At 45.8% G+C, this 67,597-nt stretch overlaps 1 protein-coding gene, 2 long non-coding RNA genes and 1 other non-coding gene across 7 annotated transcripts; 1 reads left to right on the top strand and 3 right to left on the bottom strand.

The window, feature by feature from the left end:
* Positions 1-4,258: 4,258 nt before the first annotated feature.
* Positions 4,259-5,152, bottom strand: LOC145713522 (uncharacterized). Its single transcript, XR_014136628.1, has 2 exons — positions 4,568-5,152; positions 4,259-4,334 (listed from the first exon to the last, which is right to left on the bottom strand). It is a non-coding gene; the product is annotated as an uncharacterized LOC145713522 (long non-coding RNA).
* Positions 5,153-17,404: 12,252 nt separating this feature from the next.
* Positions 17,405-61,788, top strand: LOC145714555 (uncharacterized). Of its 3 annotated transcripts, none has more exons than XR_014136884.1 (4): positions 17,405-17,519; positions 55,960-56,174; positions 56,948-57,081; positions 60,223-61,788. It is a non-coding gene; the product is annotated as an uncharacterized LOC145714555 (long non-coding RNA). The 3 variants fall into 3 exon arrangements; XR_014136882.1 differs by lacking the exon at positions 17,405-17,519 and adding an exon at positions 18,145-18,248; XR_014136883.1 differs by lacking the exon at positions 17,405-17,519 and adding an exon at positions 49,126-49,842.
* Positions 18,247-33,835, bottom strand: LOC145714552 (rhox homeobox family member 2B-like). 2 transcript variants are annotated; one of them, XM_081794148.1, is made up of 5 exons: positions 33,445-33,835; positions 33,073-33,284; positions 32,852-33,042; positions 30,657-30,702; positions 18,247-19,246 (listed from the first exon to the last, which is right to left on the bottom strand). In XM_081794148.1, exons 1-5 carry the CDS (start codon positions 33,587-33,589, stop codon positions 18,797-18,799), a joined length of 1,044 nt encoding a protein of 347 aa, XP_081650274.1. In that variant the 5' UTR covers positions 33,590-33,835; the 3' UTR covers positions 18,247-18,796. The 2 variants fall into 2 exon arrangements, with proteins under 2 accessions (XP_081650274.1, XP_081650273.1); XM_081794147.1 differs by having other exon boundaries at positions 32,852-33,284.
* On the bottom strand, positions 41,724-41,866 carry LOC145714782 (small Cajal body-specific RNA 20). The gene has a single exon (XR_014136989.1).
* Positions 61,789-67,597: the final 5,809 nt, after the last annotated feature.

Raw genomic sequence — 67,597 nt, 5'->3', positions numbered from 1 at the left:
GAGACTCGAAGCCCATGTTAAAGTCACAAAATGATGGGGTTGTTGGGTGATGGTGGGGTGGTCCGGAGCCAACGACCAGGAAAGAATTCTTGAAGACGTCTTTGGGGCAAAAAGGTGATTTTATTTTATCTTTATTTCAAAAAAATGTTTTAATGTTAATTTTTTTTGAGAGAGACAGAGTGTGAGCAAGGGAGGGGCAGAGAGAGAGGAGACACAGAATCCGAAGCAGGTTCCAGGCTCTGAGCTGCCAGCACAGAGCCGGATGTGGGGCTCAAAGTCATGAACTGCGAGATCATGACCTGAGCTGAAGTTGGACGCTTAACCGACTGAGCCACCCAAATGCCCCAAAAAAGTGATTTATTTTATTAAAGTGCAGGGACAGGACCCGTGGGCAGAAAGAGCTGTACTGGGGTTGTGACGAGTAACTGATTAGATACCCTCAGGTTGGGAGGGGGTCAGGGACAGCATAAGTTTCTAAGGAACTTTTTAAGCAAGCTTTCCAGGATCTTGAAGGGCCAGCTGCTGTTAGGAAAAGGCCATTTTTACCATTTAGTAAAGCCTCATTCATGAGACCCTTCAGATGTATATCAGGGGCCATAAGCTTGAAGTATGATTGTCAGCATATATCTTGGGGGAGTTGAGATAAAGGAAGTTTCCAAAGGAATTTTTACATGTTACAGTAGACTTACAGGATCATGGCTGGGGGGGGGGGGGTCAGGATAATGTTAAGCCAAGATTCCCTTTTGCCAATACCAAAGTGTCGTCATCAAGGCAGCTGAGCTCCTAGAGGGAGGACACTCTCCTGGTCTCAAGGACTTGTCAGTGGGCTGTAGGCAGTAAGGGAGTTTAATTTCTCACTTGCCCTAGTTTCCCACATCACCATGGCAAACACTTAAACCCCTTTCCTTTGTTCTTGGGTAGTCAAGAGTGTCCAAGGAATATCACCCATATTCCACCTGCGGAGGAGACGGGCTCCTGCCGGCCTACTTTGCCCTCAGCTTGCCCCACGCTCCGTCATCAGTTTGAAGCACCTGTTCCAGAGGACGGCAGCCTCCGTCCTGGGAGGGACAGGAGTAGCAACCTCTCTGCCTTTTAGTCACTTCCAGGAGCACTAGCCAGCTCAGCCCAAGGATGGGGGGCCTCCATACCCCTGTGGGGAGAGGCTAGAGTGATGTCGTCTTCAACAGCAGAGGCAAGTGTGACAGCAGCAGAGACAAGCTTGCCGTTTACGAAGGTGACTGCTCCCAGTGTCCTCAGCATTCGGCCTCAGCCTGCCGTCTCCGCCCCGTGGGCTCCTTTACCTGCCACGGTGGTCCCCAGGGAGAAGGACATCCTCTTGTCTCAGAGCGCTGAAGCGGAGGAAAAATAAGTTCCCCTTTACCCTTCTAGGTCTGGCTGTGTAGGGCAGCACAATTCGGACCCCCTCACCATACACGTACCTGTCTCATTGGAGTGTGGATTATTTTAGGTAGTTATATATATATTTTAATTTAAATCCAAATTAGTTAACATATGGTGTAATAATGATTTCAGGAATAGAATTTAGTGATTCATCACTTACATATAACACTCAGTCCTCATCCCAACAAGTGTTCTCCTTAAAGCCCCTCACCCATTGAGCCCACCCCCCCCCCACCCAACACCCCTCCAGCAACACTCAGTTTGTTCTCTGTATTTAAGAGTCTCTTACAGTTTGTCTTCCTCTCTGTTTTTATATTATTTTTGCTTCCCTTCCCTTATGTTCATCTGTTTTGTGTCTTAAATTCCACATATGAATGAAATCATGATATTTGTCTTTCTGTGACTTTTTCGCTTAGCATAATATACTCTAGTTCCATCCACGTTGTTGCAAATGGCAAGATTTCATTCTTTCTGATCGTCAAATAATATTCCACTATATATATATATATACACACACATATATATATATATATATATATATATATATATATATATATACATACACCATATCTTCTTTATCCATTCATCAGTTGATAGACATTTGGGCTCTTCCCATACTTTGGCTATTGTCAATAGCACTGTTATAAACATTGGGGTACATGTGCCCCTTCGAATCAGCATACCTGTATCCTTTGGATAAACACCTAGTAGTGCAATTGCTGGGCCATAGGGTAGTTCTAGTTTTAATTTTTTGTAGAACTTCCATGCTGTTTTCCAGAGTGGCTGCATCAGTTTGCAGTGCAAAAGGTTCCTCTTTCTTCGCATCCTTGCCAACATCTGTTATTGCCTGAGTTGTTAATTTTATTTTATTTTTAAAAAAATTTTTAATGTTTATTTATTTTTGAAGGAGAGAGAGACAGAGTGTGAGTGGGGGAGGGGCAGAGAGAGAGGGAGACAGAATCTGAAGCAGGTTCCAGGCTCCGAGCTGTCAGCACAGAGCCCATTGCAGGGCTCAAACTCACGAACCGCGAGATCATGACCTGAGCCGAAGTCGGCCGCTTAACCGACTGAGCCACCCAGGCGCCCCGTGAGTTGTTAATTTTACCCATTCTGACAGTTGTGAAGTGATATCTCATTGTGGTTTTGATTTGTATTTCCCTGATGATGAGTGACGTGGAGCATTTTTCATGTTTTGGTTGGCCATCTGGATGTCTTCTTTGGAGAAATGTCTATTTATGTCTTTTGCCCATTTCTTCACTGGATTATTTGTTTTTTGGGTGTTGAGTTTGATAAGTTCTTTATAGATTTTGGATACTAACCCTTTATCTGATATGTCATTTGCAAATATCTTCTCCCATTCTGTTGGTTGACAGTTTTCTGTGGTTTTGCTGATTGTTTCCTTTGCTGTGCAGAAGCTTTTTAATTGATGAAGTCCCAATAATTCATTTTTGTTTTTGTTTCCTTTGCCTGCAGAGACATGTAGAGTAAGAAGTTGCTGTCGCCGAGGTCAAAGAGGTTGTTGTCTGTTCTCTCCTCTAGGATTTTGATGGCTTCTTGTCTTATGTTTAGGTCTTTCATTCATTTTGAATTTATTCTTGTGAATGGTGTAAGAAAGTGGTCCAGGTTCATTCTTCTGCGTGTCGCTGTCCAGTTTTCCTGGCACCATTTGCTGAAGAGACTGTTTTTGTTCCATTGGGTATTCTTCCCTGCTTTGTCAAAGATTAGTTGGCCATATGTTTGTGGGTTCATTTCTGGGTTTTCTATTCTGTTCCACTGATCTATGTGTCTGTTTTTCTGCCAGCACCATACTGTCTTCATGATTACAGCTTTGTAATACAGCTTGAAGTCTAGAAGTGTAATGCCTCCAGCTTTGGTTTTCTTTTTCAGGATTGCTTTGGCTATTTGGGGTCTTTTCTGGTTCCATACAAACTTTACAATTGTTTGTTCTAGCTCTGTGAAGAATGCTGGTGTTATTTTCATAGGGATTGCATTGAATATGTAGGTTGCTTTGAGTAGTATTGACATTTTAACAATATTTGTTCTTCCAATCCATGAGCATGGGATGTTTTTCTGTGTTTTTGTGTCTTTTTCAATTTTCTTCATAAGCCTTCTATAGTTTTCAGTGTATAGATTTTTCACCTCTTTGGTTAGGTTTATTCCTAGGTATTTTGTGGATTTTGGTGTAATTGTAAATGGGATCGATTCCTTGATTTCTCTTTCTGCTGCTTCATTACTGGTGTATAGAAATGCAACTGTTTTCTGTACATTGAGTTTATATCCTGCAACTTTGCTGAATTAATGGATCAGTTCTACCAGTTTTTTGGTGGAGTCTTTTGGGTTTTCCATGAGTATCATGTCGTCTGTGAAGAGTAAAAGTTTGATTTCCTCTTTGCTGATTTGAATATTAGGTGGTTATTTTCATTTTATTTTATTTTTTTAATGTTTATTTTTGAGAGAGAGAGAGAGAGAGAGCGAGCAGGAGAAGGGTAGATAGAGAGGGAGACACAGAATCCAAAGCAGGCCCCAGGCTCTGAGCTGTCAGCATAGAGCCCAATGTGGGGTTCGAACCCACTAACTGTGAGATCATGACCTGAGCCGAAGTCAGACGCTCAATTGACTGAGCCACCCATGCACCCCTAGGGAGTTATTTTTAAGAAACAGAAGACTTTAAGAAGTTTTTCTTTTTTGCCTTCCTGCTAACTGCCTAAAAGAATTTAGATAGAGGACCTGTTCCAGGAAGGGAGCTATCACCATAACATAACTATATATAATATGAACTAGGTATGGTAGACGAGGAGAAATCTAGCATGGTATGTTTCATTGTTTCTTGATATCCCAGAAAACCTTTTGTTTAACAAACATTTACTCTTCCCTTTCTTCCTGTGACTTGCCTTCCTTCCCTTGAAAACTCCAGATCCCTACCCACTTTCTTTCTTTTTTTTTTTTTAACGTTTTTATTTATTTTTGAGACAGAGAGAGACAGAGCATGAATGGGGGAGGGGCAGAGAGAGAGGGAGACAGAATCGGAAGCAGGTTCCAGGCTCCGAGCCATCAGCCCAGAGCCCGATGCGGGGCTCGAACTCACGGACCGTGTGATCGTGACCTGAGCTGAAGTCGGACGCTCAACCGACTGAGCCACCCAGGCGCCCCTCTACCCACTTTCTACTTAGTCCAGCATGACTTACATACCTCATTTTGCCTGTCTATGGAATTGTTCCTGTTTATATGGCTTCCCTGTATTTACATAATTAAATTTGATATTCTCATGTTAATCTGTGTGATGTCAATTAAATATTTAGGCCAGTCAGAAGGACCTTCCAGGATAGAGAAAAAATTTTCCTTCCTAACACAGTATATGATATATGTGCAGGTGTGTTATATAGTACCAAATTTTTTTAAAATTAAAATGAGGGGTGGGGCACCTGGGTGGCTCAGTCAGTTAAACGTCCGACTTCAGCTCAGGTCATGATCTCGCGGTTTGTGAGTTTGAGCCCCTCATTGGGCTCTGTGCTGACAGCTCAGAGCATGGAGCCTGCTTCAGATTCTGTGGCTTCCTCTCTCTCTGTCCCTTCCCCACTCTCACTCTATCTCTCTCTCTCTCTCTCTCAAAAATAAATAAACATTAAAAAATTAAATTAAAATGAGGGGTGCCTGGCTGGCTTAGTCAGTAGAGCATGGGGCTCTTGACCTCAGGGTTTTGAGTTCAAGCCTCACACTGGGCATGGTATCTGTATGGTATCTATCTAGTTTTTAAAAAATTAAGATGAAAAAGAAAATTTTACTTATTTTAGTAGTATTACACGACCAAAAAAATATAACTAATGCATCTTTATCACTTAAAAAAAACTAGAACACAACTGAAGTTTGTAAAATTATAGACATAATGTATCTCAAGCACCTATCACTGTGCCCAGTGCCTAATACTTTATAAAAGGTAGATCATTGAGCAATATAGGAAAAGCAAAAAGTATTGTTTCTTTCTAGTCCCTTTTCTGTGTGCAACCCAGAATGTTTAAATTTTCAGTTAGGGGGTGCCCGGGTGGCTCAGTCCGTTGAGCATCTGACTCTTGGTTTCTGCTCAGGTCATGATCTCACGGTTCGTGGGTTCGAGCCCCGCATCGGGCTCTCTGCTGACAGTGTGGAGCCTGCTCAGGATTCTTTCCCTCTCTCTCTGCCCCTTCCCCATTTGAGCGCCTGCACTCTCTCTCTCTCTCAAAATAAATAAATAAACAAAAAAATTTCGGTTAGGATTCTCTTAAAACTGCGATTTAACCTCCAGCTTTCATGCATTCTGTATGGTATCTAACGCATAATACTTGTGTAAACATTGATATTGATGTCGGTATAGAACAGGAACAACAACGACCACAAAATAACCACAGGCACAACCAGAAACAGTTTTTGAAATGTCTATTACAAGGAGACTGTAGTGGTCAACTCAAATAAAGTGTCGCATGTCCACCCTTAAATGAAACCAAATAACATCTGTAAGAGCATGACTGCTCCTTATGTACACATCAGTGTCACAGCTGACATCAGTATCTGCAAGTGAGAAAACAAAATCGTGTATCATGATCTTTTGTGCCATCTAACTTTAAGTTTATTTATTTATTTTGAGAGAGAGAGAGAGAGAGAGAGAGAGAGAGCATGCATGGGAGTGGCAGAGAGAGAGGGAGAGGGAGAGAATCCTAAGCAGCCTCCACGCTGTCAGTGTAGAGCCCCACACGGGGCTCGAACCCACGAACCATGAGATCACGACCTGAACCAAAATCAAGAGTCAGACATTTAACCGACCGAGCCTCCCAGGTGCCCCTATGCAATCTAACTTTTGATCTCATGATGACCTTAAAAACATCTGCCCTGTGTGACTGCATTCACTTCATCATATAGGGCAGAGTTTACAGAAGGAAGCAGGTAGCCTTCCAGCCTAGAGGAATACTTTATATTGTGCCGTCCCGATGATAAGGCAATCACCTTTAACTGTTAAGGGAAAGGTGTATAAGCTTCATGTACTGCAATCTCTAGTGTTGATTAAGTGCTTCACGGGCCTAATTGAGTTGACTGTTAAGGGAACTGTCTCTGTAAAGGAAGACAAATTAGGTGCCATGGAGATGATATTACTAAGTCTCCTTCTGAATCTCTTGATGCCTGTCTATTTCTCTCAACTTTTCTTAGAGCAGCTCTGACTGATGTGGTCCAGTCAATACGTGATATGCTCTTTTTTATAAGTTTTCTAAGGTTCATCCAAATTGTAGCATATATCAGTAATTTATTTGTTTGTTTATTTGTTAGTTTAACTCAGCTCTACACCCGGTGTGGGGCTTAAACCCATGACTCGGAGATCAAGACTCACATGCTCTACCGAGTGAGCCAGCCAGACACCCCGATATGTCATCTGCTCTTAAAGCCTGTTGAAATGCTACTTGGAAACCATGCCATTCGTTTGGTTTCATTTACTATCTTTAACATAATGGTATAGCTCAAAAATCCAAAATATAATATATTCAGTGAAAAGAATCACTGAAATCCCCTGCCCCACATGTACCCAATTATTACCCAGTGTATTATTTATGCAAAGCATAAATATAAAAACACAAGGCGCCTGCATGGCTCAGTTGATTAAGCGTCCAACTTCGGCTCAGATCATGATCTCATGGCTCATGGGTTCAAGCCCCACATCAGGCTCTCTGCTGTCGGCGCAGAGCCCACTTTGGGGCCTCTGTTTCCCTCTCTGCCCCGACCCTGTGTGCATACGCTGCACGCTCTCTCAAAAATAAATAAAATAAACATTAAAACATACAAAAACATGTTCTTGTGTCTTCCCTTTGTTACACAAAGGTAGAATTTTACAACGTTCTTCACCTTTATGCCATTTGGTTAGAAAAATGGTTTGTATAACAACAAAGAGTTTCTTTTTAACGTGTATTTATTTTTGAGACAGAGAGAGACAGAGCATGAACGGGGGAGGGGCAGAGAGAGAGGGAGACACAGAATCCAAAGCAGGCTCCAGGCTCCGAGCTGTCAGCACAGAGCCTGACGTGGGGCTCGAACTCAACAGACCGCGAGATCAGGACCTGAGCCAAAGTCAGACGCTTAAACAACCGAGCCACTTGGGCGCCCCAAGAGTTTCTTTGTTTTGTTTTTTTTTTAAGTTTATTTATTTTGAGAGGAAGAGAGAGTGCAAGAGGGGAAGAGGCAGAGAGAGGAAGAGAGAGAATTCCCCAGATGTGGGGCTCGAACCAACGAACTGTGAGGTCATGACCTGAGCCAAAATCAAGACGGTTAACCGACTGAGCCACCTAGGCACCCCACAAGGAGTTTCTTTGTATGGATAGAAGAGTCCTATATCCTAATTTTGGTGACGGTTACATGCATTTACACATGTGATAAAATTTCATAGAGCTGTACAGCACAAATGAAAAACAAGAACCAACCAAACAAAACCCCCCAAACAATTAAAAAGTATATGTGAAAACAGGTTAAATCCAAATATGTTCAGAATTGGAGTTACTACAGTGGGTATCAATCTGAAATGACTTTTCACCTGGGTCGCATTAGTGAATGTCTGGAGATATTTTTGTTTATCACAACTGAGGGAGGGTATGAAAACTACTCCTTGAAGAAAGTTTTTCTGACGTGAAGGAGAGATGTTGGGAGGTTGCCAGAAGGAGAATGCAAAGTCCAGAGGAATTTTTTTTTGGTATTAAAGAATTTTTTTAAGTTTATTTATTTGGGGGGGGGAGGGGCAGAGAGAGAGGGAGGGAATCCCAAGCAGGCCCCGCACTCTCAGCGCGCAGAGCCCGAGGACGTGGGGCTCAAACTCGAGAACTGTGAGATCAGGACCTTAGCTGAAATCACCAGAGCCACCCGGGCCCCCTAGTGTTAAGGAAATTTGAATATGACTAATGTGGAGAAGGGAACTCCAGGGCTCCATCCCACCTGCCAGAGCAACTACTGAGCTGGCAAAAGCTGTCAGAATCCATTTCCGGTGAATGTTGGAATTCAGCTAAAAACTCACAACAACCTCATAAGGTTTGGTGTAAAAAGAATCCACTGCTTTGTGGTGTGGGGGCTCAAGGTGAGCCACCCCAAGATATGCCACAGTGAATAAACAGCCAGTGCAGGAACAACACTCTGATCCCCCTTTGTCTCCAGAAAGTGGGGAATAAATCTCCCATGTGAAAGGTACCCTCTACTGCACCAGGAGGTAGAGAAACATCTTTAACATCAGAGACAGGGAAGTCAGGGCCCAAGAAGTCTATGTAAACAAACCTTGTAACTTTGACTAATTTACTACCCCAGCCCAAATTTTGTTTGGAATTCCTTACTAAGTGAAGTTCCCAAACAGAAGTTTTCTTTGTCCTGTTGATCCCTCACAAATGTATCGTTTCTTTGTGTGAACAGTATAAATGCTACCTGCCTTGATCATTTCTTTTAAGTTTGTTTATTTTTGAGAGAGAGAGAGAGTGCAAGGGAGGGGCAGAGAGAGGGGGAGACACAGAATCTGAAGCAGGCTCCAAGCTCCGAGCTGTCAGCACAGAGCCCGACGCGGGGCTTGAACCCACGAACCGTGAGATCATGACCTGAGCTGAAGTCCAATGCTCAACCGACTGAACCACCCAGGTGCCCCTGCCTTGATCATTTCTTAGGTCCTGCATCTTTGAGGCCTCCATACATATGAATTAAACTTGATTTTCTCTTGTTAATCTGTCTCATGGCAATTTAATTCTTAAGACTGCCCAGAAGAATTTGGAAGTCTAGAGGCAAATTCTTCCTCCCCGACAGTGGTAACACTTTGGTGTTTCAAACTGTCTGCCTACCATCCCTCACACCCCAGACTTGCAGTGGCCTTGAGGATGGGAGGCCCGCACTCCTGGTACTAGAAGGAGCAGTATGGACCTTATTCTCAAAGGATTGTGGTTCCGGGTCTTCTCCACTCTGCCGGCTCCCTCAAGGACTGGCATGGTGTTTTGCCTTCGTTTTGTCCGACTAGGAGCGAACCCTGGGCCGAGGCTGCTTGCTCAAAGCGTTTAAAGGCACAAGCACTGGCCACAGCATCCTGGGGCAAGAGACAACAGTCAGGACAAGCAACAGACAACTGAAAAGAGTGGGAAACACAAGCTTGAGAAAATGTAGATGGAAGAACAAAGGCTTTGAAAAGATCTCAGGTATACAGAGGAATCAAGAAGGTCATGTGCTAGCCACATGCTCAGAAACAGCGGAGAGGACCACAAGCTTTCACTTCCGGATGGCTCTCAGGCTCTGTGCAAGCAGGAAGTAAGAGAGAAGGCAGACTTGTGAATAGTCTGGCTAAGCACTGAAGAAAAGCATAGCACAGACGCGATCCCCAAACACTGGGAGAGTATTACGTCTCCTTTTTCTTTTTTTGTCTTGCTTTTTTGAAGTAGAGTTGGCATATGATATTATATTAGCTTCAGGAGTACAACACAGTGATTCAACTTTATATACATTACGAAATGCTCATGACTGTGAGTGTAGTTAACAGCTGTCACCGCATACGATTATCACATGATTATTGCCTGTATCCCCTGTGATGTACTTCTCATCACCCTGAATTACTTGTTTAATCACTGGAAACACGTACCTTTTATTTATTTATTTTTTAAATACTTATTTTGGAGAGAGAGAGACAGGCAGAGGGAGAGGGAGACAGAGGATGAAAGCAGGCTTTACACTGTCAGCGTAGAGCCTGATGCAGAACTCAAACTCACAAACTGAGATCATGACCTGAGCTGAAGTTAGACACTTAACTGACTGAGCCACCCAGGCCCCCCAGAAACCTGTACCTTTTAATCCCCTTCTCCCATTTTGTCTATCTCCCCATCTTCCTCCCCTCTGGCAACCACCAGTTTGTTCTGTTTCTGGGTTTTTTTGTGTGTGTGTTGTCTGTTTTGTTTAAGATTCCACATATAAGTGAAATCATACAGTTATTTGTCTTTGGGTGTCTGACTTACTTAATTTAGCATAATATCCTCTAGGTCCATCCATGTTGTCACGAATGGCAAGATTTTATTCTTTATCTTTTAGATTTTAACATTTATTTACTTTTGAGAGACAGAGAGAGACAGAGCATGAGCAGGGGAGGGGCAGAGAGAGAGGGAGACACAGAATCCGAAGCAGGCTCCAGGCTCTGAGCTGTCAGCACAGAGTCCGTCGTGGGGCTTGAACTCATAAACTGCAAGATCATGACCTGAGCTGAAGTCAGACACTTAACCAACTGAGCCACCAGGCACCCCTATTTTTTTTTTTTTTTTAGAAGCGAGGCAAGATTTTATTCACGGCTGGGCCAAACCTGATCTCCTGATCTTAAGGAGAAAAGTGCAGAGAATGGCCCCCTATTTTTTTAAGTTCATTTTATTTATTTTGTTTTTTTTTTAATTTTTTTTCAACGTTTTTTATTTATTTTTGGGACAGAGAGAGAGACAGAGCATGAACGGGGGAGGGGCAGAGAGAGAGGGAGACACAGAATCGGAAACAGGCTCCAGGCTCCGAGCCATCAGCCCAGAGCCTGACGCGGGGCTCGAACTCACGGACCGCGAGATCGTGACCTGGCTGAAGTCGGACGCTTAACCGACTGCGCCACCCAGGCGCCCCATCATTTTATTTATTTATTTTGAAAGAGAGAGAGAGCATGAGTGGGTAAGGGGCAGAGAGAGAGAGGGAGAGGGAGAGAGAGAGAGAGAGAGAGAGAAATTCCAGGCAGGCTCCATACCTGTCAGTGCAGAGCCTGACATGGGGCTCAAACCCACGAACCATGAGATCATGACCTGAGCATAAGATGGACGCTTTTAACCAACTGAGCCACTCAGGTGACCCAGCAAGATTTTAGTCTTTATATGGCTGAGGAATATTCCAGTGTGTGTGTGTGTGTGCGTGTGTGCGTGTGTGTGTGTATCACATCTTCTTTATCTATTCATCTATTGATGGGCACTTAGGTTATTTCCATATCTTGGCTATTAAAAATAATGTAGTCAAATGCTCTACCCCTGAGCTATACCCCCAAATGCTACAATAAATATAGGAGTGCATATATCTTTTCAAATTAGTGTTTTTGTTTTCTTCAGCTAAATATCCAGGAGTGGAATTACTGGCTTGTAGGGTATTCTATTTTTAATTTTTAAAATTTTATTCATTCATTCACTCATTCATTCATTCATTCATTCATTTATTTATTTTGAGAGAGAGAGAGAGACAGAGTGCGAGCTGGGGAGGGGTAGAGAGAGAGGGAGACACAGAATCCGAAGCAGGGTCCAGGCTCTGAGCTGTCAGCACAGAGTCTGATGCGGGGCTTGAACTCATGAACCATAAGATCATGACCTGAGCTGAAGTTGGGCACTCAACCAACTGAGCCACCCAGGAGCCCCTCTATTTTTAATTTTTAGAGGAAACTGCACACTGTTTCCCATAGTGACTGTCCCAATTTACATTCCCACCAACAATGCTCAAGGGTTCCCTTTTCTCCACATCCTCACTAACACTTCTTATTTCTTGTCTTTTTGATATTAGCCATTCTGACTGGTGTGAGGTGATTTAGATTTGCATTTCCCTGACGATTAGTGATGTTTCATGTGTCTGTTGGCCATCTGTACGTCTTCTTTGGAAAAATGTCTAATTAGGTCCCCTGCTCATTTAATATTTTGATTGTGTCGTTTTTTGGGTTTTTTTTTTTTTTGGTATTGAGTAGTAGGAGTTACTTATACATTTTGGATATTAATTCCTTATCAAAGATATCATTTGCAAGTATTTTTCTCCTATTCTTTTTTTCAATATTTAATTTTGAGAGAGAGAGAGGAGAGAGAGAAAGAAAGTGAGCGGGGGTGGGGCAGAGAGGGAGACAGAGGATACGAAGCAGGCTCTCCACAGACAGCAGAGAGTCTGATGTGGGGCTTGAACTCACAAACTGAGATCATGACCTGAGCCAAAGTTGGACGCTCTCCTATTCACTAGGTTGCCTTTTTGTTTTGTTGATCTTTATTCATTTTGAATCCAGGAATTGATGGTAAGTATTTCAAAACACTTGCTGGCCACTAAGCTAACGGAATGTAGATTTGAGTGGCTCTACGTGACAAAGAATGCAGGTGTTATGGAAAACAGTACGGAGGTTCCTCGAAAAATTAAAAATAGAAATACCATATGATTTAGCAAGTCCACTACTGGGTATTTACCCAATGAAAACAAAATACTAATTTGAAAAGATATATGTATTCCTATGTTTGCTGCAGCATTATTTACAATATCCAAGATACAGAAGCAATGTAAGTGTCCATCAATAGATGAATGGGTAAAGAAGACGCCATACACACACACACACACACACACACACACACACACAGCATGGAATATTATTCAAACCATAAAAAAGAATGAAATCTTGCCATTTGCAACAACATAGATGGACCCAGAACATATTATGTTAAGTGAAATACAACAGACAGAGGAAAGACAAATACCATGTGATTTTACTTATATATGGAATTCAAAAAACAACAAATCAGAAACAGAGTCATAAACACAGAGAACGAACTGGTGGTTGCCAGAAGGCTGGGGGTGGGGGTGGGGGGACATGTGCAAAATAGGTGAATGGGGATTAAGAAGTACAAATTTCCAGTTATAAAATAAATGAGTCGGGGCACCTTGCTGGCTCAGTTGGTAAAGAATGTGACTTTTGAACTTGAGGTCATGGGTTTGAGCCCCACATCTGGGGTCGAGTTTACTTAAAAATAAATAAATAAATAAAATAAATGAGTCATGGAGATGAAAAGTACTGCATAGGGAATATAGTCCATCATACTATAATAATTTTGTATGATGGCAGATGATATCTACACTTATTGTGGTGAGCATTTCATGTTGTATATAATTGTCAAATCACTAAGTTGTATAACTGAAACTAATATAATATTGCATGTCAAATATAGTGAAATTTTACTTATTTTCTTTGTATTTATTTTTATTTTTTAATACTGAAATTAAAAAAAACTAACACAGATATTGCCAAAAATAGCTTAGGAAGTCACTAAATAAGCCAACCACAGCAGCCCAAACAATTAGGAACAACAAACCTAGAAGAGGGGAGAAAATGTGTCTTCCAAAGTTGTCACATTCTAATATTCAGAGTTTCTGGTTTTTAACAAGAAATGCAAGGAACAAGAATTCTAAAATCATATGGAATTATAAGGGAATATAATAAGCCAAAATAATCTTTAAAAAGAAAATAAAAGTTGTAGGACCCTGACGTCTAAATTTCAAAACTTACTACAAAGCTACAGTAATCAAAACAGCATTGTACTGGCATAAGGATGGTCATACAGATCAAGGGAATAGACTTGAGGAACCAGAAACCATAAATAAACCCATACACCAATGGTCAATCGATTCTGGATAAAGGTGCCAAGATAATTCAACTGGGAAATAATTGTTCAGGAAATGATGGACAACTAGATAGCTATATGCAAAAGAATTAAGTTGGAAATATACCTCATATCGTATACCAAAACTAACTGAAAATGGACAAAATACCTAAATATGAGTTAAAATTTAAAAACTCTCATATGTATAGTTATATAAAACTCCCTCTCTCTCTCTCTCTCTCTCTCTATATATATATATATATATATCCCACTATATATAGAGAGAGAGACAGAGAGACAGAGTATATGACATATATATATATGTATATATACATATATATATATATAGTGAGATATATATGGGGGGAGGGAGAGAGAGAGGGAGAGAGAGAGGAAGAGGGAGTTATAAAACTATAAAACTCCTTTTCTTCAGGAGAAAACGGAAAAACTCATGATCTTAGATTTGGCAATGGATTCTTTTTTTTTTTTTAATGTTTATTTATTTTTGAGAGAGAGAGACAGAGCATGAGCATGGGAGGGCAGAAAAAGTGGGAGACACAGAACCCAAAGTAGGCTCCAGGTTCTGAGCTGTCAGCACAGAGCCCAAAGCATGGCTCAAATCCACCAACCATAAGATCATGACCTGAGCTGAAGTCAGATGTTTAACTGACTGAGCCACTCAGGTGTCCCAGCAATGGATTCTTCAATATGACACCAAAGCATAATAGCAGCAAAAGAAAAATTACATAACCGGATTTCATCAAAATTAAGAACTTCGTGCATCAAATGACACTATTAAGATAGTGGAAAGACAACCAACACAACGAGATAAAATATTTATAAGTCATATATCTGATAAGAGTATAGTTTCCAGGGGCGCCTGGGTGGCTCAGTCCGTTAAGTGTCCAACTCTTGATTTCAGCTCAGGTCACGATCTCACGGTTTGTGAGATCCGGCCCCTCGTCTCTGCACTGACAGTATGGAGCCTGCTTGGGATTCTCTCTCTCCCTCTCTGTCTCTGTCCCTTCCCTTCTTTCTCTCTCAAATCAATAAACTTAAGAAAAAAAACCCTTAAAAATGAGTAGTTTCCAGGATACATAAAGAATCCTTACAACTCAGCAGTGAAAAAATAAACCACCAAATTAAATGAGTAGATGTTTTTTTCCCAAGAATATGTACAAATGGCCAACAAGCATGACAAGATGCTCGATATCATTCGTCGTTAGGGAAATGTAAATCAAAGCCACAACGAGATACCGTCTCACATCCACTAGGATGTCTGTAATTTAAAAAATGGGATATAAGAAGTGTTGGTGAGGATGTGAAGAAACAGGAGCCCCCGCACATGGCAAGTGGGAATGTAAAATGGTACAGTTGTTATATTTGACAGTTCCTCGAAAATTCAAACATAGAATTGCCTTGTGACCCAGCAATTCCAATTCTACGTATATACGTTAAAGAATCGAAAATGGGTATTCAAACAAATAATTGTACATGAATGTAGATAGAAGCACTATTTACAACAGCCAAAAGGTGGAAATAACCCAAATTTCCATCCACTGAGGAATGGATAAACAAAATGTGGCATATTCACATAATGGACTGTTATTCAACTCAAAACCGGAATGAAGCACTAATACTTGCTACAAACTGGATGAACCTCAAAAACATTACGCTGTGAAAGAAGTCAGACACAGAAGGTCACATATTTTATGATTCCATAAATATTAAATATCCAGAAGAGGCAAATTCATAGAGACAGGAAGCAGACTAGAAGTTGCCAGGGGCTGGAGGAGGGAGGAATTGGGGGAATGATGGCCAAATGAATAAGGGGTTTCATTTTGGGGTGATGCATAAGCTTGGAAACTAGATGGTGGTCATGGTGGCAGAATATTGTGAATTAGGGCGCCTGAGTGGCTCAGTCGGTTGAGTGTCCGACCGGGCTCAGGTCATGATTTCACGGTTCGAGTTCGAACCCCACTGTCAATGCAGAGCCCGCTTTACATCTCTGTCCTCCTCTCTCTGTCTCTACCTCTCCCCTGCTCATGTGCTCTCTCTCTCTCTCAAAAATAAATAAACATTGAAAAAAAAAGGGAACATTGTGGATGCACTAAATGCCACTGAATCGTACACTTTAAAGTGGGTACTTTTGTTATTTGAATTTTACCACGACTTTTAAAAAAGATATAAGGGAAAAATAATCATTATGGAAAGACTGTGATAAAGGGCACAAGTGGCCGAAGACGTGGGACAAGGCATCAGTTTGAAGCTCATAGGCCTCTTGTATGTACTATGCTCCCCCAATTCAATCCCACTCTCCTGAAAATCTAGATTATTGTCTGGGCACATACTGATGAAATGGGCAATAATAGAATGAACACTGAGAAAGAAAGCCTGAAGGTATAAAGGGTCAAAATCTAAAAGTAGGTCATTAATCCCTTTGTATTTTTTGTTCTTCCTGAAATTGGTTTCAAATTTTGAATTGTGGGAGGCTTGATGGTATTTTTTCCCCCCGTGGATAAATAAGGTCTAATATCCAGATTTCAAGATCAGGTAGAGCTTAAAACCATATGCTACTTTTGGCCTTAAGTTTTTTACACTGAAATGAATGCAGATACTGCCAAGTAAGACTTTGAATGAGCACTGAAAACGTGACCTGTGTCAAGGCACCATTCCATCTAAGGTCTCATGGTAGTTAAATCCCTTAGGATAGCGATGAGGACCCATGAAGCCAGATATTACAATTACAAACAGCCAGTTTGATTATCGAATCACTACATTGTGCACCAGAGACGAATACAAGATTGTACATCAACTAAACTTTAAGAGTAATACTTTTTTTACAGAAATTAAATTAAATTAAAAATACCCAGTTTTCCTCTGGCATCTGACACTGTTAAAATACGCAAAAAAGAATAATAAAAAGAATACATTAATCTACATCAAGGAACATACCTGGAAGTGGATTCAAAAATTGCTATTGAGACTGCAGATCTAGACAGTAGCCCAGTGAGTCTGGAATCTTCCCACCTGAGAAGATGGCTAATCCTTCTTGACAGGAATGCAGGGATTATGCAGTAACCTTAGCAAGGCGGGCTGAAGAGGTGGTTATTCAAGCTCTAAAAAGTGAAATGAATGTTATGGTTAAAAGTTTCCCATTGCCTTGCTATCTGAAACGAAACAAAAAACTGGGGGGGGGGGGGATGCTTATCTGTTTTTCCTCAAACCTGCTTTTTAATTTCATAGCCACTGGATTCTATTCAGGTTCTAAATAGTCCTTGATGGTCCTTGGCTTATCAAATTCAAAAAGGAAACTGTCCTGGCATAAGATATTTTAACACTTTAATTTACTGTTTAGTCTTGTCCCTTGGCACGTGAACAGACTGTTAAGTGTTATTACAGTCTCACGTGAGCCTTGCGTTTGATAACACGTAAAGTGAACCGACAAAATTTTCATGGAAGAGGTGATTTTATTGTTGTGTACATTTAATATATATGATACAAAGATCTGACTATTGTAATTACTGAAATGGACCACAGGTCATGTGTAGTAAAAACGTTTCATACTGTTAAAGAAAAAAATTGCTATTTACACGCAAGGATCCTGGGGTCAGAAACGACGACGGTGCCCAGACTGCTCCTGCAAACACACCTGCCCGGGGAGATGTAGGATGGGCTTGCGGAGCCTGGGTGGAGGGCCCACGGCTACAGACCCAGGCCGCCCGGGTCCCGGCAGGGAAGAAGAAGGTGAGTCACGGCGGCGGCTACGCAGACAGCCTGCGGCTTCGCGGCGCTGGGGGAGGGGCGGGGGGCGGGGGACCGGCCTCGATGGGAGCCTACGCTTCCGCCAACCAGAGGCCACGGCCTGGAACCATCGCCACCGCGGGGGGGGGGGGGGTGGCCCCCGATATCAGATCCGGGAGATCTGCGACGCCCCGGCTCACAGACCCCGCTGCGGAGCCACAACCCAAACCTGGGGGACGGGGGGAGACATTTTGGGTGCACCGGCGAAACTCGTCCCCGGGGCCGGGGTCGTCCTGGCAACGAGAAGGGCTGTGTGTGCCAGTGTAAACAACCCGATCGGGCACCAGGTACACGGTCTCGGTTCCGCAGGAGCCCCTCCGCCACCCCAAGTCCGAGGGGACAAAGACCCAGGTCCTTTCTCAGCTGCGGACTTGAAATGACCGCACGCGAGGGCGGCGGGCCATAGGAAGGATTTCGCGGAAAGGTGCCGGGCAGCTGCGAGCTGGGGGCCGAGCGATGCCGGGCCCTGCACGCCTGGGGAGTGGGGGACAGGGGAGAGACAGCGAGCCCAGCGCCGGCCTGGAAGGGGGTCTCGCCTCGCGGTGCCTCCGCAGGCGCCGGACCCTCCCGCTGGAAGGCCGCGCGGCCCGGTCTGGTCCGCCCGCGGGGCAGGCGCCGGACGCAACTTGGAGAGCACCAGATGCACACCCGGCTGCCGCTTCTCCGGGAGCTGTGAGTAGCCCCTTCCGAGTTTCCCTGCCAGTGCTCGGCTGTGCCCCAGCTCCTCGGGGCGACTGGGGCCCAGCCCCGCCCGGAAGCCCGCCGGTCCCTCCTTAGGGGCTGACGCCACCCGCTCCTGCACCTCTGCGGGGTCGGGCTTGCGCGCGGGGCGGGAGGACGGGGTGGCCGAGGAGAGGGTGGGTCTCTGTAACCCTGCCCCGGGCACGTGGGCACCTTCGGGGATGCGCCTGGCCTGCCGATGGTGGCTCAGGGACAGTGCTGCGTGAGAGCAGGTGTCCTCGCCTTTCCCTATGAATGGCATTGCCCATGCAACTGACTGACCCCGCACCACACGCAAAAACAATTGTAGAGAATTCACAACTTTATTGAAAACGTAAAAAGTGCCCTAAAATAGAGGGTCAGTGAATTTGACTTCTCTTTAATACATTCAGCACACATTTAATGAACTATTCGTTATGGCGACAGATACAGAAACTTGAATCTGGCTCAAAAACACCTCGGAAAAAAACTGTCACAGATCCCATTCTTTGGGAAAAGGATTAAAGAAGAGCCAAGGGTGGTACCGCACCAGGATGGGCCATAGGAGGACAGCCATAGCGAGGGAAAGGTGGAGGGCAGCCAAAGGGAAGGGAAAATGGAAGGTAGCCAGAGGGAAGGAAAAGTGGAGGGCAGCCATAGGGAGGGAAAGGTGGAAGGTAGCCATAGGGAAGGAAGGGTGGAGGGCAGCCATAGGGAGGGAAAGCTAGACAGAACCAAGGTTGAGGAAACAGGAACATAGGAGGAAAGGGTTGCATGGGCGGGCGAGGTGGCCCCGGCATCATTGGCTCCTGAAAAATCCACACAAAATTCAGCTGACGAATGAAGATGCCATGGTAGGGTCGACCCATGTTTATGATGGAAGGGGGGACCGTGGCCATGGGGGGCATGTTTCTGTGCCTCAGTGCCCTCCGCTGTCTTCTCAACTTGGCCCTCCTATTCTTAAACCAAACCTTCAATCAGAGAGAAAAAAGGATCGTTTTAGTATGTGGAGCATTGAATGTCATACATGAAAAAAAAAACAAACAAACAAAAAAAAAAAAAAAACAACAACCAAGCAGGCTACTCTCTACACCCTCAGGGTTTTAAACTGCACCAGGGAAGCTACTTCCTTGTTGCTAAATTATCCTAGGAAAGTTACCACCGAGGGGTCTCCCTTCAGCTCACCCTCAGACGGCACCCACTACGTGCCAGGCTGTGGCTTGGCTTATTGCTTTCACTCTGTCCTCCCACCTTGCGTATTATTTTTCCCCACCCTGACAAACAGGTGTAGCTGAGGAATGGCACTCCGTCCCTGCTGTTACTCTTACACGTGCTGGGCTGTGTCCTGACAGCTGGCCCTCAGCTGTCCAGCTGCCACTGATTCCTAATCACTAGGCTAGTGTCACCCTGCTTGTGGGGAAGCTCAGCATAAAGTCCTGCTGCGGCGACAACCCCCAGTTTGCAAAGCCCGTCTTCAATGTGCAGTAAATAATCCATAGGCACGTGTGGGATTTTGAAACCAAAGGTTTCTTTGAAGGATGACTAAAGGGTCATTCGTTTTCTGAAACCTCTTCATAGTTGAAAGGATGGTACTGTGAGCGAGGCTTGGGCTTGGAGGGCCCAGGAGCCTGTGGCTTGTCTTGCTGGGACACAAGTTAAGCTGAAGCACCGGACAGCACCTGGACGTTTTACACTTCGGGGGCAACGAAGGTTTAGCCTGACTAGGACCACATTCACTCAAGTTCTCAAAATCTCTGCCCAGCCGACAGTTCGGGGGCAAAGAGGCACAGCACCGTTGTCCACTCTGCACCCTCCACCCTGCCCCACCCTCCAGACTTCCCTGGGCTCAGCACCCGGTCAGCGCCCTCTGCTCTGGCTACAGTTCCAGGACCCTGGACAGGAGCCGCTGCTGCCCAGCAGGGCAGGGCCCCCTAAGCCCCTCTCCTCAACCAGGAGAGCCCCATCCCATCCCTCCTTCTCCTTTCTTTTTTGAGTCGAAGCATAGCTGACAATACAGTATTATAGTAGTTTCAGGTGGACGGCACAGTGATTCGTCATTCCTCTACCTTACAAAATGCTCACCACGATCAGTGTAATCACCATCATCACCGTACAAAGTCATTGCTGTATTTTGACTATATTCCTTCTGCTGTACTTTTCATCCCCGGGACCGATTTACTACATGACTGGAACTTGGCGCCTCCTAATCCACTTCACTTGTTTTGCCCGTCCCTCTCCCCCTACCCCGCAACCTCCAGTTTCTCCTCTGTATTACAGTCTGCTTCTGTTTTGTCTGTTCGGTTAAGATTCCACACATAAGTGAAATCATATGGTTTTCCTAAGGCAACAAGGCGAAACTGACACTTTAGGGAGACAGCTAAGCATGTGGGAGAGGAGTCACAAAATGGCTCCTCCCGCCTATCTGCCAGCTATGAACAGTACACAAAACAAAACAAAACAAAACACCTGTCCTTTGGACTCCACTGTCCTTTCCACATCGTATTAATGGAATTCCTTTGTATTTACTATTTGTAGACATTCCCAGTTGGCAAAGGTTACTTGAGACTAAGGGCCTCTACTCTCTCTGTTGCCTCATTTTCCCTCTCCCAGCTTCGTAGTTACTTGGTCTTTCTGCTGCTTGAATATGAAAAGTCTAAAGAAACCAGTGCTGGGAGCTCCTTTTGGGGGATCCAAGTTTACCAGAGGCCAAGTCTACACAAGTGCAAAGCAGCCTAACTGAGGTGGGTTATCAAAACAACTCTTAACTGTATTCGCAAAATAGTCGAGGGGACACCCATTAAAATGTTCTTCACACAAACGCTTTATGTTCTCAGTTATATGTGGAATCTAAAAAAAAGCTCAACAAACTCATGGAGCAACATCGGGTCTGTGAGTGCTAGAAGGGTGGGTGGAGGAAGGGCCTAGAGTCGGTCACAAGGTAAAAATTGCCACTTTTGAGATAAACACGTACCAGGAAGATAATGTGACATAACGACTAGACTTTTTTTTTTTTTTTTTTTTTTGGTTTGTTGTGTTTATTATGCCAAATCAACTAGAATGCAAGAATTGGAAAGCCTGCATCTAGATAGGTTAGTAAAAACACATACAGATAACTCTCAAATCTTTGCTCTTCATTTGTTGGCTTCCAAGCCCAATTATATCTGCTCTTTCAAGTCAATGGATTAATTTTTAATGTTTTTTCCCTCCACGGAAAGACAATACAAAATGGCAGGAGCATAATTCTAATTTATTTCCATTTCAGATTTTTATACCTGCAATTATGTTTGTGTTAAATTAGATGAAAATGTCAATCCACCAATTTGCCTCTTCCTTTGTAACCTTTTGCATACAAAGTTTATCATTCTGACAAATAAAAGGCCTCTCCAACCTTGACGCTTAAGAAGAAATGCAAATTCCAAATTAGAAAACAAGTATCAATCGTGTCATTTAAAAAATTAGGTGAGTTATCCAATGAAGTTTAAATTCATCTGTTTGGAGTTTATAGAATTAAAATGTGATCTAATTTGATGTTAAAAGAGCGAAATTAGTGTGAGTAGTTGTTATAATTTTTAATGCAAGTAATCCAAATATTAATTGCGCATCTGACTAAATTTCACATTCCATTTTAGGAAAAGCATTTTGAATCTTTTGCTTTGATTCTAAAGAGTGCAAATAACACTTAAAATACAGAATTCCAGTTTAATTTCAAGGAAATAGAAGCTAGCATTTTTTTAAGATATCTTACCCTAGCTTCCTTCCTTCTCAGAACTACTCCATTTCTTATTTATACATAACATTTCATTTCACAAATTGCTACATCAACACTGGCCTTTAAAACATGAGAAAAGCCTTTCCTGGCTCTTAGCTGTCCATGAAGAGTATACCTTCTGAATTGTCAAGCCCAGCTAAAGTGAGTCCCACAGGAGAGAAGCTCTTTCTTCAACTCCTCTCCTCAGTTGAATGTGATTTCCGGCACCAGCGATCTTCTGTGACTCTCTTCCCATTAGAGGCTTTGTTCTCCCTGCTCTTGTGCTCAACCAAGGAATTTAGGAAAGAAAACAGATGCTTCTTGGATAAGCCACCCTGATTGGAATTAACACCAACATTTCCAAGGTTATCACTTTCCCTGAATTTCCTGTAGGTAGATACTATCCTATTTTATAGGTCTTTAAACCAACAGAGAGATTAAATGACCAGATCATAATGGAGAGACAAAGGCAGAGGCAAGACTGGAAGGTACATATTCAGGCTGACACCTGGATCTTGAGTTTTTCATTTCTCCAGGGCAGGACCTGTGCTTGTTTCTGCTGCTTTGAAGAGTTCTTATAAAGCATCCCCCCCAAACACTATGATGATGCTATGGGGGCACCTGGGTGGCTCAGCTGGTTAAGTGTCCAACTTCTGCTCAGGTCACGATCTCACGGTTCGTGACTTCGAGCCCCACATTGGGCTCTCTGCTGTCTGCACAGAGCTTGCTTTGGATTCTTTGTCCCCACTCTCTCTCTGCCCCTCCCCTGCTCATTCATTCTCTCTCTGTCTCAAAATAAAATAAATAAACTTAAAAAAACCCAAATTCACTCAATTCCCTAAAAAAATAATAGATAGATAGATAGATAGATAGATAGATAGATAGATAGATAGACAAAATGATGATGCTGTGCCTTGGCAGGAGCTATGTGGACTGCTGCCCCCCTGGTGGATTTTTTTTTTATTTATTTATTTATTTATTTATTTATTTATTTATTTATTTATTTTTTAATATATGAAATTTACTGTCAAATTGGTTTCCATACAACACCCAGTGCTCATCCCAAAAGGTGCCCTCCTCAATACCCATCACCCACCCTGCCCTCCCTCCCACCCCCCATCAACCCTCAGTTTGTTCTCAGTTTTTAACAGTCTCTAATGCTTTGGCTCTCTCCCACTCTAACCTCTTTTTTTTTTTTTTTTCCTTCCCCTCCCCCATGGGTTTCTGTTATGTTTCTCAGGATCCACATAAGAGTGAAACCATATGGTATCTGTCTTTCTCTGTATGGCTTATTTCACTTAGCATCACACTCTCCAGTTCCATCCATGTTGCTACAAAAGGCCATATTTCATTTTTTCTCATTGCCACGTAGTATTCCATTGTGTATATAAACCACAATTTCTTTATCCATTCATCAGTTGATGGACATTTAGGCTCTTTCCATAATTTGGCTATTGTTGAGAGTGCCGCTATAAACATTGGGGTACAGGTGCCCCTATGCATCAGTACTCCTGTATCCCTTGGATAAATTCCTAGCAGTGCTATTGCTGGGTCATAGGGTAGGTCTATTTTTAATTTTCTGAGGAACCTCCACACTGCTTTCCAGAGCGGCTGCACCAATTTGCATTCCCACCAACAGTGCAAGAGGGTTCCTGTTTCTCCACATCCTCTCCAGCATCTATAGTCTCCTGATTTCTTCATTTTGGCCACTCTGACTGGCGTGAGGTGGTATCTGAGTGTGGTTTTGATTTGTATTTCCCTGATAAGGAGTGACGTTGAACATCTTTTCATGTGCCTGTTGGCCATCCGGATGTCTTCTTTAGAGAAGTGTCTATTCATGTTTTCTGCCCATTTCTTCACTGGGTTATTTGTTTTTCGGGTGTGGAGTTTGATGAGCTCTTTATAGATTTTGGATACTAGCCCTTTGTCCGATGTGTCATTTGCAAATATCTTTTCCCATTCCGTTGGTTGCCTTTTAGTTTTGTTGGTTGTTTCCTTTGCTGTGCAGAAGCTTTTTATCTTCATAAGGTCCCAGTAATTCACTTTTGCTTTTAATTCCCTTGCCTTTGGGGATGTGCCGAGTAAGAGATTGCTACGGCTGAGGTCAGAGAGGTCTTTTCCTGCTTTCTCCTCTAAGGTTTTGATGGTTTCCTGTCTCACATTCAGGTCCTTTATCCATTTTGAGTTTATTTTTGTGAATGGTGTGAGAAAGTGGTCTAGTTTCAACCTTCTGCATGTTGCTGTCCAGTTCTCCCAGCACCATTTGTTAAAGAGACTGTCTTTTTTCCATTGGATGTTCTTTCCTGCTTTGTCAAAGATGAGTTGGCCATACGTTTGTGGGTCTAGTTCTGGGGTTTCTATTCTATTCCATTGGTCTATGTATCTGTTTTTGTGCCAATACCATGCTGTCTTGATGATGACAGCTTTGTAGTAGAGGCTAAAGTCTGGGATTGTGATGCCTCCTGCTTTGGTCTTCTTCTTCAAAATTACTTTGGCTATTCGGGGCCTTTTGTGGTTCCATATGAATTTTAGGATTGCTTGTTCTAGTTTCGAGAAGAATGCTGGTGCAATTTTGATTGGGATTGCATTGAATGTGTAGATAGCTTTGGGTAGTATTGACATTTTGACAATATTTATTCTTCCAATCCATGAGCAGGGAATGTCTTTCCATTTCTTTATATCTTCTTCAATTACCTGCATAAGCTTTCTATAGTTTTCAGCATACAGATCTTTTACATCTTTGGTTAGATTTATTCCTAGGTATTTTATGCTTCTTGGTGCAATTGTGAATGGGATCAGTTTCTTCATTTGTCTTTCTGTTGCTTCATTGTTAGTGTATAAGAATGCAACTGATTTCTGCACATTGATTTTGTATCCTGCAACTTTGCTGAATTCATGTATCAGTTCTAGCAGACTTTTGGTGGAGTCTATCGGATTTTCCATGTATAATATCATGTCATCTGCAAAAAGCGAAAGCTTGACTTCATCTTTGCCAATTTTGATGCCTTTGATTTCCTTTTGTTGTCTGATTGCTGAGGCTAGAACTTCCAGCACTATGTTAAACAGCAGCGGTGACAGTGGGCATCCCTGTCGTGTTCCTGATCTCAGGGAAAAAGCTCTCAGTTTTTCCCCGTTGAGGATGATGTTAGCTGTGGGCTTTTCATAAATGGCCTTTATGATCTTTAAGTATGTTCCTTCTATCCCGACTTTCTCAAGGGTTTTTATTAAGAAAGGGTGCTGGATTTTGTCAAAGGCCTTTTCTGCATCGATTGACAGGATCATATGGTTCTTCTCTTTTTTTTTGTTAATGTGATGTATCACGTTGATCGATTTGCGAATGTTGAACCAGCCCTGCATCCCAGGAATGAATCCCACTTGATCATGGTGAATAATTCTTTTTATATGCTGTTGAATTCGATTAGCTAGTATCTTATTAAGAATTTTTGCATCCATATTCATCAGGGATATTGGCCTGTAGTTCTCTTTTTTTACTGGGTCTCTGTCTGGTTTAGGAATCAAAGTAATACTGGCTTCATAGAGTGAGTCTGGAAGTTTTCCTTCCCTTTCTATTTCTTGGAATAGCTTGAGAAGGATAGGTATTATCTCTGTTTTAAATGTCTGGTAGAACTCCCCTGGGAAGCCATCTGGTCCTGGACTCTTATTTGTTGGGAGATTTTTGATAACCGATTCAATTTCTTCGCTGGTTATGGGTCTGTTCAAGCTTTCTATTTCCTCCTGATTGAGTTTTGGAAGAGTGTGGGTGTTTAGAAATTTGTCCATTTCTTCCAGGTTGTCCAATTTGCTGGCATATAATTTTTCATAGTATTCCCTGATAATTGTTTGTATCTCTGAGGGATTGGTTGTAATCATTCCATTTTCATTCATGATTTTATCTATTTGGGTCATCTCCCTTTTCTTTTTGAGAAGCCTGGCTAGAGGTTTGTCAATTTTGTTTATTTTTTCAAAAAACCAACTCTTGGTTTCGTTGATCTGCTCTACAGTTTTTTTAGATTCTATATTGTTTATTTCTGCTCTGATCTTTATTATTTCTCTTCTTCTGCTGGGTTTAGGCTGCCTTTGCTGTTCTGCTTCTATTTCCTTTAGGTGTGCTGTTAGATTTTGTATTTGGGATTTTTCTTGTTTCTTGAGATAGGCCTGGATTGCAATGTATTTTCCTCTCAGGACTGCCTTCGCTGCATCCCAAAGCGTTTGGATTGTTGTATTTTCATTTTCGTTTGTTTCCATATATGTTTTAATTTCTTCTCTAATTGCCTGGTTGACCCACTCATTCGTTAGTAGGGTGTTCTTTAACCTCCATGCTTTTGGAGGTTTTCCAGACTTTTTCCTGTGGTTGATTTCAAGCTTCATAGCATTGTGGTCTGAAAGTATGCATGGTATAATTTCAATTCTTGTAAACTTATGAAGGGCTGTTTTGTGACCCAGTATATGATCTATCTTGGAGAATGTTCCATGTGCACTCGAGAAGAAAGTATATTCTGTTGCTTTGGGATGCAGAGTTCTAAATATATCTGTCAAGTCCATCTGATCCAATGTATCATTCAGGGCCCTTGTTTCTTTATTGACTGTGTGTCTAGATGATCTATCCATTTCTGTAAGTGGGGTGTTAAAGTCCCCTGCAATGACCACATTCTTATCAATAAGGTTGCTTATGTTTATGAGTAATTGTTTTATATATCTGGGGGCTCGGGTATTTGGCGCATAGACATTTATAATAGTTAGCTCTTCCTGGTGGATAGACCCTGTGATTATTATATAATGCCCTTCTTCATCTCTTGTTACAGCCTTTAATTTAAAGTCTAGTTTGTCTGATATAAGTATGGCTACTCCAGCTTTCTTTTGGCTTCCAGGAGCATGATAAATAGTTCTCCATCCCCTCACTCTCAATCTAAAGGTGTCCTCAGATCTAAAATGTGTCTCTTGTAGACAGCAAATAGATGGGTCTTGTTTTTTTATCCATTCTGATACCCTATGTCTTTTAGTTGGCGCATTTAATCCATTTACATTCAGTGTTATTATAGAAAGATATGGGTTTAGAGTCATTGTGATGTCTGTAGGTTTTATGCTTGTAGTGATGTCTCTGGTACTTTGTCTCACAGGATCCCCCTTAGGATCTCTTGTAGGGCTGGTTTCGTGGTGACAAATTCCTTCAGTTTTTGTTTGTTTGGGAAGACCTTTATCTCTCCTTCTATTCTAAATGACAGACTTGCTGGATAAAGGATTCTCGGCTGCATATTTTTTCTGTTTAGCACACTGTAGATATCGTGCCAAGCCTTTCTGGCCTGCCAAGTTTCAAAGGAGAGATCAGTCACGAGTCTTATAGGTCTCCCTTTATATGTGAGGGCACGTTTATCCCTTGCTGCTTTCAGAATTTTCTCTTTATCCTTGTATTTTGCCAGTTTCACTATGATATGTCGTGCAGAAGATCGATTCAAGTTACGTCTGAAGGGAGTTCTCTGTGCCTCTTGGATTTCAATGCCTTTTTCCTTCCCCAGTTCAGGGAAGTTCTCAGCTATAATTTGTTCAAGTACCCCTTCAGCACCCTTCCCTCTCTCTTCCTCCTCTGGGATACCAATTATGCGTATATTATTTTTTTTTAGTGTATCACTTAGTTCTCTAATTTTCCCCTCATACTCCTGGATTTTTTTATCTCTCTTTCTTTCAGCTTCCTCTTTCTCCATAACTTTATCTTCTAGTTCACCTATTCTCTCCTCTGCCTCTTCAAGCCGACCCATCGTGGATTCCATTTTGTTTTGCAATTCGTTTAAAGCGTTTTTCAACTCCTCGTGACTGTTCCTTAGTCCCTCGATCTTTGTGGCAAGAGATTCTCTGCTGTCCTGTATACTGTTTTCAAGCCCAGCGATTAATTTTATGACTATTATTCTAAATTCACTTTCTGTTATATTATTTAAATCCTTTTTGATCAGTTCATTAGCTGTTGTTATTTCCTGGAGATTCTTCTGAGGGGAATTCTTCCGTTTGGTCATTTTGGAGAGTCCCTGGCGTGGTGAGGACCTGCAGTGCACTTCCCCTGTGCTGTGGTGTATAACTGGAGTTAGTGGGCGGGGCCGCAGTCCGACCCTATGTCTGCCCCCAGCCCACTGCTGGGGCCACCGTCAGACTGGTGTGTGCCTTCTCTTCCCCTCTCCTAGGGGCGGGATTCACTGTGGGGTGGCGTGTCCCATCTGGGCTACTTGCACACTGCCAGGCTTGTGTTGCTGGGGATCTGGCGTATTAGCTGGGGTGGGTAGGCAAGGTGCACGGGGGCTGGAGGGGCAGGCTTAGCTCGCTTCTCCTTAGGTGATCCACTTCAGGAGGAGCCCTGTGGCAGCGGGAGGGAGTCAGATCCGCTGCCGGAGGTTTGGCTCCGCAGAAGCACAGAGTTGGGTGTTTGCGCGGAGCGAGCAAGTTCCCTGGCAGGAACTGGTTCCCTTTGGGATTTTGGCTGGGGGATGGGCAGGGGAGATGGCGCTGGCGCCTTTGTTCCCCGCCAAGCTGAGCTCTGCCGTCCGGGGGCTCAGCAGCTCTCCCTCCCTTTGTCCTCCAGCCTTCCCGCTTTCCGAGCAGAGCTGTTAACTTATGACCTCCCAGGCGCTAAGTCGCGCTTGCTGTCGGAACGCAGTCTGTCCGGCCCCTCCGCTTTTGCCAGCCAGACTCGGGGGCTCTGCTTGGCCGGCGAGCCGCCCCTCCGCCCCGGCTCCCTCCCGCCAGTCCGTGGAGCGCGCACCGCCTCGCCGCCCTTCCTACCCTCTTCCGTGGGCCTCTAGTCTGCGCTTGACTCCGGAGACTCCCTTCTGCTAATCCTCTGGCGGTTTTCTGGGTTCTTTAGGCAGGTGTAGGTGGAATCTAAGTGATCGGCAGGACGCGCTCTGAGCCCCGCGTCCTCCTACGCCGCCATCTTCCGGAACCCCCCATAACGACTAGACTTAACACTGACACTGCCACGTGGCATGTATGGCAGTCAAGAGATTCAATTTTCTTAATGTTTTTTTATTTTTGAGAGAGAGCGCGAGCAGGCGAGGCCGGAGAGGCAGACAGAGAGGGAGACAGAGGATCCCAAGAGGGCTCCACGCTGACAGCGGCAAGCTGGGAGCCCCCTTCCTGCTCTTGTGCCCCCTGTCTCTCCCTCTCTCAAAATAAATAAGTACACTTAAAAACAGAAAAAGAAGACCAAAATCTCAGGTGTTAGACATTCCTCGAAGGACCATTCGCTAATGCGTTTGGTACTCTCACAAATTTGAACGTGAGTGATATCCCCAAATAATTCTCCCCTTACCCTCCACCTCGTTAGACTGGCTTCCCCCTTTGTTGAGCTGATGCAACCTTGTTTGAAATTGTTGTTTGGGTTTATTTTGTCTTGGACAGATTTCAAAGGTTGCGACTCCCCCCTCCCACGTCTACCATAATGCACAATCTACTCTTTAACTATGTTTTCAGGCTGACAGATCAAAGAATTCTGGGAAATTAAAGTGGAGGCCTGCCACTCTCCACACCCCTTTACCAAACACTTAAAAGCAATAGCTCCAAATTGGAATTGATTGAATTTAAAAATGTTGAAATAAAATAATTTTTTAATTAAAAAATAAAACTGCCTTACTCCAAATCCTAGAGTAACAAATCATAGATGTTAAAAAAACAAACAAAACACAAAACAAAACAAAACGAAAAGCAATTAAGCAGTGAAAATCAAAAACATTTTTGAAATTTTTAAATAAAATTTAAAAAATAAATCAAACGAATTTTATAATTAAAAAATAAAATTGCTTTAGTCCGGATCCTAGAGCAAAAGATCATATTCAAAAGGAAAACCACCACATAGGGCGCCTGGGTGGCTCAGTTGGTTAAGCGTCCAGCTCTTGATTTCTGCTCAGGTCATTATCTCAGGGTTCAGGAAATTAAGTCCCCATGTCAGGCTCTGTGCTAACAGCTCAGCACCTGCTTGGGATTCTCTCTCTGCCCCTCTCCTGCTCGCACAGACTCTCTCTCTCTCTCTCTCAAAATAAATAAACTTAAAAAAGGAATATACGTGCAATATACTACATATTTTTTATATGTACATTTATATATTAAGTGTATTTCTACTTTAGATAAATATAAGCATTATTCTATGAATTAAATATATATCTTATATAATTTATATTTACTCCATTACACACATGTTTTTGTATTTATAATATATATAAAATACATATATAGTTATATTAGCACGTAAATATATATTGCACATAAAAATAAGTATACTATACATGTGACATATAATTATAAAAATATGTGTATTATAAGTCTAATTTAGTGACCTAAGAAAGTACATATGGTAAGGTGTAGCTTAGACAAAGGTGTATATATATGTGTATGCAAGGGATACTATACTCTACCAATTTTTTCATTCCTTTAGGAAATCATGTTCCCTCTAGTAATGGGCAATTTCCAAAACCTGGGCTTTATGTATCCCACCTTCCCCTCCGCAAGACCCAAAAGTTCAACACTTATTTCCCAAATCTAAAAAAGGCAACAAAAACACAGAAACGTGAGAAAGTCTATGACCAAGGTGCCCCAAATCCTGAAACAGGTTTAAAATGGCTCCCAGCAAAATTGTTTTTTTCGGGTTTACTGACCTGCAGTCTGGCTACAGGCACATTCATGAATCTCGAAAGTTCCTGGCTGAGGGGAGAAAAATCGCAAAGATCAGTATATGGAGTTGGCGGTGAGTTAAAATACAGCATTTTTCATTCACCTTTTGAAAAATTGTTTTCGGGGAGATGTCAGTGACATTTTATGAACCAGTTTCTGCACTAGGAAAAGTCACGCCATTTCAGGATTTACAGTGAGGTTCAGTTGACAAAGAATTTAAGGGAAGCCAAGTCTTGGTGGGTAAAGGAGGCACAGTCCCCAAGAACACGTGACATTCTAATTCAGTTTCTTTTAGTGTTATCAACACCAAAATGAAAAAGAATCTGACTGAGGAACTATCTGTATGGACTTTCAGTCATTGCTCTTACCCAATTTATGGGTTAAATTAGAGCCCTAAGGGGCACCTGGGTGGCTCAGTTGGTTGAGTGTCCGACTTTGGCTCAGGTCATGATCTCGCGGTCCCTGAGTTCCAGCCCCGTGTCCGGCTCTATGCTGACAGCTCAGAGCCCGGAGCCTGTTTCAGATTCTGTGTCTCCCTCTCTCTCTGACCCTCCCCCGTTCATGCTCTGTCTCAAAAATAAATAAACGTTAAAAAAAATTTTAATAAAAATAAAAAATGATAAATTAGAGCCCTAAAACAACATGTGTTCTCTCTCTCTCTCTCTCTCTCTCTCTCTGTCTCTCCCTTCCCCTCCCATCCCATCCCCTCCCCCATCTCTCTTTATCTATCAGTAATGAACCCAGTTAAGAGTACATTCCCACTAGAGGCTAAAGGATGGCACAAACTGCTGTTTATTCCTTGGTCGTGCTTTGTTACGTTTTTCTATCACTAACTTCCCCCCTGCCATCCACCATCCACCCCCCAACACACACACACACACACACACACACACACAACACACACACACACACTCTCCCCCCCACCCCCGCCCCCACTATTCTGTAAGGGGTAGCTTGAGGCTTCCTTTGAGGGCAGTTTTTCCTTCGGCACGATTTAATTTTAATTTTTTTTTCAATTTTATTATGTTTTCTTTTCTTTTTTTTTAAATGTTTATTTATAGTAGAGGCAGCGCCACGCGCAAGCGTGGAAGGGGTGAACAGGGAGGGAGACAGAATCCAAAGCATTTCAGGCAAAGTCAGAGGTGGGGCTGGAATCCCAGAACGCTGAGAGATCTCTCGACCTGATGAAGTGGGACGCTCAACCACTGAGCCACCCGGGCGCCCGATTTACGGTTTTCTTAAGTAGGCTACGGGTCCAAAATGGGGCTTGAACTCACGACTCGAGATCAAAATTCATATGCTCTACGGACTGAGCCAGCCGCGCCCCTTTTCTTCTTTTTTAAATTTTAATTGATTTTTAAAGACCTCTAGCAAAGTTAAAGGGAATGCAGAACATTCACTACTCGAGACCGTTTTCCAGCGCACTATTTAAAAATATCAAAATCAGGGCAGGGCCGACTGGCGGGTTGGGTTGGAGGAGCCTGGGACTCTCGACGTCAAGGGTCATGAGTTCCAGCCCCACGTTGGGTGTATTTAAAATACATAAATTGGGATTACTTTAGTGAGTTGGGATTACCTCAAATACGTAAATAATTTAAAAATAACACTAAAATTTAAAAATAACACTAAAAACCGGTGCAGAAATAATCCACAAGGAGCAGATTTATCACCATTTTAAGCAAAGGCGGGATCCTACTAGCCCGTTTGCTCCCGCGTCTCAGACTTCTCGCCCTCCCCCTTTCCCCCCCTTCCCCCCCCCCCCCCCCCCCCCCCCGCTTCTAGTAGGATTTTCTAGGACTTTCTTCTATTAGCCGCAGCGGACAGTTTTCCAGCTCCAGATGTTCCCCTCCACCCGAACGTCCCCCTTGGTCCCCACCCGCAGAGCCCTCAGCTCCCGCCTAAACCAAGGGAGGCGCGGGACCCGCAGCCTCGAGGGCCCGGTAGGTTTTACTTCAGCCACGAGGAGAGAGACACGTGACAAGCCTCCGCGCCACCACCACCCCCCCCCCACTCGCCGCCGTCCCGTTCCCGCCGTCGCCCCCCCCCGCCAGTCTCCGCCGCGGTCCCCCCGACGCCCTAGTCCGCGTCCCTTCCCCCCCCCCCCCCCGCGCCGTCCCTGCCAACCCCAGCCACTCCCCCCAAACCCGGGCACCCGCACCCAGCGCAGCGGCCCACTTACCGCGTGGTGGTGCTGGGATAGTGGGTGGTCTGGAACAAGCTCTCCAGCTGGCGCATCTGCTGGGGGGTGAACTTGATGAGGCGACCCACCGGCCACCTCCCTCCCCGAGCGGGACCCGGAGCCGGAGCCGCGGCCGGGGGCAACCGCCCCTCCGGCCTTGGCTCCTCCGGCTTCGGCTCCTCCGGCTTCGGCTCCTCCGGCTTCGGCTCCTCAGGCTTCACATCGCGGGTTTTGCGACCCGCGGGCCACGGATATCCAGCGCGCACATCGCCGGCCCCCTCCTCGCCGTCACCGTCACCATGGTTGTCGTCCCCATGGCTGTCTCCTTCCTTCTTGATTTGTATGCCTGCCGCCTGCTGCTGAGGTGCGAACTCGGCCCCTGCTTCCTCAGCCGCTTGGTCTCTGGTAAGCGACATCCCCACTTGCTTGGTTTCTGCAAAGGAAGAAATCCAGAGACAGATATCAGCATCAGAGCCCGGGCTGTGGGGAGGAGACCAGGGGAGGCATCTGAGGGGTGGCCAGACCGCTCCCCTCGCCCAGGGACCCTTCATTTCTGGGACGTGGCGAAGACGCTTGTCCCGACGGGCACAGACCACGCAGCTCTTCCCGGTCCTCGTCGACTCCCAGGCTGGGGAAGCCCGTGACTTCGCGCTTGAATTGGTTGAAAGGATCCATAGTATCCCTCTGCCGTCCTGTGTGGATCTGCGTCTGGATCTGCTGGATCGCTGGGTCACACATGAAGCGGTGGCCTGCTGAGCTCCGGCTACGCTGCCGTGCCGTCGAGTTCAGCTACCCAGCGTCCGGCTAGGCGCTTTATATATACCACCCTTTAGTGGGGGTTGGGCTCGCCGAGGTGCGCATGCGGCTGGGCTTGGGCACCAAGTGGGCGGGTGCTCCTGCCAAGAGGGCTGGGGTGGGGAGCACTTGCTCTAAGGCATCGGAGGGGACTATGGGTAACCAGAGCTGGCGGCTTCGGTTGTAACTTAGCTCGTGTCCCCCAAACTGGCGGCATGTCTCCCCCACTCCCGAGCAAGGGGCTGTGCTGCATTGTGTTTGCCCATTTCCGTAGGGCGAGAGACAGACCTCACCCTAGGTCTGGAGACCTGGCAGAAATGTTGGGACAATCTCTCTTGGGCCAGCCCCACCCCCACCCCCCAACCTCTGGACCTAGCAGCCGGTACAAAGCAGGGAATAGTCATCAAACGAATGCGATCAGCTCTGAGGTGGCACACTCTGAGTTTTTTCAGCGAGATGCTGAAGTTAGAGCCCGCCAAACTCCCGGGTACCCGGGAACAGGAGCTGGGGCTTGGGGTTGCTGATCGTGCCTGGTGCTCAGATGCACTATGCAAATAAAACCACACGTGCCCCTTGGGAAAGTCCGGTGCCTCCAGAATTTTAGTGATGAAGCTACATCTCGGTGCCTGCACAGTGCATTCAAGGCTGCTTAAAGTGCACAAAGCTCCTGCTTTTTTTTTTTTTCTTGCAATTTTTCTTTTTCAAATATTTGTTTCTTAGTCTCATTGTATCTGCGTATCCTGAAACATTCCTACACAGCAGCTATGCCTCTGGCTATAGATTTCTCTATACAAGCATGCATGTCCCTCAAGGGTTGGGACCTTTTGGACGCGGGTAATTTCCCGCCGCCATTTCTCCCTTCCCTCAGCCTCTCGGTTTTTCTAGAAAGATCTTCCTGAGCCCTTGCTGAGGGAATAAATGAAGTTTACTTCTTTTGTTTTTAAGTTTATTTTGAGAGAGAGCACAAGCGGGGCGGGAGGGACAGAGGATCTCAAGGGGGCTCTGTGCTGAAGGCAGAGAGCCTGATGGGGGGCTGGACCTCATGAACCCAGAGATCATGAAGTGAGCCAAAGCCAGATGCTTAACCGACTGAGCCACCCAGGCACCCCTAAATAAATTTCGTTTCTTGTTGGTTGTTTTTCTTTTCCTTTGCCTTTTTTATTTATTTATTTTTCTTACGGCAGGGATACATTTTTATTGGTCGGAGAGTTGAATTTATGTAGGGTTTTGGTTTCTCCAGGTGAGTACAGAAAAGAGACAAGGGACAAGAGATTTGGGGTATAGCAAGGAATCCGTGATAAAGAGTGACGCTACATAGTTTTATATAGTTTGTCAAAACTCAACAAATGTAAGTTTGAGATTTGTGCATTCTTTGTATGTCACTTTTACATCAACAGAGGAAACCTGTAAGCAAATATTGTACTCCACTTAATGGTATGCATGCTTATTTCTTGTCAAATAAAAGGGAGCAGAGCAGATTGCGGGCTCTGTGGTTTTCCCCGCCAGAACTGTTTTATTGATGTTCCAAGACTCGTTAATATCCTAAAGATTGAAAACAGCTTCCCACAGTGGGCCTTATGCTCGACAACGTGCTCGATTTATCCCTCGTTTACCCCACGGCCATTCTCCTCACCCCCATTTGAATTCAGACACTCCATCATTTCTGTGGGTTCCTAAATGCATCATGGGCCCTAGTCACCTCACCCACTGAGTCTCAGGGATAAGTGCCTCTGCCTCATGCCCCTGGAGGATGGGTAAGAAACTAACTAAAAGAGGTTTGCGGACCAATTCGTTTTCAAAGAGGTGGTAAGGGATGCAAGGTGACTGCGTCCTCCTGACGACTTTAACCAGATGTTTCCTCCTCAGGGAGGCCCTTGTTGAATGCCGCAGGCACCTCCCCCGCCTCGGCTGGACACCCTATGCCCAGTTTTGACTTGAGATTAGTTATTGCGTGAGCGACCTACGAGGGCTTTCATTCTGTTTGTGCTGGACTAGCTGCGATTCTCCGTGACCGCTGAGGGGACGCGTTCTTTCGTGTCTCCCGTCCCCATGGAGCCTTCCCGCTGGCTCCATCCCAGTCCCTCCCGTGTCCCGAGACAACTATTGCCCTACCTTGGCATCAGTTGTGGTAGTATCTTCTTCAGTAACTTCACACTCTGCAAACCTCAACAACGGAATGGAGCCTCATCCTAAGCAAAAATAGCCACGACTGGGGTTCGATGTGCCGGGTTTATGGCCGTGGGCGCTCTGGAGGCAGCCTGCCGGGATGTGCGTCGCGGCTTGCTCGCCCTGGCTAGCTGGCTAACCTGTTGAGTTGCTGAGTCTCAGTTTCCTCAGGTGTCCTCATCCGTATAACGAGGACAGCAATAGCCACCACCTCACCAGGGTGCTGCGGGAGTAATTGAGGTGACAAAAATAAAATATTTCCAGTGGCCACACCACACTGTCTCACATTTCTGATTTCAGCCAATTTTGTGTTTCTTTATTCGCAAGGGTCCGTGAGAGAAGACAGGTGCTGGTTGTTCTCCGGCAGTTGACAACGAGGACAGAAAGTTTTCTTGTGACCGTCAGGTCTCCAGGGCTACCTGTCATTTGGGGTCTTTGTTTTTTTAACTCCTTTTTTCAGTCATCTCTCCACCCAACGTGGGGCTCGAGCCCATGGCCCTGAGAGCAAGAGTCACACTCCCCCAACTGAGCCAGCCAGGCGCCCCGCTGCATGTCTGTGTGTACCTACCTGGGCTCCAGTCACCAAACCTCGTGGCCTGCCGTGCTTACAGGGCCCCGTGGCAGGTAGTGTGGGCAGCGCCTCCAGCGCAGACTCAGCCTTTGTGCCCTGGCTTCTCCCAGTCTGAGCGGAGGGATCGGCCCACATGAGAGGAAGAAGCTGAAAATGATGGAGCCCCACCCCCACTAAGTTGCTCCGTGGCCCGGGTGAATCAGCTGACACCCCCGTGCCCCCCGTGCCGCATCTGTACGATGGGGATCACGATGGTACCCCCTCTCCTGAGCTGAGAAGTGTACAAGGTAATAGAAGTCAGGCCCACAGGACGGGCGCAGACGACCGGAGCTGATGCTGGAGGTAAGGGGTCAGGGCTGAGGGGGCTCAGGCTGTGCTTGGGCCCTGGCTGTGATCGAAGGTGCCGGACACGGAGCATAACCCCTGCCCCTGGGTGCATGTGCGAGCCTGTGGAGTGAACGTGGCCGTGCTTGCTCGTGCTGGTGACCTGACGTGAGTGCTGGCTGCGCACCGGGGCCTGGCTGACGAACCTTGCAGCTGTCCGCGGGGAGGGGAGGAGAGTGGGTCGAGGCATCACTGTTTCTTACTGAAGCAAGGCGACGGAGGCTTGGAGAGGTTGGGTGACCTTCCCAAGGCTATGCAGCTTGGTGGAAGTGGGCAAGGGTCCAAACCTCTGAAGACTGTTCCTGGCAGCCCCTGGTAGAAGCGGAGTTGGCTTTCGGGGAGTAGTGGGGCTTCCCTCACGTCTCAGCGTGAGCCAAAGTTTGGTAAATGCTAAGCAGACTGGGCGCAGAACTGCAGTTAAAGGGGGGAGGAGAGGGGCGCGTGGGTGGCTCAGTCGGTTAAGCGACGGACTCTTGGTACTGGCTCAGGTCATGATGTCGTGGATGTGAGATCAAGCCCCATATGGGGCTCCGGCCCAGCGTGGCTCCTGCTCGGGATTCTCTGTCTCCGGCTCTCTGCCCCTACCCGACTCGTGCGTGCGTGCTCTCTAAATAAACAAACGTCCGTACAAACAAAGACAATAGGAGAGGGTATTAGGAGCAACCCCAGGAAGGAAGAAGTAGAAAGCTGATCTCAGGAAACCCGGACACAGCCAGGGTGGCTGTGGAGCGTGACCTCGAGAGGGAGCTAGAGAAGAGTCTGCAGAGAACTCCATATCCAGCAGGGAAATCAAGTTTAAATATTACGTTGGGGTCGAATTCAAGGGAGGTGTTGGGATATGTGCATCTGGGAGCATGGAACCCTGTAAGTTTGGGGCAAGCGAGACTCATGAAAACAGTGTTTTAGGACGAGGTTCTTGGAGGGGAGTCCCAGATGGCCCTGGGTTCGGCTCACTGCAGTTACTGGGCTAGGGGATCAAGGTGGAGAGCCAGAGTCCCTGCCTGGAGGCCACATCGGTCCACAAGGTGCATGAGGCGTCCCCTGGAATTGGAATGTAAACGTCTGCGTGTGTAGTGGCATTACGGTGATGTGTGCACTTTTCATCAGCTAGAGTGGCGACCGCGCCCCTAACCCCCCCTTCCGCCTTCATAAATGTTATAGGAGAGAACAGGGGGCTGAGGAAAGCGAGCAGGCTCTGGAGTTGGGTGGAGCACACGTGTCTGGTTTCCGGGCACAGCCGTGTTCTTCTGCTTTCATGGTATAGTCTCACCTCATGACACTGGCAAGCCTTCCTGTCTCTGTGCCTCCGTTTCCCCAACTGGAAATAGGGCAACTCTTCCTATTACTACCACTGTTTACTAAACTAGTGATGGTCAACTCACAGAATTCTTAGGAAGTCGGAATGAAGTATGGAAAAACAGTTTCCTTCCCTCTCCTTCCCTCCCTCCCTCTCTCTTCCTTCCTCCCTTCACCTGTTCTTCCCTCCCTAGATTCCTCCTTCCCTTTCTACCTCTCTGCCTTCTTCCCTGCCATCCTCTTCCCTCCTACCTCCTTCTCACCCTCCTCCCACTCTGTTCCCTATCCATCCCTCACCTCCCTCCATCTTCCCTACTTTCTCCTCCCTCTTCCCACTCCCTCCTTCCCTCCCTGTCTTTTCTCCCTCCTCCTTCCTTCCTTCTCTCCCTCCTCTTCCCTCCCTATTTCCCTCTCTATTGTGTGTGTGTGCACACGTTCGTGCATGTACCTCATGGCATTTAATTGTATAAATGTGTCTATGTACTAAAAACAAGCACCAAAGATATAAGCAAGTCATGGAGAGAAAGAAAATACATGAGTTAAAATCACATATAATCTAGAACAAGGCAAATGTCACAGGTAAGTAATAAAGCAATATATGGAAGTGCAAAGAAGGCAGAATTTACTTCAGTACAAATATGAAAACAGTCGGAGGAGGTAGATTTTAAGATGACTCTTGAAGCGTGGGTAGAAGGTCTTCCTGGCCTTCCCCAAATAAATGCTTCTTCCTCAATAACAAAAGTGACACGTATTGGGCACTCGGCTGGTTCAGTTGGTAGGTCTTGGACTCTTGATCTCAGGGGTGTTAAGTTTGGGCCCCATGTTGGGCGTAGAGTTTACTCAAAATCACTAGGTATGGAAAGAGCCAAATGTCCATCGATGTATGAATGGATAAAGAAGATGTGGTATATATATTTACAATGGAGTATTACTTAGCAATCAAAAAAGAATGAAATCTTGCCATTTGCCACTACGTGGATGGAACTAGAGGGCATTATGCTAAGCGAAATTAGTCAGCCCAGGACAAATATCATGACTTCACTCATGAGGAATTTAAGATACAAAATAGATGAACATAAGGGAAGGGTGGCAAAAATAATATAAAAACAGAGAGGGGGACAAAACGTAAGAGACTCTTAAATATGGAGAACAAACAGAGGGTTACTGGAGGGGGTGTGGGAGGGGGGATGGGCTAAATGGGTAAGGGGCACGAAGGAATCTACTCCTGAAATCATTGTTGCACTATATGCTGACTAACTTGGATGTAAATTAAAAAAATAGATACATAAATAATAAATCTTTAGGGGTGCCTGGGTGGCCCAGTTGGTTGAACGACTGACTCTTGATTTTGGCTCAGGTCTTGATCTCATGGTTGGTGAGATTGAGTACTATGTGAGGCTTGCGCTGAGAGTGGAGCTTGCTTAAGATTCTCTGTCTCCCTGTCCCTCTGCCCCTTCTCCGCTCATGCTCTCTCTCTCAAAATAAATAAATAGACATTTAAAAAATAATTAAATAAAAATAAAATATTTAAAAAAGGTAACACATTATTGTGATTTATATGGAAAGTATGAAGACACCAAAAATAAAACTTATTAAACTCGGCGCGCCTGGTGGCTCGGTCGGTTGAGCATCAGACTTTTGATTTTGGCTCAGGTCATGATCTCGGGGTTTGTGGGATTGAGCCCCATGTCAGGCTCGGTGCTGACAGTATATGGAACCTGGTTGGGATTCTCTCTGTCTCTCCCCATCTCTCTGCCCTTTCCCTGCTCGGTCTCTCTCTCAAAATAAAGAATGAAAAATAGAAAAGCATATTAACCTCAACTGTAGCCCTGCCAAATATCCAAGGGTAATAATGAAAATGTTATTTTTCAGGTTGTTTTCCTATAATTTCTTTTCCAAGTACTACTGTATCCCACATTGTATCTGATATTCTGACATTTCATCACAAGCATTTCCTACATTTTTAAAAAGTTTGTATTTGTTTATTTTGAAAGAGAGAGAGAGCACACAAGCAGGGGAGGGGCAGAGAGAGAGGAAGAGAGGGAATCCCAAGCAGGCTCCGTGCTGTCAGCGCCTGACAAGGGGCTCAGACTCACGAACTGCGAGATCATGACCTGAGTGGAAACCAAGAGGTAGACGCTTAACCGAATGAGCCACCCAGGAGCCCCAGGCATTTCCCACATCTTAAAAAATATTGGAAATCTTAGTGGCCATTCACAACCTCACTCACAGGGACCGTGATTAGCTGCTAAGGGGTGTTCTTCCTACCCATGATTATACTGTAATTAACAGACAAGCCAGATAGCCTCCTGGTAAGGCCGCCATTCCCTACAGAGTAAAGAGATAACCAGAATTTCTTCCAGACCCTGCTAAGAATGACCAGGAAGTGGTTCAGACTGAGGCCAATGTTCAGGGGCTGATAGCAGCAATAGAAGAGGCTTTCCCTCCTAAGGTGAGTTGGCCTAAGGCTGGATATTTTGACACTGGAGTTAGGGAATAATCCACACATAGAACGCAACAGACGAGCAACAGATGTATGTTTAGTGAGGCTGAGTCTGATAGGTAGGGTCCAGCATAAAGTCCAAGTACCTGGGCCTCCTGCGGTCGCTTTTTTCCCCCCTTTTCCCCACAGAGAGTAGTTTATTGCTTTTAGAACAAAATAAGATGCTCTCAGAACTTGTCTTACTGAAGAAAATACTTTTAGAACTTTTTGAAACTTTCTAACACACTATTTTGTCAACTGATGAAGTAGGTACTTCGATGTAGAAAACGTGCCAGAGATTTGTGCCCAGGCAGCATGGCACGGCCCACAATCGTGTGGGCCCAGAGCTGTCCCACTGGATGCAGCTAACTGCTTGGAAGCACACTTTGTGGGGGCGCCTGGGGGGCGAAGTCGGTTGAGCGTCCGACTTCGGCTCAGGTCATGACCTCGCCGTTTGTGAGTTCCAGCCCCGCGTCGGGCTGTGTGCTGACAGCTCAGAGCCTGGAGCCTGCTTTGGAATCTGTGTCTCTCTCTTCTCCCTGCCCCTCTCTCCCTCATGCGCTCTCTCTCTCTCTCTCAAAAATAAATAAACATTAAAAAATTTTTTTTAAAAAGCAGGCGTTTTTTTAAAAAGCTTGCTGCCAGTGCACTGTCAGACCTGCAGTGTTCCTTCTCCCCCAGAACCCACTCCCGGGTCTTGCTCACTGCCCTGGGCCCTGCATTCCTGCCCCAGACCCTGCCCAGGAGGCACAGGTGTGGGCAGATAGCTGGAGCTGCCAGACTGGCCCCCAAGTTAATCCAGGCAAGGAAAAACGGTGTGTTTCCTCCTCGGTTAGGTGGCCTCAGATGCCCCTTCCACAATAGGCGTCACCATTTCTGGACACCCCTCTTCCAGGTAACATCTACTCGGCGGGCCAAAGCAGTAGGACGCCTGGGACGGAGAGGTCCCCCTCATTCACTGGCCTCTCTGTGGCAGGTGACTACATGTTGTGTGGGCGCGCGTCCTCGCCTGTGCAGCAGGCGGGGGGGGGGGGAGGCCCAGCCACTTTTGGGGCAACGTAGCCCCGGATCAGCGCACAAGAGCCTGGTGGTGTCTAAGGAAAGCCCCAAACCCTGAGCCCCGTGCTGCCCCTGAAGGCCCTAGCCTAGTAACACCCAAATAGGGCCTCACAACTACAAAAAGTCTCACGGAGGAAAACAAGGCTTCCCGACACGTTGCAGCCATGACGGTCACCCTCAAGAGCTGATCTTGGCCTCCAGTCCTGGCCGAGGAGAAAAGGGACACCCCTGCGCCCCAACAGAGCCCCATGAGACAGAAGCCCTCTCCCGCTGCAGTTGTGGTTTTCTTTCGAAGTAGAGTTGACAACGTGGCGTTGTTTTCAGGTGTACAACATTGTGGTTCCGCAATTCTATACGTTTCGACATGCTCGCTGCGATAAGTGTGGCTACCGCCTGTCGCCGTGCAACGTTATCAAAACACTAATGACCATATGTCCCATGCTGTACTTTTATCCCTATGAAATCCTGAAGTATTTTATAACTGGAAGTTTGTACCTCTTAATCCCCTTCATCTATGGAACCCACGCCCCACCTACCTCCCCTCTGGCAACCACCATGTTGTTCCTAAGGGACCCAGGGTAAGCCACCCCAAAATATACCAAAATGGCATATTGATTATTTTGGATTGAAGCTGCTTTCTTTTTAAAAAATGTTTATTTCTTTTGAGAGACAGCAAGAGCACAAGCAGGGGAGGGGCAGAGAGAGAGAGGGAGAGAGAGAATCTCAAGCTGGCTCCACGCTGTCAGTGCATAGCCCGATGTGGGGCTCGATCCCACAAACTGAGATAATGATCTAACCCAAAATCAAGAGTCGGGCACTTAACCAACTGAGCCACCGAGGCGCCCCTATTTTTTCTTTTTAAGACATCTCTACGCCCAAGACAGGGCTCAAACTTGTGACCCCCAATCACATGCTCTACCCACTGAGCCAGCCAGGTGCCCCTAAAGCTGCTTTATTTTTATTATTTTTAAAATTTTATATAGTCAATGTTTTTTATTTAAATTTTTTTTAATGTTTTATTTTATTTTTGAGAGACAGAGAGAGAGAGAGCATGAGCCGGGGGAGGAGCAGAGAGAGAGGGAGACACAGAATCTGAAGCAGGCTCCAGGCTCTGAGCTGTCAGCACAGAGCCTGATGCAGGGCTCGAACCCATGAACACGAGATCATGACCTGAGCCGAAGTCGGATGCTCAACCGACTGAGCCACCCAGGCGCCCCTAGTCAATGTTTATTTAGATTTAAATATTCATGTTTTCCATTGTTCTTCATTTCTTTTTTTTCATGTTTTTTAAAATTTTATTTTTTAAATTTATATCCAAGTTAGTTAGCATATAGTGCAACAATGATTTCAGGAGTAGATTCCTTAGTTCCCCTTACCCATTTAGCCCATCCCCCCTCCCACAACCCCTCCCAGCAACCCTCTGTTTGTCCTCCATATTTAAGAGTCTGTTATGTTTTTCCCCCTCCCTGTTTGTATATTATTTTTGCCTCCCTTCCTTTATGTTTATCTGTTTTGTATCTTAAAGCCCTCATATGAATGAAGTCATATATTTGTCTTTTTCTCACTAATTTCACTTAACATATGAATGAAGTCATATATTTGTCTTTTTCTCACTAATTTCACTTAACATATGAATGAAGTCATATATTTGTCTTTTTCTCACTAATTTCACTTAACATAATACCCTCCAGTTCCATCTCCGTAGTTGCAAATGGCAAGATTTCATTCTTTTTGATTGCTGAGTAATACTCTATTGTGTGTGTGTGTGTGTGTGTGTGTGTGTGTGTGTGTGTGTGTGTATATATATATATATATATATATATATACCACATCTTCTTTATCCATTCATCCATCGATGGGCATTTGGGCTCTTTCTATACTTTGGCTATTGTTGATAGTGCTGCTATAAACATGGGGGTGCATGTGTGCCTTCAAAACAGCACACCTGTATCCTTTGGATAAATACCTAGTAGTGCAATTGCATAGGGTAGATCTAGTTTTAATTTTTTGAGGACCCCTCATACTGTTTTCCAAAGTGGCTGCGCCAGTTTTCATTCCCACCAGCAATGCAACAGCATCCCTCTTTCTCCGCATCCTCGCCAACATCTGTTGTTGCCTGAGTGGTTAATGTTAGCCATCCTGACAGGTGTGAGGTGGTATCTTATTGTGGTTTTGATTTGTATTTCCCTGATGATGAGTGATGTGGAGCATTTTTTCATGTGTCAGTTGGTGATCTGGATGTCTTCTTTGGAAAAGTGTCTATTCATGTCTTTTGCCCATTTCTTCACTGGGTTATTTTTTGGGGGGGTGTTGAGTTTGATAAGTTCTTTATAGATTTTGGATACTAACCCTTTATCTGATATGTCATTTGCAAATATCTTCTCCCATTCCATCGGTTGCCTTTTAGTTTTGCTGATTGTTTCCCTCGCTGTGCGGAAGCTTTTTATTTGATGAGGTCCCAATAGTTCATTTTTGCTTTTGTTTCCCTTGCCTCCGGAGACGTGTTGAGTAAGAATTTGCTGCAGCCAAGGTCAAAGAGGTTTTTACCTGCTTTCTCTTCAAGGATTCTGATGGCTTCTTGTCTTACATTTAGGTCTCTCATCCATTTTGAGTTTATTTGTGTGTATGGTATAAGAAAGTGGTCCAGGTTAATTTTTCTGCATATTGCTGTCTAGTTTTTCCCAGCACCACTTGCTGAAGAGACTCTCTTTATTCCACTGGATATTCTTCCCTGCTTTGTCAAAGATTAGTTGGCCATACGTCTGTGGGTCCATTTCTGTGTTCTCTATCCTGTTGATCCATTGATCTGAGTGTCTGTTCTTGTGCCACTACCATACTGTCTTGATGATTACAGCTTTGTAATTCAACTTGAAGTCTGGGATTGTGATGACTCCTGCTTTGGTTTTCCTTTTCAAGATTGCTTTGGCTACTTGGGGTCTTTTCCGGTTCCACACCAATTTTAGGATTATTTGTTCTAGCTCTGTGAAGAATTCTGGTGTTATTTTGATAGGGATTGCATTGAATATGTAGATCGCTTTGGGTAGTATCGACATTGCAACAATATTTGTTCTTCCTATCCAGAAGCATGGAATCTTTTTCCATTTTTTTTGTGTGTCTTCTTCAATTTCTTTCATAAGCTTTCTGTAGTTTTCAGTGTATAGATTTTTCACCTCTTTGGTTAGGTTTATTCTTAGGTATTTTACAGTTTTCGGTGCAATTGTAAATGGGATCGATTCCTTGATTTCTCTTTCTGTTGCTACATTATTCGTGTATAGAAATGCAACCGATTTCTGTACATTGATTTTATATCCTGCGACTTTGCTGAATTCATGGATCAGTTCTAGCAGTTTTTTGGTGGAATTTTTTGAGTTTTCCATATATCATGTCATCTGGGAAGAGTGAAAGTCTGACCTCCTCCTGGCCGATCTGGATGCCTTTTATTCCTTTGTGTTGTCTGATTGCTGAGGCTAAGACTTCCAATACCGTGTTGAGTAACAGTGGCGAGAGTGGACATCCCTGTCTTGTTCCTGACCTTAGGGGGAAAGCTCTCAGTTTTTCCCCATTGAGGATATTAGCGTTGGGTCATTCATATATGGCTTTTATGATCTCGAGGTAGGATCCTTCTATTCCTACTTTCTTGAGGGTTTTTTATCAAGAAAGGATGCTGTATCTTGTCAAATGCTTTCTTTGCATCTGTTGAGAGGATCATGTGGTTCTTGTCCTTTCTTTTTGATGGGATGAATCTCATTGATTTTTTTCCAGATATTGAACCAGCCCTGCATCCCAGGTATGAATCCCACTTGGTCGTGGTGAATAATTTTTTTTAATGTATTGTTGCATCCAGTTGGATAATATCTTGTTGAGGATTTTTGCATCCATGTTCATCAGGGAAATTGGTCTATAGTTCTCCTTTTTAGTGGGGTCTGTGTCTGGTTTTGGAATCAAGGTAATGCTGGCTTCATATAAAGAGTATGGAAGTTTTCCTTCCATTTCAATTTTTGGGACAGCTTCAGGAGAATAGGTGCTAACTCTTCCTTAAATGTTTGGTAGAATTCCCCTGGAAAGCCATCTGGCCCTGGACTCTTTTTTTGGGGGGGAGATTTTTGATTACTGATTCAATTTCTTTACTGGTTATGGGTCTGTTCAAATTTTCTATTTCTTCCTGTTTCACTTTTGGTAGTTTATATGTTTCCAAGAATTTGTCTATTTCTTTCAGATTGCCCATTTTATTGGCGTATAATTGCTCATAATATTCTCTTTTTTTGTTTTTATTTCCACTGTGTTGGTTGTGATCTCTCCTCTTTTATTCTTGATTTTATTTATTTGGGTCCTTTCCTTTTCATTTTGACCAGTCTGGCTGAGGGTTTATCAATTTTGTTAATTCTTTCAAAGAACCAGCTCCTGGCTTCATTGATCTGTTCTACTGTTTTTTGTTGGTTTCGATAGCATTGATATCTGCTCTGATCTTTATTATTTCCTATCTTCTGCTAGTTTTGGGTTTTATTTGCTGTTCTTTTCCAAGTTCTTTAAGGTATAAGGTTAGGTTATGTATCTGAGAGCTTTCTTCCTTCTTTAGGAAGGCCTGGATTGCTATATACTTTCCTCTTATGACCACCTTTGTTGTATCCCAGAGGTTTGGGGCTGTGGTGTTAATATTTTCATTGGCTTCCATATACTTTTTAATTTCCTCTTTAACTTCTTGGTTAGCCCATTCATTCTTTACTAGGATGTTCTTTAGTCTCCAAGTATTTTTTACCTTTCCAAATTTTTTTCTTGTGGTTGATTTCGAATTTCATAGCGTGGTGGTCTGAAAATATGCACGGTATGATCTCGATCTTTTTGTACTTGTTGAGGGCTGATTTGTGTTCCTGCACCTGGTCTGTTCTGGAGAATGTTCCGTGTGCACTGGAGAAGAATGTATATTCCACTGCTTTAGGATGAAATGTTCTGAATATATCTGTGAAATCCATCTGGTCCTGTGTGTCATTCAAAGCCATTGTGTCCTTGGTGATTTTCTGATTAGATGATCTGTCCATTGTTGTAAGTGGGGTGTTGAATTCCCCTACTATTATGGTATTCTTATCAATGAATTTTTTCTGTTTGCGATTAATTGATTTATATATTTGGGTGCTTTCACATTTGGAGCATAAATGCTTACAATTGTTAGGTCTTCTTGGTGGATAGACCCCTTGATTATGATATAATGCCCTTCTGCATCTCTTGATACAGTCTTTATTTTAAAGTCTAGATTGTCTGATATAAGTATGGCTACTCTGGCTTTCTTTTGTTGACAATTAGCATGATAAATGGTTCTCCATCCCCTTGTAAAGCTACTTTAAATAGAGCCATTCAGGAAGGACAGGCAGACCTTCCTCTGTCCCCTTGGAAGCAGGAAATAAGTCTCCCCTGTGAAAGGTACTTTCCCTATACCAGGAGGTAACAAGACATCCTTAGAACCATAGATGGGGAATTTACAGCTTAGTAAACTGCATAAAATACACTTGTTGCTTTTTTACTAATTTTCTGCCCCAGCCCAAATTCTGTTTAGAATTCCTTACAAATTGAATCTTCCAAACACAGTTTCTTGGTCCTGTCCACTACTCACAGATTTTTTTTTCTCTTTATCTAAAGTGTATAAAAACTACCTGCTTTGGTCATTTCTTTGGGTCTCAATTTCACTATTGGGCTCTGTGCACATGTCATAAAACTTTTAGTTTTTTTCTCCTGTGAATCTCTCTCCAGTAAATTTAAATCTTAGTCCAGCTGGAAGACCTTGAAGGATGGAAAACAGTTTTCTCTCCCTTTAGCAGTAACCTTGGGCTTAGCACTCTGTGCTGACAGCTCAGAGCCTGGAACCTGCTTCAGATTCTGTCTCTCTCTCTGTCTCTCTCTCTCTGTCCCTCCCCTGCTGGTGCAGTCTCTCTCTCTCTCTGTCTCAAAAAGAAATAAAAACATTAAATTTTTTTTAAAAAAACATTGGCCTTAGCAATATTTTTCAGGATCAGTGTCCTTAGGCAAGGTAAAACAAAAACAAAAATGGACTATGAGATTACATTAACATAAGCTTTTGCACAATTATGGAAACCATCCTACTGTTGTTTCTTTTTTTTTTAATTTTTTAATGTTTATTATTTTTGAGAGAGAAAGAGAGACAGAGAGCAAGCAGGGGAGGGGCAGAGAGAGGGAGACCTAGAATCAGAAGCAGGCTCCAGGCTCTGAGCTGTCAGCATAGAGCCTGGCAGGGCTCGAAATCACAGACTGCGAGATTATGACCTGAGCCGAAGTTGGCCGCTCAACTGACTGAGCCACCCAGGCGCCCAATCCTACTGTTGTTTCTAAGTATCTGGTAAAGAGGTATAGACAGAAGCAGGCCTCAATTTTAGTTTTCTGGAATTCTTTCATAAGTCAGCTGGAAAACATTGTTAACATAGCAAGGTGTGCATTATAGTGGAGATGGGGGGGGTTGCAACCTCTGAGATATGTCAATAATATGAAACAAAGTAAAATAATTCCTTTTATTAATATTTTATTTCATTTTTAAAAGTAATCTCTACACCCAACCTCGGGCTCCAACTTTTGACGCCAATATCAACAGTCATATACTCTACCAACTGAGCCAGGCAGGTGCCCCTAAAAAAACAATTTCTAACAAAGTTTCGCCCACATAACGAACGTGGAAGTGTTAGGTGAGAATTATGCCTTGGAGAGACCAAATTCAAATTTTACCATCTACCAAGTGCACTAGTGAATATCCTATTGAGGAATTTCTAAAACCTGAGATTTTTGTCTTCATTTTGATGTTCCTGTTCTGAAGACATTGTATGGAATTTGTCTTTGGTAGGGGATGACTCTGGCTCAGGCTGGATTCTTACATGTGGTCATTCCAAAAACATTTTCATTGGCTCAGTCAGTGATGACTGATTTGTGGGTCAATGGATCAAGGGAGGATTGTTTGTGACCATAGAAAACCCTAAATTGTATCAAAGGATAATTTGGAAAAAAAATAGAATAAGGAGAAAATAAAGCAGAAAAGGAAAACTCAGGGTGGGCTTATTAGCCTTGCTGCAGAGAGTGTGAGTAGGTTTGAGACGGAAAGGTCGAGCACAGGTGGACCTGGGGAGGCCAGACAGGCAGCCGGACAAAGCGGGCCCCGGAGACCGGGCACGGGGCTCCCAGGCAGGTCTGGCCAGGGCTTGGGAGCCCCGGGCCTCTCTGCTTTGTCAGGCCGGCAAAGCAAAGCTCAGGAAAAGAAACCCTTCAGTTTGGTGAATTTGGCTGAGTTGATTTCCGCCCCCCCCCCCCCCGGGTTTGCCTAGTGCTCTCTCAATGGAGTTCTGAAGGGAAAAGGAGCCACAGGAAACAAATCAGAAAAAAGACATCTTGTTCTCCTCCGTCTCCAAACTCGACGCATGAATTCTTGAAGAAAAATCTCCCCCTTTTTATTAAGATACAATTGATACGCAGCCCTGTATAAGTTTAAGGGGTTCAGCATAATAATGTGACTTACATACGTCGTGAGGTGATTACCACGATAAGTTAGTCACCATCCAGCATCTCCTATAGATGCGAACAAAGAAAAAGGAACAAGGTTCTTTTCTTTGTAATGACAACTCTTAGGACGGACCCTCTTAACAGTTTCCATATATTCCCTACAGCACGGTTGCCTATAGGCATGTCGTATATTAATTATATCCTCAGTTTGGTAGACTCCCCTCCCTAAGGAGAGAGAAAAAAAGGGAGAAAAAACTTCAAGGTAACCTGGCTATGTGCCTACGTGACAACATCCCTCATGACCTTGTAAACTGAGATTACTTAATCAGACGGCGTGTTTGTGTGTGTTACCATATACGGGAGACAAAGAAATAGAAAATGTATAAAAAACTATGCCATGTGACATTTGGGGCTCAGTTCTTCTGGTACGAACCCAACTGAGCGGTACCAGCACGAATAAAGTTGCTTCCTGGAAATTAAAAACCTCTGCGTCACGACTCTCTGGGCGAGAACGCCACTACATTAGTTGGCAGCTTGTGTCCGGGATTTGGAGATGGTGCATTTCCACTTCCTTTGCCACCGAGGTAGAGCCTGAGAGCCGGGAGAAGCGACCTCGACTGGCGCCAATGGACCACTTGGTCCGTAGGAGATTAGCCTATCCCGGTGTGCAGGGGTGAGGGCCCCGTGTGCACCAACGGAACCCGTGAGGCCCAGGAACCAGCTTAAGGAGCGCCACCCATCAGACTGGTAAGAACCCAGGTTCGTTTTGGCAGACCTGCCCCTAAGTGGCAGAAGGGGAGCCTGATCACCTCCGAGTTGCCCTGGTAGTTCTACAAGGGATGAGGAACGACGCTGCAACTCTAAGGCGCTGAATGTAGGGCGGTGGGTTGGAGTCATTATGTGAATGTGTGTGAATGAGATGGACAGCTTCCAACCTGACCAAGGGCTGGAGCCAGTGTTGAGTCCTGATCCACAGTTTCGTGGAGACCTCATACAGCTTAAGGCAGCATCAGGCTTCCTTGGGAGTCTGATCCGGGTCAGGGGTTGGTACTGAACCCGCCAATGCCAAGAGGCTCCTGAAATATCTCCGAAAGGAGACTGTCTGGAGACAGACAAAGCGATGCACGTCCTCTCCAAATTAGCCCCTCTTCCCCCTTTTTCTTCTCTTGTGCATGAAAGTTGTCTGTCAGGGGGAGGAAATGGGTGGAAAGGAGAGTAAACCGGCTCCCCTAGAGTGTCTGTCTGTTGAGAAAATTCGAAAAGGGATATTCAGGAGATTATGGTGTGAAATTAACTCCTGAAAAGCTCTGGACGTTCTGTGAAATTGGCCATCATTTGGGGTGGGCTGGCTCTCCGAGGGCTCACTTGAGAAGGAACTAGTTTGCTGAGTGTTCAGGGTCATCGCGAGAGACCCCGGCCACCCTGACCAATTTCCTTACAGTGACTGTGGGCAAGACCTGGTCCTATCCCCGCTGCCTTGGCTGAAAGTCTGTATCACAGAGAGCTGTCAAGTTATGATGGCTCGCATCACAGCTTCCTCCAAATACAGGCCAGCAACTAAAAGGCCCAAATCTGTTAGGAAAAGGTTAAATATCTTGGCTTCCACCTGTCTCAGGGGCAGCACCAACTCAGCCCAGAGAGGAAGCAGGCCATCTGCTAGATCCCAGCCCCAACAACCCGACGCCAGGTTCGAGATTTTCTCGGGGTCGCAGGTGTCTGTGGAATCTATATACTCAACTTTTCAGTCCTGATGAAACCCCTCTATGAGGCTACAAAGCGGGGAGAGAGGGAACCCTCGATGTGGGAGTCAGTACAGCAAAAGGCCTTCGAGGAAACAAAGCGAGCCCTCACTAATGTGCCTGGTTTGGGGCTCCCAGACACGACTAAGCCTTTCTTTCTCTACGTCCATGAGTGCACTGGTATTGCAGTGGGAGTCCTAACTCAGATGTCATGGCATGGCCCGGTGGCATATCTCTCCGAGCAGCTTGACTCCGTGGCCCAAGGCTGGCCACCCTGCCTATGGGCACTTGCGGCCACGGCCCTCTTAGTGTCTGAGGCTGACGAGTTAGCTATGGGACGAGAATGGACAGTCCGAACGACACATCCAGTACTGACATTAATGGAGTACAAGGGACAATACTGGCCACCCAACGCCGGGATGGTCAGATATCAGGAATGCTACGTGAGAACCCGCACATACCCCTGGAAGCAGGGCCCACCCTGAACCCTGCAACCCTGCTGCCCGTCGGGCCCGGCCAGCCAGACCCTGACTGCACTGAAGTCACCGATGAGGTGTCCTCCAGCCGAGCAGACTTGAGGGGCCAGCCTCTCGAGGACCCCGGCGCCGAGTGTTTCACCCACAGTAGCAGTTTTGTGAAAGAGGGAGAACGCCGTGCAGGGAACTCCGTGGTGACGCCGAATTCCGTCACTGAGGCCAAACCCCTCCCCCAAGGGACTTTAACACAGAAGGCAGAGCTCATCACGCGAAGCTGCGCCCTCCAGCTGGCGGCAGGGACGCGTGTTAATATACACGCAGACTCTATGCCTTCACCCCCCTCCACGTGCATGCGGCTTTATAGAAAGAGAAGGGTCTAATAAACTCAGGAGGAAAAGACGTAAACTATGGTAAGGAAATCCTGGCACTCTTGGACGCTCTGTGGGCCCCTAAAAGGGTGGCAGTCATGCATTGCCGGGGACATCGAAGGATGGGGAAACACCACGGCTGCACGGGGGCACCGTAAGGCAGACCGAGAGGCAAAGCTCGCGGCCTCCAAAGGAACGGCGGAATCGGCGGCTTTAACCGCCGCGCTGTTCCCCACCCCGCTGGCACAGTGGGAGCCGAATTACTCACACCACGAAAGTACCTGGTTTGGGACTGAAAATGGAAGCTGCCTCCCGGGCGGATGGTGGAAATGCGAAGACGGCCGGGTAGCCATTCCTGAGGCCCGGGCCCCAACTCTCGTCCCGCAGTTCCATCGGGACACCCGTGTGGGCCGGCCAGCCCTCGACACTAGTGAGCCCGCATCCCCCCCACTCTCCGGCCCAGCCCCGGGGGGGATGGGAGCAATGTGAAACGTGTGCCCGGAATGGCCCACGTCAGGGACCCAAGGCCGCCCCCGGGGTGCAGAGCGTCGGGGAGCCCCACTTGAAAGCGCGATGGTGGCCTTCACCGAGCTTCCCGGGGGCCGAGGCCCCAATACCCGTCGGCGTTTGCGTGCGCTTTCTCGGGCTGGGTGGCAGCCTTCCCGGCTCGCACGCAAAAGGCACAAGAAGCGGCCGGACTACTTCCAAAGGAAATTATCCCACGATTTGGGATCCCTGTCGCTGTGGGGTCACGTGACAGGCCAGCGTTCGTGGCTGAGGGGGTGCGGCTGGTGGCAGAGGGGTTAAAGATCACCTGGAGGTTACATGCTGCGTGCGGACCCCAGAGCTCCGGGAAGGGGGAATGAGTGAGCTGAACCCTGAAGCTGCACTTAAGTAAACCGTGTCAGGAAACCCACCTGCGCTGGGACCAGGTGTGGCCGATCTCCTTGTTAAGAATCGGGCGCAGCCCCGCTAAGACTGGGTTCTCCCTTTATGAATTCCTTTATGGGCCCCCTCCCCCCATTGTCGAGGGCATAGGGGGGATTTAAATGAGATAGGCAGTCTACCCCTGAGGCAGCAGATGCGGGCCCTCGGCTCTACTGTAACCACCCTGCACCGATGGGTTAAAGAGCATTCGCCTGTGAGTCTGACCACAGGTGCTCACTCCTTTGAGCCAGGAGATGCCGTATGGGTAAAGCAGCGGAATGTTCAACCACTCAAATGCCCCTGGAGGGGCCCGTTCACTGTCATTTTGTCCACCTCTACTGCAGTAAAGGTGGCTGAGGTGGGTCCCCAGATTCACCACAGCAGAGTCAAAGCCGGCATCTCGAAACTGGGAGTGCGTTCCTGATCCGTGGGTGCCGTGCAAGCTGACCGTACGGAAGAAGCAATCTGCATTTCCAGAGGCCTGGGAGCAGCTGGGACACTGCAGCCCTGCTTCAGTCACTCCGGAAGCTGACTAATCTACACACAGCAGAAGCTTGGGGAATCGCAGGTCCGGTGAAATAAACAGACTGTCCTTGTCCCTATCTGCGCTCTTACTGTGATGCGCTGCCACCCCTTGTCTCTCACTGTTACTGCAATTTTTGCCCTACTTCTTGCTATCGGGTTGGCAGAGATCGCCCCAGCCAGCCGGAAATGTGGTGAGAGGTTTCTGTTAGCGTTCTCTCTCCTCTAGTGGGCAGGATGTTTTGTTGGTATTAGTTGCTTTTAATCTGGACCCCGTTTGTATCATCATGTGACCCATGTATTCGCATAACCAGGTCAGGCCAGGGAGTCACCTGGACCTTACTATACCGTACCCACTTCTCGTGCCAGGGAAAGACCTTGGGGACCTGCAGACACAATAAGACCACCTATGCTATCTGCCAGTGGGGGAGTCAATATACTTGCTTTGACCTGCAGGACTCCCCAAATGAAGATTGATTAAAAGTCCGATCCTACCGGGATGGAGGGGGGGCTTGATCAGCCAGACACAAATCACTGACCCCAAACGTCCGGTGTCAATACTGTTTGATGTATGTGCAGTTATAGGGATTGGCCCAGAGGCACTTGTTATGCGAGAAAAGCGGGCACTTATCATGGAGGGCCCGAGGACTCTTGATATACCGTTTGGAGGCTTAGATTGGGAGTGAAAATACCGACTCAATGACAAGTACGTAATGTGAGGAAAAGGGCTTAGGTGCCTATACATCTAAGTTTTTATGCATCAGTTGGAACTGTGTTTCATGGGCTGCTTGGGGGAAAAAAAAGGCACAACAGCACTCCTTCAGAAGGGGACACTACATCAGGTTGTCAATCAAAAGCCTGTAACCCTGGCCACCTGGGTGGCTCAGTTGGTTAAGCGTCTGACTTCGGCTCAGGTCCCGATCTCGCGGTTCGTGAGTTCGAGCCCTGCGTCGGGCTCTGTGCTGACAGCCCGGAGCCTGCTTTGGATTCTGTTTCTCCTCGTCTCTCTCTGCCCTTCCCCCGCTCGTGTTCTGTCTCTGTCTCTGTCTCTCTCTCTCAAAAATAAACATTAAAAAAAAAAACACCTGTAACCCTGTTAATTTCACCATCATTAACCCAGAAGGCTACAAGTGGCAATGGGGCACCTGATTTGGCATCCGAATCTATGGGCGAGACAGAGACCCAGGGACTGTGCTGTATTTCAAGAGGGTCACTACCACCCATCTGACCGCGTCCCATCAAGTCTTCCACTCCTTCTATGAAGAAATAAGTAGTGCCCCTCCCATTTCAGTCCCAGCAGGGAACTGGTTTCTAGCCCTGCAGAGACTATAGCCCAGACCCTAAAGATCTCTTCATGTTATGTATGTGGGGGAACCAGCGTGGGGGATCCATGGTTAGGGGAGGCCAGGGAATTAGATCCCCTGAGCCTTATAATGGAACAAAATACCCCAGTTCTACTACCAGGGTTTGGCTTCTCAAAACCTCAATCATTGGGAAGAACCGTCTTGCCCGATGGGGGAAAAAGTTCACCATCCCTGTTGGAAACTTATCATGCTGAAGTCAAAAGGTTTTATAATTCAATCACCTGGGAAACCCAATGGTGGGGGTCTCCGGGTCACCTCGAGCCAGACCTTCATCCCTTGTTTATCTTCTCTCATCTCCGAGAGGCCTGGGACAACATCGAATGGCAGGCTCCAGGTGGCCTATACTGCATATGTGGGAAAACAGCCTATACGGTACTCCCTTCAGGCTGGTCAGCGTCATGTGTGCTGGGGACTATCCGTCCATCTTTCTTCCTGCTCCCACTTACAAGGGGAGAACATCTGGGAGTTCAAATGTATGCAGATAGAGAGGCTCAAAGAAACCAGTGTGTCCTACAAACTGGCAAATGGAAAGATGATGAATGGCCTCCTGAGCGTATAATCCAATATTATGGCCCTGTCAGCTGGGCAGACGTTGGGTCCTGGGGCTACCGCACTCCCATTTACATGCTAAACCGCATCATCAGACTGCAAGCGGTTGTAGAACTTATAACCGATGAAACTGCCAGAACTCTTAACTTGCTAGCCAAGGAGCAAACCAAAAAAGCGCAATGCTATCTATCAAAATCGCTTGGCCTTAGATTGCCTGCTTGCTTCTGAGGGAGGTGTTTGTGGAAAATTTAACCTGAGCAACTGCTGCCTACAGATCAATGATGAAGGAAAAGTCATAGAGGAGATGACAGATGGGATGAGAAAGGTTGCTCGTGTCCTGTCCAGACCTGGGACGATTGGAACCCTGGGGAGTTATTTGGAGGATGGTTTTCAACTCTCGGGGGATTCAAAACCCTCATGGGAATTATCCTCTTGATTTTGGGAGCTTGCTTAATCCTACCTTGCCTCGCTCCCCTGGTCATATGGTCTGTCTCCAGTGTCATTGAGGCCATGGTTGAAAGAAAGATGGCCACGCGTGTAATGATGTTCTGAAAATATAAACCTCTAAACCAAGATGATGCTCTTTGATCCAAAATAAGGGAGTCTGAGCATCAAAGGGGGGGAATGTGGTGGAGCCCCTCCCAAAGGAATGTGATGAAAACCTCAAGACAAGGGAGGGTAACCTGGCTATGTGCACCTATGTGACATTCCTCCCGACTCTGTCACCTAGACCGCCCCATCAGACTGTATGTCTGTATATTACCATGTATGGGAGACAAAGAAGTAGAAATCGTATAAAAGGCTATACCCAGCTGTGCGCGGGGCTCAGTTTTTTGGGTACGAATCCACTGAGCCCAGGAATAAAGTTGCTTCCCGGAAAGAAAAGCCTCGGTGTCATGACTCTCTTTATGGACCTCAGTCCTGTTACAGACCCAGTCCTGACACCTCTGCTCTGGCCACTGGAAGAACCACATTCAGCTTTCCCACCTTGAGAGTGAAAGCCAGAAACTACTCAGCACAAACCCCTCGGTTAACCCTCACATCCGGTGAGACACACACGAACAAAGAGCAGTCTCTTTTGAAGCCCGGGCTGCCTGGAAGAAACAAACAACAACAAAAATGAATAGCTTTCCCGTAAGTGCATGGCATTTTTGTCACATCCACGATGTTTTTAAACTTGTCTTTCCTTCTTTCAGACGCCACATGTATTAAGGCAGAGCGGTGGCTTGAGGCACAAGAAATAAGCAGAACATCGCTGTAGATAATAATTTACACTTAGCCTAGGTCTGCAAAGAGAGAAGTCTTCATTAGTCCCCCAAATGAATTAACACCCCCCCCCCAAAATTTTCTCTTAAGGTACATTTCAAATATCCCAAAGGCATAGATCAAGAATGAATTATTCTGAGATATGGAAATAACTCTGATTCATTAAAAAAAATCTTTAGAAACTGGCCACCAACAACTTCATCGACCTGAGATAGGTTGTTTTTGTAGATTTTAGGGTTTTTTAAGTTTTTTTTTTTTAAGTAATCTCTACACCCTACATGGGACTTGAACTTACAACCCCGAGATCAAGATTTGCATGCTGTACCAACTGAGCCAGCCAGGCGCCCCCTGTAGCTGTTAGTTTTGACTGAAAAGTTATAAGTACAACAAGGAGTGCAGCAGATTCAGTAATTTTTACAGTAATCTAATAGTTCTGGATGTAGTCTTGCTTTCTACTGTTCTCCACAGTAAACAACACATGCCAGCGAACTTTCAAAATTGGAAGGTTGATGGTCAAATTAAGTAGGAAGAACTCATGAACTATTTGGGGGAAGTAACATTTTTTGATTAAAATTAGATTTATGTAACCTGGATCTTGATCAAACAAGTATCATCAGTTAAATCAGAGGATTGTGTTGCAGAACAAGAAGCCAGAGGTACCGTAAGAATGTCCTGAAGGAAAGGGACGGAGCAGCAAGGAACTGAAAGCAGATTGGAAAGCTGCCGGGACTGCTCGTTCTCTCCAGAAGGACATCATATGGGCACCAGGTCTGGGGTAAGAATGTTTTGTCTGGCGCCAGATGTACTCATGACCCAGTATGGAATACACTGCAGGTGCACGACCTGTCAAGATGCCAAATACTATTTGTACGTGCTTGCTGTTATCAGACAGTTTGCAAAAATAAAAGAGGCTTGAGCCAGGGGACCGGTGCTCGGCTCCTGGAGAGTCCTAGCCCCCTGCTTCCCAATTCTCTTGTCACTGCACCTTTAGGACCTGTCTCACTACAGATTGAACTTGGAAGTAGCTGGCAATCAAAATTCTAAACAACTATTTTAACCACAAGTACTTAGAAACAAAGGGTCAGGAGGAAAGGGAGGGACCAGAAACAATTCTTTATCTCAATACAAGAGTGTGGCTGGCTCAGTCAATAGAGCATGTAACTCTTGATCTCCGGGTCGTGAGTTCGAGCTCCATGTTGGGTGTAGAGAGTACTTAAAAAAAAATCAATACAGGACTGCCTGGGTGGCCCAGTTGGTTGAGCGTCCGACTCTTGATTTCGGCTCAAGTCATGATCCCGGGGTCATGGGATCAAGCCCCACATCAAGCTCGGCATTGAGTGTGGACCCTGCTTATGATTCTCTCTCTCTCCCTTTGCCCCTCTTCTCTGCTCATGCTCTCTTTCTCTCTCTAAAATAAAGGAAAAAAATCGATGTAAGAGAGTGGTCCCTCGGGGGCACCTGGCTGGCTCCACTGGTAGAGCATATGACTCGATCTCAGGGTTGTGAGTTCAAGCCCCACCTTGCTTGTGGACCCTACATTAAAAAAAAAAAAAAGTTTGGTCCCTCAAACAGATATGAAACGTGACTTTTTTAAAAATACTTTTTAAAATGTTTTTTATTTATTTTTGAGAGAGAGAGCACGAGCAGGGGAGAGGCACACAGAGAGGGGGTCAGAGGATCTGAAGTGGGCTCCTTGTTGACTGCAGTAAGCCCTATGCGGGGCTTGAACTCACAAACCGTGAGATCATGACCTGAGCCAAAGTCGGACGCTAAACTGACTGAGCCACCCAGGCGCCCTTGAAAAGTGACCTTTTAAATAAAGATAATGATTACTATAAATGTGTACAAAAGAGAGGAATGGAGTTTGTTCTCAGTGGTCTTCAGAAGAACAGAAGTACGTTTGCCAGAATTGAGGTGATGGGGCGTCGTGCTTATCATTGGGCGTCCTCGGAGCACACGCGTGGATGCGCTGACCTGCCTTGCAGTCGTTTGGTGCTGATACGATACCTCTGGGGAACGTTGGCGTCCCGGAGGTGGAATAAGAGAGCTAAATAGAATCCTCCACTGCATTTCCTGCTAGGTTAGCTAAACTTGGCCTCCTTTGACCTGCTGTAGCCCACATGTGGCCTGGGCTTCTCAACGCCTGGAGCGGACGCCTCGGGAGTCAGTTGCTATGGTAACATAGCCCTCATCCTAGGAATGCTGCGTGCCATTACCTTCATCGGGGTTCAGTGAGACTTCTGCTCACCCCCATTAAGCCCAGGCGGTAAGGTGTCCCAGCGAGAGCCGGTCCTTGCCTCGGCCACTTCCTCTCAGCAGACTGGCACTTATTCTCCTTTGTGGAATATTCTGTCACCCAAGCCCGCTTTCATTTGGCAAGTGAGACAAATGTTCACAGGCCCTGTAGTAAAAGGTCAACACCGAGAACCAGTCTCATCATTTCATGCTGCTCTTCCAAAAAAAAAAAAAAGGACCTCCTTGTCTTCTGGGGAACTCCCAGGTCAAGGAAGTCACAGTAGTCTCTCTGTTCTGTAAGGGACTTTTGCAGGCATCCAGTCCATTCCCTTCATATTACAGACGAGGGAACACAAGCCCAGAGCCGGGGGGTGGTCTACAAGACAGAGTTCATCCCGCAGAAGTCCAGCCTCTAGGGAGCCATGCCCTCCCCTGGACCCAGAGCCTTCCAGGCATGGGCATTGCTCACCCAGGTTGAGCGCATCAGGACTTCTCACTACCTTCCTACACGGAACTCTTCATCAAAGGGCTGCTCATTCTAGGTTTCTCTCTCACTCTCAGCACTGAGCCACCCCTCGCTTAAGGCGGGGAGTCCTGCTGTTCACTCTTGCTCACCCTTTGCATATAGATATGGATTGATAGTTGTTTGCTTGTATTTGGAATCCGTGACTCCACGAGCCATTGGCTGTGCCCTGGGACCTGGATTGCTGGCCTAGGTTTAGAGCTTCCTCATCTTTCCGTCCCTCCCAGATATTGAGGACGAGTGTCCGCACACGCAGCATTAGTCCCTAGCATAGTTGGCCACCATCCTAAGGGCCTGGTGGGCAGCAGAGAACAGACAGACAAAAAACAAACGGAAACACACACTGGTAGTTGCCAGAGGGGCAACCACACCTACTTTACCTTACACTGTAGTTATCTAGGCTGATAGCTCTCTTTCTGGGGCAGGTCTTCTGTATAAATTCTATCTATCGATCTATTATTTAGAGAGTGAGTGAGAGAGCAGGGGAGGGTCAGAGAGAGAGAGAGGGAGAGAGGGAATCCCAAGCAGGCTCCGCACTGTCAGCGCAGAGCCCTACCTGGGGCTTGAACCCACACACCGTGAGATCATGACCTGAGCCAAAACCAAGAGTTGGTTGCTTAACCAGCTGAACCACCCAGGTTCAGCTAAATTCTTTTAGTCAGTTAGGGGCACCTGGCTTGTTCAGTGGTGGACCACATGACTCTTGATCTCGGGATTGTAACTCTGAGCCCACGTTGAGCGTAGAGATTATTTAAAAATAAAATCTTTTAAAAAAGAAACCCATTCAGACGATTAGGAGGCAAAAAAACTTGTGAGTTTTCTATTTCTTAAAAATACCAAAACTAGGGGCACCCGGGTGGCTCAGCTGGTTAAACATCTGACTCTTGATTTAGGCTCCGGTCATGATCTCACAGTTTGTGATTTCCAGCCCCTCGATGGGCTCCGCTCGGACAGTGCGGAGCCTGCTTGGGATTCTCTCTCTCCACCCCTCTCCCACTGTCTCTCTCTCTCTCTCTCTCCACCCCCCCCCCAAACAAAACAAAACTAATCCACACTCCAATGAGACAGGTACGTGTATGGTGAGGGGGTCCGAATTGTGCTGCCCTACACAGCCAGACATAGAAGGGTAAAGGGGAACTTATTTTTCCTCCGCTTCAGCGCTCTGAGACAAGAGGATGTCCTTCTCCCTGGGGACCACCGTGGCAGGTAAAGGAGCCCACGGGGCGGAGACGGCAGGCTGAGGCCGAATGCTGAGGACACTGGGAGCAGTCACCTTCGTAAACGGCAAGCTTGTCTCTGCTGCTGTCACACTTGCCTCTGCTGTTGAAGACGACATCACTCTAGCCTCTCCCCACAGGGGTATGGAGGCCCCCCATCCTTGGGCTGAGCTGGCTAGTGCTCCTGGAAGTGACTAAAAGGCAGAGAGGTTGCTACTCCTGTCCCTCCCAGGACGGAGGCTGCCGTCCTCTGGAACAGGTGCTTCAAACCACCAGGCACGCTGGGCTTTGTCCCCCACTGCTTCTCCCCGGGCAGACATCTGGTGAGGACACTGCCTGGAAAGAAGGTAGAGGCTTCAGCCTCTGGGGGAGACGAAGCTTCAGAGAGGCTCACCTGAGGAAGAGGACGGGCGTGCTCCCGGGGGAGGCGGCACAACACCTCCCTGATGGTGATGAGGAGAAGTGACCCTCTGCTTTGCTGTAACCACCCACAGTATAAAGACAGAAAAGGTAAAGTGGGAGGGCCAAGGAGGGACCAGCTGCCCTACACACACACACACACACACACACGCGCGCGCACACACACACACACCTTGGCCCAGTCTTTCCCTAAGGGCCTAATCCAGGAGCCGAGCGAGAAGGGGGCTGCCGGCTACGTGGAATGAATCTGCTGGGGCGTCAGCTCCACTTAACGGGGGCTGGAAGGAAACAACTGGCTGCCAGAGCACAGGAGACAAAAATCCCCAGTAGTGTGGGAGGTGGGGATTCCTCCCGGAGGAGGCTTCACCCTGGGTCACATACACCTGGGTGAGGTGGCGTTTCTGGTGGGGGGCGCTGCCCAACCGAAGGTGGGCCTCGTGCCGACCCAGGCCGACTCAACGGAAAACGTTAGCTGAGGCCTCGTCTCCCTGTCCCGTGTCAGTACGTGCTCCTTCGGCCGCATGGGTATGTGGTCTAAAAAAGCCAGCGCTTGGAGCCCAGTTTGGGGGGACCCAAGTTTACCGGAGGTCAAATCTGCATGAACCTAAGCCAAAGCACAAAGTGGGCCAACTGAGGTATGGGCTGGTTACGTAGTTCTAGTTAAATATTTCCAAGACTGATTTCATAAAATAACTCTCACTGTATTTGCAAAATATAGGGAAGATCCATTAATATTTTATGTGCCCTAATACTGTATAATCTCACTTACATGTAGAATCTTAAAAAAAAAAATCAAGGTCTTAGAAAAAGTAATGAGCTTTTGTGGTTACTAGAAGGGGTGGGGATGGGGAATTGAAGGAAGGTCATCAAAAGGTACAAATTTACACTTAAAAAATAAGTACTGGGGTACCTGGGTGGCTTAGTCTGTTAAGCATCCACCTTAGGCTCAGGTCATGGGCTCATGGTTCATGAGTTCGAGTCCCTCACCAGGCTCTGTGTTGACAGCTCAGAGACCAGAGCCTGCTTCGGATTCTGGGTCCCCCTCCCCCACTCACGCTCTGTGTGTGTGTCTCTCTCCCAAAAATAAATAAACATTAACTTTAAAAAAAAAAAATAAGTACCGATGTAGCTGGATTCTCGCACAGAGAGTCGTGACGCAGAGGTTTTTAATTTCCAGGAAGCAACTTTATTCGTGTCAGCACCACTAAGTTGGGTTCGTACCAGAAGAACTGAGCCCCAAATGTCACGTGGCATAGTTTTTTATACATTTTCTATTTCTTTGTCTCCCGTATATGGTAACACACACAAACACGCAGTCTGATTGAGTAATCTCAGTTTACAAGGTCATGAGGGATGTTGTCACGTAGGCGCATAGCCAGGTTACCTTGAAGTTTTTTCTCCCTTTTTTTTCTCTCTCCTTAGTGAAGGGACCCTACCACATTCCCCCCTTTGATGCTCAGACCCCTTCATTTTGGGTCAAAGAGCATCATCTTGGTTTAGAGGTTTATATTTCCAGAACATCATTACACGCGTGGCCATCTTTCTTTCAACCATGACCTCAATGAGACTGGAGACAGACCGTACAACCAAGGGGGCTAAGCAGGGTAAGATCAAGCACCCTCCCAAAATTAGAAAGATAATTCCCATGAGGGTTTTGAATTCCCCGAGAGTTGAAAACCATCCTCCAAATAACTCCCCAGGGTTCCAATCGTCCCAGGTCTGGACAGGACACGAGCAACCTTTCTCATCCCATCTGTCATCTCCTCTATGACTTTTCCTTCATCATCGATCTGTAGGCAGCAGTTGCTCAGGTTAAATTTTCCACAAACACCTCCCTCAGAAGCAAGCAGGTAATCTAAGGCCAAGTGATTTTGATAGATAGCATTGCGCTTTTTTGGTTTGCTCCTTGGCTAGCAAGTTAGGAGCTCTGGCAGTTTCATCGGTTATAAATTCTACAACCGCTTGCAGTCTGATGATGCGGTTTAGCATGTAAATGGGAGTGCGGTAGCCCCAGGACCCAACGTCTGCCCAGCTGACAGGGCCATAATATTGGATTATACGCTCAGGAGGCCATTCATCATCTTTCCATTTGCCAATTTGTAGGACACACTGGTTTCTTTGAGCCTCTCTATCTGCATACATTTGAACTCCCAGATGTTCTCCCCTTGCAAGTGGGAGCAGGAAGAAAGATGGACGGATAGTCCCTAGCACACATGACCCTGACCAGCCTGAAGGGAGTACCATATAGGCTGTTTTCCCACTTATGCAGTACAGGCCACCTGGGGCCTGCCATTCGATGGCTGCGTCGACATTGTCCCAGGCCTCTCGGAGATGAGAAAAGTTAGACAAAGGGTGGGGATCTGGCTCAAGGTGATCTGCGGCTCCTTACCATTGGATTTCCCTTCCGGTTGAGTTATAAAATCTTTGGCCTAGGCGTGTTAAGCTTCCAACAGAGACGGTGAACTTTCTTCCCCATCGGCAAGGCAGTTTTTCCCAACAGTTGAGGTTTTGAGGAGCCAAACCCCAGTAGTAGGACTGGGGTATTCTGTTCCATTTTAAGGTTCGTGGGGATCTAATTCTCTAGACTCCCATGGCCATTGATCCCCCTTGATGGTTCCCCTACATAGCAAGAAGAGATCTTTAGGGTCTGGGCAATATTTTCTGCTAAGGCAAGGAATAGGTCGCTTGTTATAGAGGAGATGGGGCGGGTACTTTTTATTTCCTCATAAAAAGAATGAAAGACTTTGTGAGTTGAGGCTCGAAGTGAGACAGCAACCCTCTTGAAGTACAACAGTTCCTGGGGGGTCAGCGCCTATACCAATCCTGAGGCCATTTTCCCAGTTGAGGTCTCCTAGGTTAAAGATAGTGAAATTAATGGGGTTACAGGCTCCCAATTTACAGCTGGAGATTGCAGCCCCCTTTTGGAGGAGTGCCGCCATATCTTTACCTTTCCAAGTGGCCCACGAGACACAGCTCCAGTAGGGGCAGTAAGTCCAGAGGGTACCGTAACATATGGATTGGGGAGAGGCCTGTTCGCACATATATTTGTCATTGAGCGTGTATTCTCATTCCCATGGTGGACTTCTGCAATTTAGAACCCAAAAAGGGTTTTTGTTAATAGCTGCATATCTGTCAAAAAGTACCAATACTGGCATGTGGGGATTAGCAACCTGGGTTTGGCTGATTAATTCCCCCCCTTCCTGGGAGTATCAGACCTCCAGCCACTCCTCAGTTGAGGAGTACTGCGGGTCAAAGCAAGTGTATTGACCGCCCCCCCCACCACTGGCAGATAGAATAGGTGGTCTTATTGTGTCTGCAGGTCCCCAGGGTTTTCCCCTGGCATGAGAAGTGGGTACGGTATAGTAAGGTCCAGGTGACTCCCTGGCTTTACCTGGTTATGCGAATACATGGGTCACATGATGAGGAATCGAGGTCTACACAAGGGGTTCAGATTAGAAGCAACCAATACCAACGAAGCATCCTATCCACAAAAGGAAGGTGGGTGCTAACAGAAACCCCCCACCACACTTCCAGCCAGCCGGGGTGGCCTCTGCCAATCTTATGGCGAAAAGTAGAGTCAGAATCACAATAACAGTGAGAAACAAGGGGCGGCAGTGCATCACAGTAAGGAAAGAGATCTAGAAAATGAGGACAGTCTATTTGTTCCACCGGACCGTCGATTCCCCAAGCTTCTGCCATGCATAGGTTAGTCAGTTTCCAGAGTGACTGAAGCAGGGATGCAGTGTCCCCAAGCCTCTGGAGTTGCAGATTGCTTCTTCCGCATGGTCAGATTGCGTGGCGTTGTTGGATCAGGAACGCACTCCCAGTTTCAAGATGCCGGCTTCACTCTGCTGTGATGAATCCAGGGACCCACCTCAGGCACCTTTACGGCAGTAGGGGTGGACAAAATGACAGTGAGCGGGCCCCTCAGAGGGTTTTAGGGGTTGGACATTCTACTCCTTCACCCATACAGCATCTTCTGGTTTAAAGAAGTGAGTGTCTGGGAGGAGCCAAGATGGCGGAACTGCATGGAAGTTTTTTTGCGAATGGCGTCCATGAAATACAGCCAGATCAACACTAAACCATCCTGCACGCCTAGAAAACTGATTTGAGGATTAACACAACAACGTGCACAACCCGAACCACAGAACTAAGTAGGTCTGTGGCAAGGAGAGGTGAACTGGGGGACAGAGAAGCTGCATAGGAGGGAGGACAGAGATGGGGGGAGAGTATGGGAAAAGCACCCCTCCAGAAAAGCAGCTGGAGAGAAAGTGGAAAAGTGGAAACAGCCGCAGGGACTGAACTAACACGGGAGAAAGGAGAAAGGAGAAGGTTTAAATTCCATTAAGGTTCTATAAACGGGGAGTGCAGAGTCTGAAACTCTGCAGCTCAGTACCTGGTGGTGCTCTGGTGGGAAGGGCGAATCCCCAGGAGCAGAGTGAGGTCCAGAAGTCCTCAGGCCACACGGGGAGAAGCGGTTCCACTGCTGGAAGGACATTTGGTAGAGGCTGTGCGGCCACCCGGGCCCAGCAGACCCCAGAGAGCAACCACATTTGCTGGTGCTGGAACAAGGTCGGTAAAGGTGAGGCCTGGTGCCAGATGTGTGTTGTGATTTTCCATAATCCCTGAAATGCTGCTGCTACACGATCACATGAACTTTTTCTGGGGCATACTGGTGCCCAGCCACAGTCTCTGGGCATTGACAGCAGCACAGTCCCATGAACATTCCTGGGAGCTGCCTGCACCCGGCCGTTGCTCAGTGAGACCCTCCCACAGAGGATCTGAGCAGGTCAAAGCTGCAGTCCCTCAGAAGTGAGGGGTCGGGAAATCCAGCGGCATTTGAGATAAAACTCAGGAGGGAGGTGCCGCCTGGGAACCTGACAGCTTGGTCACAGACCGTGTAAAAGCAAGGAGTGGACAGAAGCTGGAGACAAAGGACGTGTGTGCGATTGCTGGTCAGGAGAGCACAGAGTTCTGATACTAGAGACTGGGTACCTGGGTGATGCCATTTTTACGCCTCCAGCTCATGCGCATACACACCGACAAGGGCCACACCAATCCACCCCAGTAAGCTAAGCAGCACCATCTAGTGGAAAATGGAGCCATTACACTAAGCCCCACCCAACTGGGCCAACCTCGCTCCTCAGGAACACAAATCTCTCTGCCTGCTTAGTTTACAGAATATAAAGTGCTTCATAGTTTGACTTCTAGGGGAAAATGATGTAATTTCAATCATATTTCAGTCTGTTCACTGGTCTATCTATTCAATTTTCTTTTTTTTCTTTTTCATTTCTTTTCTTTTTCTTGAATACAGAAAGAGAAAAAAATATTTTTATTTTCAATATTTATTAAAAATATTTTTCTTTATTTTTTCTACTATATTTTTTAATTTTGTAAATTTTTCAAATTCTATTTTACTTCCATCATTTCATTTTATTCTATTCACTTGATGAACACAGATACAAGCAAGATGTCTGAACCAGAATTTAGAATCATGATAATAATACTAGTTGGGGGGCACCTGCGTGGCTCAGTCAGTTAGGCGTCTGACTCCAGCTCAGGTCCTGATCTCACAGTCTGTGAGTCAAGCCCAGCGTCAGGATCCTGTGCTGACAGCTCAGAGCCTGGAACCTGCTTCAGATTCTGTGTCTCCCTCTCTCTCTACCCCTCCCCCACTCATATTCTGCTTCTTTCTGTCTCTCAAAAATAAATATATGTTAAAAAAAATTAAAGAAAGAAGAATACTAGCTGGGGTCAAAAATAGATTAGAATCCCTCTCTGAGGAGATAAAAGAAGTAAAAGCTAGTCAGGATGAAATAAAAAATGCTATAACTGAGCTTCAATCTCTAATAGATGCCACAGTGGCAAAGACAGATGAGGCAGAGCAGCAAATCAGCAATATAGAGGACAAACTTATGGAGAACAATGAAGCAGAAAAAAAGAGGGAGACTAAGGCAAAAGAACACAATTTAAGAATTAGAGAAATCAGTGACTCATTAAAAAGAACAACATCAGAATCATAGGGGTCCCAGAAGAGGAAGAGAGAGAAATAGGGGTAGAAGGGTTATGTGAGCAAATCATAGCAGAAAACTTTCTTAACCTGGGGAAAGACACAGACACCAAAATCCAGGAAGTACAGAGGACTCCCATTAGATTAAAAAACCGACCATCAACAAGGCATATCATAGTCAAATTAACAAAATACTCAGACAAGGAAAGAATCATGAAAGCAGCAAGGGAAAAACAGTCCTTAACCTACAAGGGAAGACGGATCAGGTTTGAAGGAGACCTATCCACAGAAACTTGGCAGGCCAGAAAGGAGTGGCAGGATATATTCAATGTGCTGAATCAGAAAAATTTGCAGCCAAGAATTCCTTATCTAGCCAGGCTGTCATTCAAAATAGAAGTAGAGATTAAAAGTTTCCCAGACAAACAAAAATTAAAGGAGTTCGTGGCCACTAAACCTGCCCTGCAAGAAATTTTAAGGGGGACTGTGAGGGGAGAAAAGACAGAGAAAAAGACCAAAAGCAAAAAAGACTAGAAAGGACCAGAGAACACCACCAGAAACCCCAACTCTACAGGCAACATAATGGCAGTACTCACTCTAAATTTCACTAGACTAAATGCTCCAATCAAAAAACATAGGGTAACAGAATGGATAAGAAAACAAGATCCATCTATATGTTGTTTACAAGAGACCCACTTTAGACCTAAAGAAACCTTGAGATTGAAAGTAAGGGGATTGAGAACTATCTATCATGCTAATGGTCGCCAAAAGAAAGCCAGAGTAGCCATACTTAAATCAGACAATCTAGATCTTAAAATAAAGACTGTAACAAGAGATGCAGAAGGGCATTATATCATAATGAAGGGGTCTATCCATCAAGAGCTAACAA

Source organism: Panthera onca, chromosome X (assembly GCF_046562875.1).
Source record: "Panthera onca isolate mPanOnc1 chromosome X, mPanOnc1 haplotype 2, whole genome shotgun sequence".
NCBI classification, from domain to species: domain Eukaryota; kingdom Metazoa; phylum Chordata; class Mammalia; order Carnivora; family Felidae; genus Panthera; species Panthera onca.
Note: the sequence above shows the minus strand (reverse complement) of the source record. Positions and strands in the feature narration are given on the sequence as shown.

Excerpts from the sequence above, each read along its gene's own strand:
- LOC145714552 (XM_081794147.1), bottom strand. The coding sequence starts at position 33,589 with ATGTGTGACCCAGCGATCCAGCAGATCCAGACGCAGATCCACACAGGA. Across the intron at positions 33,285-33,444 it reads GGACCGGGAAGAGCTGCGTG|AAACCAAGCAAGTGGGGATG; the intron begins GTCTGTGCCCGT and ends CTTCCTTTGCAG. Across the intron at positions 19,247-30,656 it reads TGCCTGTAGCCAGACTGCAG|GTTTGGTTTAAGAATAGGAG; the intron begins GTCAGTAAACCC and ends CTCTGATTGAAG.